At 50.0% G+C, this 69990-nt stretch overlaps 2 protein-coding genes and 1 long non-coding RNA gene across 3 annotated transcripts; 1 reads left to right on the forward strand and 2 right to left on the reverse strand.

The window, feature by feature from the left end:
* Positions 1-11044: 11044 nt before the first annotated feature.
* On the reverse strand, positions 11045-20725 carry LOC126228267 (trichohyalin-like). The gene is made up of 9 exons (XM_049942278.1): positions 20546-20725; positions 19511-20443; positions 18108-19408; positions 17131-18022; positions 16096-17028; positions 14651-16035; positions 13744-14593; positions 12723-13502; positions 11045-12634 (listed from the first exon to the last, which is right to left on the reverse strand). Exons 1-9 carry the CDS (start codon positions 20723-20725, stop codon positions 11045-11047), a joined length of 8844 nt encoding a protein of 2947 aa, XP_049798235.1.
* Positions 20726-21211: 486 nt separating this feature from the next.
* On the reverse strand, positions 21212-24645 carry LOC126228269 (axoneme-associated protein mst101(2)-like). The gene is made up of 4 exons (XM_049942279.1): positions 24452-24645; positions 23035-24405; positions 22562-22949; positions 21212-22459 (listed from the first exon to the last, which is right to left on the reverse strand). The coding sequence occupies exons 1-4, from the start codon at positions 24643-24645 to the stop codon at positions 21212-21214; spliced, it is 3201 nt and encodes a 1066-aa protein (XP_049798236.1).
* Positions 24646-34795: 10150 nt separating this feature from the next.
* Positions 34796-60336, forward strand: LOC126228271 (uncharacterized). The gene is made up of 3 exons (XR_007544079.1): positions 34796-34953; positions 35062-35186; positions 60245-60336. It is a non-coding gene; the product is annotated as an uncharacterized LOC126228271 (long non-coding RNA).
* Positions 60337-69990: the final 9654 nt, after the last annotated feature.

The following is a 69990-nucleotide window of genomic DNA, read 5'->3' on the forward strand; positions in this document are numbered from 1 at the left end:
GAAGCGGCTGCGCAGAAGCGGCTGCGCAGAAGCGGCTGCGCAGAAGCGGCTGCGCAGAAGCGGCTGCGCAGAAGCGGCTGCGCAGAAGCGGCTGCGCAGAAGCGGCTGCGCAGGAACGGCTGCGCAGGAACGGCTGCGCAGGAACGGCTGCGCAGGAACGGCTGCGCAGGAACGGCTGCGCAGGAACGGCTGCGCAGGAACGGCTGCGCAGGAACGGCTGCGCAGGAACGGCTGCGCAGGAACGGCTGCGCAGAAACGGCTGCGCAGGTACGGCTGCGCAGGAACGGCTGCGCAGGAACGGCTGCGCAGGAACGGCTGCGCAGGAACGGCTGCGCAGGAACGGCTGCGCAGGAACGGCTGCGCAGGAACGGCTGCGCAGGAACGGCTGCGCAGGAACGGCTGCGCAGGAACGGCTGCGCAGAAACGGCTGCGCAGAAACGGCTGCGCAGAAACGGCTGCGCAGAAGCGGCTGCGCAGAAGCGGCTGCGGAGAAACGGCTGCGCAGAAGCGGCTGCGCAGAAGCGGCTGCGCAGAAACGGCTGCGCAGAAGCGGCTGCGCAGAAGCGGCTGCGCAGAAGCGGCTGCGCAGAAGCGGCTGCGCAGAAGCGGCTGCGCAGAAGCGGCTGCGCAGAAGCGGCTGCGCAGAAGCGGCTGCGCAGAAGCGGCTGCGCAGAAGCGGCTGCGCAGAAGCGGCTGCGCAGAAGCGGCTGCGCAAAAACGGCTGCGCAGGAACGGCTGCGCAGGAACGGCTGCGCAGGAACGGCTGCGCAGGAACGGCTGCGCAGGAACGGCTGCGCAGGAACGGCTGCGCAGGAACGGCTGCGCAGGAACGGCTGCGCAGGAACGGCTGCGCAGGAACGGCTGCACAGGAACGGCTGCGCAGAAACGGCTGCGCAGGTACGGCTGCGCAGGAACGGCTGCGCAGGAACGGCTGCGCAGGAACGGCTGCGCAGGAACGGCTGCGCAGAAACGGCTGCGCAGAAACGGCTGCGCAGAAACGGCTGCGCAGAAACGGCTGCGCAGAAGCGGCTGCGCAGAAGCGGCTGCGCAGAAGCGGCTGCGCAGAAGCGGCTGCGCAGAAGCGGCTGCGCAGAAGCGGCTGCGCAGAAACGGCTGCGCAGAAGCGGCTGCGCAGAAGCGGCTGCGCGGAAGCGGCTGCGCGGAAGCGGCTGCGCGGAAGCGGCTGCGCGGAAGCGGCTGCGCGGAAGCGGCTGCGCAGAAGCGGCTGCGCAGAAGCGGCTGCGCAGAAGCGGCTGCGCAGAAGCAGCTGCGCAGGCACGGCTGCGCAGGAACGGCTGCGCAGGAACGGCTGCGCAGGAACGGCTGCGCAGGAACGGCTGCGCCGAAACGGCTGCGCAGAAACGGCTGCGACGAAACAGCTGCGCCGAAACAGCTGCGCCGAAACAGCTGCGCCGAAACAGCTGCGCAGAAACAGCTGCGCAGAAACAGCTGCGCCGAAACAGCTGCGCAGAAACAGCTGCGCCGAAACAGCTGCGCCGAAACAGCTGCGCAGGAACAGCTGCGCAGGAACAGCTGCGCAGAAACAGCTGCGCAGAAACAGCTAGGCAGAAACAGCTGCGCAGAAACAGCTGCGCAGAAACAGCTGCGCAGAAACAGCTGCACAGAAACAGCTGCGCAGAAACAGCTGCGCAGAAACAGCTGCACAGAAACAGCTGCGCAGAAACAGCTGCGCAGAAGCAGCTGCGCAGAAGCAGCTGCGCAGAAGCAGCTGCGCAGAAGCAGCTGCGCAGAAGCAGCTGCGCAGAAGCAGCTGCGCAGAAGCAGCTGCACAGAAGCAGCTGCGCAGGAACAGCTGCGCAGGAACAGCTGCGCTGAAGCAGCTGTGCAGGAACAGCTGCGCAGAAGCAGCTGCGCAGAAACAGCTGCGCAGGAACAGCTGCGCAGGAACAGCTGCGCAGGAACAGCTGCGCAGGAACAGCTGCGCAGGAACAGCTGCGCAGAAACAGCTGCGCAGAAACAGCTGCGCAGGAACAGCTGCGCAGAAACAGCTGCGCAGGAACGGCTGCGCAGGAACGGCTGCGCAGAAACGGCTGCGCAGAAACGGCTGCGCAGAAACGGCTGCGCCGAAACGGCTGCGCCGAAACGGCTGCGCCGAAACGGCTGCGCCGAAACGGCTGCGCAGAAACGGCTGCGCCGAAACGGCTGCGCCGAAACTGCTGCGCCGAAACAGCTGCGCCGAAACAGCTGCGCCGAAACAGCTGCGCAGAAACAGCTGCGCAGAAACAGCTGCGCCGAAACAGCTGCGCAGAAACAGCTGCGCCGAAACAGCTGCGCAGGAACAGCTGCGCAGAAACAGCTGCGCAGAAACAGCTGCGCAGAAACAGCTGCGCAGAAACAGCTGCGCAGAAGCAGCTGCGCAGAAGCAGCTGCGCAGAAACAGCTGCGCAGAAGCAGCTGCGCAGAAGCAGCTGCGCAGAAGCAGCTGCGCAGAAGCAGCTGCGCAGAAGCAGCTGCGCAGAAGCAGCTGCGCAGAAGCAGCTGCGCAGAAGCAGCTGCGCAGGAACAGCTGCGCAGGAACAGCTGCGCAGAAGCAGCTGTGCAGGAACAGCTGCGCAGAAGCAGCTGCGCAGAAACAGCTGCGCAGGAACAGCTGCGCAGGAACAGCTGCGCAGGAACAGCTGCGCAGGAACAGCTGCGCAGGAACAGCTGCGCAGGAACAGCTGCGCAGAAACAGCTGCGCAGGAACAGCTGCGCAGGAACAGCTGCGCAGAAACGGCTGCGCAGAAACGGCTGCGCCGAAACGGCTGCGCAGGAACGGCTGCGCAGGAACGGCTGCGCAGGAACGGCTGCGCAGGAACGGCTGCGCAGGAACGGCTGCGCAGGAACGGCTGCGCAGCAACGGCTGCGCAGTAACGGCTGCGCAGAAACGGCTGCGCAGGAACGGCTGCGCAGGAATGGCTGCGCAGGAACGGCTGCGCAGAAACGGCTGCGCAGAAACGGCTGCGCAGAAGCGGCTGCGCAGAAGCGGCTGCGCAGAAGCGGCTGCGCAGAAACGGCTGCGCAGAAGCGGCTGCGCAGAAGCGGCTGCGCAGAAACGGCTGCGCAGAAGCGGCTGCGCAGAAGCGGCTGCGCAGAAGCGGCTGCGCAGAAGCGGCTGCGCAGAAGCGGCTGCGCAGAAGCGGCTGCGCAGAAGCGGCTGCGCAGAAGCGGCTGCGCAGGAACGGCTGCGCAGGAACGGCTGCGCAGGAACGGCTGCGCAGGAACGGCTGCGCAGGAACGGCTGCGCAGGAACGGCTGCGCAGGAACGGCTGCGCAGGAACGGCTGCGCAGGAACGGCTGCGCAGGAACGGCTGCGCAGGAACGGCTGCGCAGGAACGGCTGCGCAGGAACGGCTGCGCAGGAACGGCTGCGCAGAAACGGCTGCGCAGGTACGGCTGCGCAGGAACGGCTGCGCAGGAACGGCTGCGCAGGAACGGCTGCGCAGGAACGGCTGCGCAGGAACGGCTGCGCAGAAACGGCTGCGCAGAAACGGCTGCGCAGAAACGGCTGCGCAGAAGCGGCTGCGCAGAAGCGGCTGCGCAGAAGCGGCTGCGCAGAAGCGGCTGCGCAGTAGCGGCTGCGCAGAAGGGGCTGCGCAGAAACGGCTGCGCAGAAGCGGCTGCGCAGAAGCGGCTGCACGGAAGCGGCTGCGCGGAAGCGGCTGCGCGGAAGCGGCTGCGCGGAAGCGGCTGCGCGGAAGCGGCTGCGCGGAAGCGGCTGCGCACAAGCGGCTGCGCGGAAGCGGCTGCGCAGGCACGGCTGCGCAGGAACGGCTGCGCAGGAACGGCTGCGCAGGAACGGCTGCGCAGGAACGGCTGCGCAGGAACGGCTGCGCAGGAACGGCTGCGCAGGAACGGCTGCGCAGGAACGGCTGCGCAGGAACGGCTGCGCAGGAACGGCTGCGCAGGAACGGCTGCGCAGGAACGGCTGCGCAGCAACGGCTGCGCAGGAACGGCTGCGCAGGAACGGCTGCGCAGAAACGGCTGCGCAGAAACGGCTGCGCAGTAACGGCTGCGCAGGAACGGCTGCGCAGGAACGGCTGCGCAGAAACGGCTGCGCAGGAACGGCTGCGCAGGAACGGCTGCGCAGGAACGGCTGCGCAGGAACGGCTGCGCAGAAGCGGCTGCGCAGAAACGGCTGCGCAGAAACGGCTGCGCAGAAACGGCTGCGCAGAAACGGCTGCGCAGAAACGGCTGCGCAGGAGCAGCTGCGCAGGAGCAGCTGCGCAGGAGCAGCTGCGCAGGAGCAGCTGCGCAGGAGCAGCTGCGCAGGAACAGCTGCGCAGGAACAGGTGCGCAGGAACAGCTTCGCAGGAACAGCTGCGCAGGAACAGCTGCGCAGGAACAGCTGCGCAGCAACGGCTGCGCAGGAACGGCTGCGCAGAAACGGCTGCGCAGGAACGGCTGCGCAGAAACGGCTGCGCCGAAACGGCTGCGCCGATACGGCTGCGCCGAAACGGCTGCGCCGAAACGGCTGCGCCGAAACGGCTGCGCCGAAACGGCTGCGCCGAAACGGCTGCGCCGAAACGGCTGCGCCGAAACGGCTGCGCCGAAACGGCTGCGCCGAAACGGCTGCGCAGAAACGGCTGCGCAGAAACAGCTGCGCCGAAACAGCTGCGCAGAAACAGCTGCGCCGAAACAGCTGCGCAGGAACAGCTGCGCAGAAACAGCTGCGCAGAAACAGCTGCGCAGAAACAGCTAGGCAGAAACAGCTGCGCAGGAACAGCTGCGCAGAAACAGCTGCGCAGAAGCAGCTGCGCAGAAACAGCTGCGCAGAAACAGCTGCGCAGAAACAGCTGCGCAGAAGCAGCTGCGCAGAAGCAGCTGCGCAGAAGCAGCTGCGCAGAAGCAGCTGCGCAGAAGCAGCTGCGCAGAAGCAGCTGCGCAGAAGCAGCTGCGCAGAAGCAGCTGCGCAGGAACAGCTGCGCAGGAACAGCTGCGCAGAAGCAGCTGTGCAGGAACAGCTGCGCAGAAGCAGCTGCGCAGAAACAGCTGCGCAGGAACAGCTGCGCAGGAACAGCTGCGCAGGAACAGCTGCGCAGGAACAGCTGCGCAGGAACAGCTGCGCAGGAACAGCTGCGCAGAAACAGCTGCGCAGGAACAGCTGCGCAGGAACAGCTGCGCAGAAACGGCTGCGCAGAAACGGCTGCGCCGAAACGGCTGCGCAGGAACGGCTGCGCAGGAACGGCTGCGCAGGAACGGCTGCGCAGGAACGGCTGCGCAGGAACGGCTGCGCAGGAACGGCTGCGCAGCAACGGCTGCGCAGTAACGGCTGCGCAGAAACGGCTGCGCAGGAACGGCTGCGCAGGAATGGCTGCGCAGGAACGGCTGCGCAGAAACTGCTAGGCAGAAACGGCTGCGCAGAAACGGCTGCGCAGGAACGGCTGCGCAGGAACGGCTGCGCAGGAACGGCTGCGCAGGAACGGCTGCGCAGGAACGGCTGCGCAGGAACGGCTGCGCAGGAACGGCTGCGCAGAAACGGCTGCGCAGGAACGGCTGCGCAGGAACGGCTGCGCAGGAACGGCTGCGCAGGAACGGCTGCGCAGGAACGGCTGCGCAGGAACGGCTGCGCAGAGACGGCTGCGCAGCAACGGCTGCGCAGGAACGGCTGCGCAGGAACGGCTGCGCAGAAACGGCTGCGCAGAAACGGCTGCGCAGAAGCGGCTGCGCAGAAGCGGCTGCGCAGAAGCGGCTGCGCAGAAGCGGCTGCGCAGATGCGGCTGCGCAGAAGCGGCTGCGCAGAAGCGGCTGCGCAGAAGCGGCTGCGCAGAAGCGGCTGCGCAGAAGCGGCTGCGCAGATGCGGCTGCGCAGAAGCGGCTGCGCAGAAGCGGCTGCGCAGAAGCGGCTGCGCAGAAGCGGTTGCGCAGAAGCGGCTGCGCAGAAGCGGCTGCGCAGAAGCGGCTGCGCAGAAACGGCTGCGCAGAAACGGCTGCGCAGAAACGGCTGCGCAGAAACGGCTGCGCAGAAACGGCTGCGCATAAACGGCTGCGCATAAACGGCTGCGCATAAACGGCTGCGCATAAACGGCTGCGCATAAACGGCTGCGCAGAAACGGCTGCGCAGAAACGGCGGCGCAGGAACGGCTGCGCAGGAACGGCTGCGCAGGAACGGCTGCGCAGGAACGGCTGCGCAGGAACGGCTGCGCATGAACGGCTGCGCATGAACGGCTGCGCCGAAACAGCTGCGCCGAAACAGCTGCGCCGAAACAGCTGCGCCGAAACAGCTGCGCCGAAACAGCTGCGCCGAAACAGCTGCGCAGAAACAGCTGCGCCGAAACAGCTGCGCAGAAACAGCTAGGCAGAAACAGCTGCGCCGAAACAGCTGCGCCGAAACAGCTGCGCAGAAACAGTTGCGCCGAAACAGCTGCGCAGAAACAGCTAGGCAGAAACAGCTGCGCAGAAGCAGCTGCGCAGAAGCAGCTGCGCAGAAGCAGCTGCGCAGAAGCAGCTGCGCAGAAGCAGCTGCGCAGACGCAGCTGCGCAGAAACAGCTGCGCAGAAGCAGCTGCGCAGAAACAGCTGCGCAGAAGCGGCTGCGCAGAAGCGGCTGCGCAGAAGCGGCTGCGCAGAAGCGGCTGCGCAGAAACGGCTGCGCAGGAACGGCTGCGCAGGAACGGCTGCGCAGGAACGGCTGCGCAGGGACGGCTGCGCAGGAACGGCTGCGCAGGAACGGCTGCGCAGGAACGGCTGCGCAGGAACGGCTGCGCAGGAACGGCTGCGCAGGAACGGCTGCGCAGTAACGGCTGCGCAGAAACGGCTGCGCAGGAACGGCTGCGCAGGAACGGCTGCGCAGAAACGGCTGCGCAGAAACGGCTGCGCAGAAACGGCTGCGCAGAAACGGCTGCGCAGAAACGGCTGCGCAGAAGCGGCTGCGCAGAAGCGGCTGCGCAGAAGCGGCTGCGCAGAAACGGCTGCGCAGAAGCGGCTGCGCAGAAGCGGCCGCGCAGAAGCGGCTGCGCTGAAGCGGCTGCGCAGAAGCGGCAGCGCAGAAGCGGCTGCGCAGAGGCGGCTGCGCAGAAGCGGCTGCGCAGAAGAGGCTGCGCAGAAGCGGCTGCGCAGAAGCGGCTGCGCAGAAGCGGCTGCGCAGAAGCGGCTGCGCAGAAGCGGCTGCGCAGAAGCGGCTGCGCAGAAGCGGCTGCGCAGAAGCGGCTGCGCAGAAGCGGCTGCGCAGAAGCGGCTGCGCAGAAGCGGCTGCGCAGAAACGGCTGCGCAGAAACGGCTGCGCAGAAACGGCTGCGACGAAACGGCTGCGCAGAAACGGCTGCGACGAAACGGCTGCGCCGAGACAGCTGCGCCGAAACAGCTGCGCCGAAACAGCTGCGCAGAAACAGCTGCGCAGAAACAGCTGCGCCGAAACAGCTGCGCAGAAACAGCTGCGCCGAAACAGCTGCGCCGAAACAGCTGCGCAGGAACAGCTGCGCAGAAACAGCTGCGCAGAAACAGCTGCGCAGAAACAGCTGCGCAGAAACAGCTGCGCAGAAACAGCTGCGCAGAAACAGCTGCGCAGAAGCAGCTGCGCAGAAGCAGCTGCGCAGAAGCAGCTGCGCAGAAGCTGCTGCGCAGAAGCAGCTGCGCAGAAGCAGCTGCGCAGGAACAGCTGCGCAGAAGCAGCTGCGCAGAAACAGCTGCGCAGGAACAGCTGCGCAGGAACAGCTGCGCAGGAACAGCTGCGCAGGAACAGCTGCGCAGGAACAGCTGCGCAGAAACGGCTGCGCAGGAACGGCTGCGCAGGAACGGCTGCGCAGGAACGGCTGCGCAGGAACGGCTGCGCAGGAACGGCTGCGCAGAAACGGCTGCGCAGAAACGGCTGCGCCGAAACGGCTGCGCCGAAACGGCTGCGCCGAAACGGCTGCGCCGAAACGGCTGCGCAGAAACGGCTGCGCAGAAACGGCTGCGCAGGAACGGCTGCGCAGAAACGGCTGCGCAGAAACGGCTGCGCCGAAACGGCTGCGCAGGAACGGCTGCGCAGGAACGGCTGCGCAGGAACGGCTGCGCAGGAACGGCTGCGCAGGAACGGCTGCGCAGGAACGGCTGCGCAGGAACGGCTGCGCAGCAACGGCTGCGCAGTAACGGCTGCGCAGAAACGGCTGCGCATGAACGGCTGCGCAGGAACGGCTGCGCAGGAACGGCTGCGCAGAAACGGCTGCGCAGAAACGGCTGCGCAGAAACGGCTGCGCAGAAACGGCTGCGCAGAAACGGCTGCGCTGAAGCGGCTGCGCAGAAGCGGCTGCGCAGAAGCGGCTGCGCAGAAGCGGCTGCGCAGAAGCGGCTGCGCAGGAACGGCTGCGCAGAAGCGGCTGCGCAGAAGCGGCTGCGCAGAAGCGGCTGCGCAGAAGCGGCTGCGCAGAAGCGGCTGCGCAGAAGCGGCTGCGCAGAAGCGGCTGCGCAGAAGCGGCTGCGCAGGAACGGCTGCGCAGGAACGGCTGCGCAGGAACGGCTGCGCAGGAACGGCTGCGCAGGAACGGCTGCGCAGGAACGGCTGCGCAGGAACGGCTGCGCAGGAACGGCTGCGCAGGAACGGCTGCGCAGGAACGGCTGCGCAGAAACGGCTGCGCAGAAACGGCTGCGCAGAAACGGCTGCGCAGAAGCGGCTGCGCGGAAGCGGCTGCGCGGAAGCGGCTGCGCGGAAGCGGCTGCGCGGAAGCGGCTGCGCGGAAGCGGCTGCGCGGAAGCGGCTGCGCGGAAGCGGCTGCGCGGAAGCGGCTGCGCGGAAGCGGCTGCGCGGAAGCGGCTGCGCGGAAGCGGCTGCGCGGAAGCGGCTGCGCGGAAGCGGCTGCGCAGAAGCGGCTGCGCAGGCACGGCTGCGCAGGCACGGCTGCGCAGGAACGGCTGCGCAGGAACGGCTGCGCAGGAACGGCTGCGCAGGAACGGCTGCGCAGGAACGGCTGCGCAGGAACGGCTGCGCAGGAACGGCTGCGCAGGAACGGCTGCGCAGGAACGGCTGCGCAGGAACGGCTGCGCAGGAACGGCTACGCAGCAACGGCTGCGCAGGAACGGCTGCGCAGGAACGGCTGCGCAGAAACGGCTGCGCAGAAACGGCTGCGCAGAAACGGCTGCGCAGTAACGGCTGCGCAGGAACGGCTGCGCAGGAACGGCTGCGCAGGAACGGCTGCGCAGGAACGGCTGCGCAGGAACGGCTGCGCAGAAGCGGCTGCGCAGAAACGGCTGCGCAGAAACGGCTGCGCAGAAACGGCTGCGCAGAAACGGCTGCGCATAAACGGCTGCGCATAAACGGCTGCGCATAAACGGCTGCGCATAAACGGCTGCGCAGAAACGGCTGCGCAGCAACAGCTGCGCAGGAACAGCTGCGCAGGAACAGCTGCGCAGGAAGAGCTGCGCAGGAAGAGCTGCGCAGGAACAGCTGCGCAGGAACAGCTGCGCAGGAACAGCTGCGCAGGAACAGCTGCGCAGGAACAGCTGCGCAGGAACAGCTGCGCAGAAACAGCTGCGCAGGAACAGCTGCGCAGGAACAGCTGCGCAGAAACAGCTGCGCAGAAACAGCTGCGCAGAAACAGCTGCGCAGAAACAGCTGCGCAGAAACAGCTGCGCAGAAACAGCTGCCCCGAAACAGCTGCGCAGAAACAGCTGCGCCGAAACAGCTGCGCAGGAACAGCTGCGCAGGAACAGCTGCGCAGAAACACCTGCGCAGAAACAGCTAGGCAGAAACAGCTGCGCAGAAACAGCTGCGCAGGAACAGCTGCGCAGGAACAGCTGCGCAGAAGCAGCTGCGCAGAAGCAGCTGCGCAGAAACAGCTGCGCAGAAGCAGCTGCGCAGAAGCAGCTGCGCAGAAGCAGCTGCGCAGAAGCAGCTGCGCAGGAGCAGCTGCGCAGGAGCAGCTGCGCAGGAGCAGCTGCGCAGGAGCAGCTGCGCAGGAGCAGCTGCGCAGGAGCAGCTGCGCAGGAGCAGCTGCGCAGGAGCAGCTGCGCAGGAGCAGCTGCGCAGGAACAGCTGCGCAGGAACAGGTGCGCAGGAACGGCTTCGCAGGAACGGCTGCGCAGGAACGGCTGCGCAGGAACGGCTGCGCAGGAACGGCTGCGCAGAAACGGCTGCGCAGGAACGGCTGCGCAGGAACGGCTGCGCAGAAACGGCTGCGCAGAAACGGCTGCGCCGAAACGGCAGCGCCGAAACGGCTGCGCCGAAACGGCTGCGCCGAAACGGCTGCGCCGAAACGGCTGCGCCGAAACGGCTGCGCCGAAACGGCTGCGCCGAAACAGCTGCGCAGAAACAGCTGCGCAGAAACAGCTGCGCCGAAACAGCTGCGCAGAAACAGCTGCGCCGAAACAGCTGCGCAGGAACAGCTGCGCAGAAACAGCTGCGCAGAAACAGCTGCGCAGAAACAGCTAGGCAGAAACAGCTGCGCAGGAACAGCTGCGCAGAAACAGCTGCACAGAAGCAGCTGCGCAGAAACAGCTGCGCAGAAACAGCTGCGCAGAAGCAGCTGCGCAGAAGCAGCTGCGCAGAAGCAGCTGCGCAGAAGCAGCTGCGCAGAAGCAGCTGCGCAGAAGCAGCTGCGCAGGAGCAGCTGCGCAGGAACAGCTGCGCAGGAACAGCTGCGCAGAAGCAGCTGCGCAGGAACAGCTGCGCAGAAGCAGCTGCGCAGGAACAGCTGCGCAGGAACAGCTGCGCAGAAACAGCTGCGCAGAAACAGCTGCGCAGAAACAGCTGCGCAGAAACAGCTGCGCCGAAACAGCTGCGCCGAAACAGCTGCGCAGAAACAGCTGCGCAGGAACAGCTGCGCAGGAACGGCTGCGCAGGAACGGCTGCGCAGGAACGGCTGCGAAGAAACGGCTGCGCAGGAACGGCTGCGCAGGAACGGCTGCGCAGGAACGGCTGCGCAGGAACGGCTGCGCAGGAACGGCTGCGCAGGAACGGCTGCGCAGGAACGGCTGCGCAGGAACGGCTGCGCAGGAACGGCTGCGCAGAAACGGCTGCGCATAAACGGCTGCGCATAAACGGCTGCGCATAAACGGCTGCGCATAAACGGCTGCGCATAAACTGCTGCGCAGAAACGGCTGCGCAGAAACGGCTGCGCAGAAACGGCTGCGTTAAACGGCTGCGCATAAACGGCTGCGCATAAACGGCTGCGCATAAACGGCTGCGCATAAACGGCTGCGCATAAACGGCTGCGCAGAAACGGCTGCGCAGAAACGGCTGCGCAGAAACGGCTGCGCAGAAACGGCTGCGCAGAAACGGCTGCGCAGAAACGGCTGCGCATAAACGGCTGCGCAGCTGTTCCTGCGCAGCTGTTTCTGCGCAGCTGTTTCTGCGCAGCTGTTTCTGCGCAGCTGTTTCTGCGCAGCTGTTTCGGCGCAGCTGTTTCTGCGCAGCTGTTTCGGCGCAGCTGTTTCGGCGCAGCTGTTTCGGCGCAGCTGTTTCGGCGCAGCTGTTTCGGCGCAGCTGTTTCTGCGCAGCTGTTTCTGCGCAGCTGTTTCTGCGCAGCTGTTTCTGCGCAGCTGTTCCTGCGCAGCTGTTCCTGCGCAGCTGTTCCTGCGCAGCTGTTCCTGCGCAGCTGTTCCTGCGCAGCTGTTTCTGCGCAGCTGTTCCTGCGCAGCTGTTCCTGCGCAGCTGTTCCTGCGCAGCTGTTCCTGCGCAGCTGTTTCTGCGCAGCTGCTTCTGCGCAGCTGTTCCTGCGCAGCTGCTTCTGCGCAGCTGTTCCTGCGCAGCTTTTCCTGCACAGCTGCTTCTGCGCAGCTGCTTCTGCGCAGCTGCTTCTGCGCAGCTGCTTCTGCGCAGCTGCTTCTGCGCAGCTGTTTCTGCGCAGCTGCTTCTGCGCAGCTGCTTCTGCGCAGCTGTTTCTGCGCAGCTGTTCCTGCGCAGCTGTTCCTGCGCAGCTGTTTCTGCGCAGCTGTTCCTGCGCAGCTGTTCCTGCGCAGCTGTTCCTGCGCAGCTGTTTCTGCGCAGCTGCTTCTGCGCAGCTGTTCCTGCGCAGCTGCTTCTGCGCAGCTGTTCCTGCGCAGCTGCTTCTGCGCAGCTGCTTCTGCGCAGCTGCTTCTGCGCAGCTGCTTCTGCGCAGCTGCTTCTGCGCAGCTGTTTCTGCGCAGCTGCTTCTGCGCAGCTGTTTCTGCGCAGCTGCTTCTGCGCAGCTGCTTCTGCGCAGCTGCTTCTGCGCCGCTGTTTCTGCGCAGCTGTTCCTGCGCAGCTGTTTCTGCGCAGCTGTTTCTGCGCAGCTGTTTCTGCGCAGCTGTTCCTGCGCAGCTGTTTCGGCGCAGCTGTTTCGGCGCAGCTGTTTCGGCGCAGCTGTTTCGGCGCAGCCGTTTCGGCGCAGCCGTTTCTGCGCAGCCGTTTCGGCGCAGCCGTTTCGGCGCAGCCGTTTCTGCGCAGCCGTTTCGGCGCAGCCGTTTCGGCGCAGCCGTTTCGGCGCAGCCGTTTCGGCGCAGCCGTTTCTGCGCAGCCGTTTCTGCGCAGCCGTTTCTGCGCAGCCGTTCCTGCGCAGCTGTTCCTGCGCAGCTGTTCCTGCGCAGCTGTTTCTGCGCAGCTGTTCCTGCGCAGCTGTTCCTGCGCAGCCGTTCCTGCGCAGCCGTTCCTGCGCAGCCGTTCCTGCGCAGCCGTTTCTGCGCAGCCGTTCCTGCGCAGCCGTTCCTGCGCAGCCGTTCCTGCGCAGCCGTTTCTGCGCAGCCGCTTCTGCGCAGCCGCTTCTGCGCAGTCGTTTATGCGCAGCCGTTTATGCGCAGCCGTTTATGCGCAGCCGTTTATGCGCAGCCGTTTATGCGCAGCCGTTTCTGCGCAGCCGTTTCTGCGCAGCCGTTTCTGCGCAGCCGTTTCTGCGCAGCCGCTTCTGCGCAGCCGCTTCTGCGCAGCCGCTTCTGCGCAGCCTCTTCTGCGCAGCCGCTTCTGCGCAGCCGCTTCTGCGCAGCCGCTTCTGCGCTGCCGCATCTGCGCAGCCGCTTCTGCGCAGCCGCTTCTGCGCAGCCGCTTCTGCGCAGCCGCTTCTGCGCAGCCGCTTCTGCGCAGCCGCTTCTGCGCAGCCGCTTCTGCGCAGCCGCTTCTGCGCAGCCGTTTCTGCTCAGCCGTTTCTGCGCAGCCGTTTCTGCGCAGCCGTTTCTGCGCAGCCGTTTCTGCGCAGCCGTTTCTGCGCAGCCGTTCCTGCGCAGCCGTTCCTGCGCAGCCGTTGCTGCGCAGCCGTTCCTGCGCAGCCGTTCCTGCGCAGCCGTTCCTGCGCAGCCGTTCCTGCGCAGGTGTTCCTGCGCAGCTGTTCCTGCGCAGCTGTTCCTGCGCAGCTGCTTCTGCGCAGCTGCTTCTGCGCAGCTGTTTCTGCGCAGCTGTTTCTGCGCAGCTGCTTCTGCGCAGCTGTTTCTGCGCAGCTGTTTCTGCGCAGCTGTTTCTGCCTAGCTGTTTCTGCGCAGCTGTTTCTGCGCAGCTGTTTCTGCGCAGCTGTTTCTGCGCAGCTGTTTCGGCGCAGCTGTTTCGGCGCAGCAGTTTCTGCGCAGCCGTTTCTGCGCAGCCGTTTCGGCGCAGCCGTTTCGGCGCAGCCGTTTCGGCGCAGCCGTTTCGTCGCAGCCGTTTCTGCGCAGCCGTTTCGGCTCAGCCGTTTCGGCGCAGCCGTTTCTGCGCAGCCGTTTCGGCGCAGCCGTTTAGCGCAGCCGTTTCGGCGCAGCCGTTTCGGCGCAGCCGTTTCGGCGCAGCCGTTTCGGCGCAGCCGTTTCTGCGCAGCCGTTTCTGCGCAGCCGTTTCTGCGCAGCCGTTCCTGCGCAGCCGTTCCTGCGCAGCCGTTCCTGCGCAGCCGTTCCTGCGCAGCCGTTCATGCGCAGCCGTTCATGCGCAGCCGTTCCTGCGCAGCCGTTCCTGCGCAGCCGTTCCTGAGCAGCCGTTCCTGAGCAGCCGTTCCTGCGCAGCCGTTCCTGCGCAGCCGTTCCTGCGCAGCCGTTCCTGCGCAGCCGTTCCTGCGCAGCCGTTCCTGCGCAGCCGTTCCTGCGCAGCCGTTCCTGCGCAGCCGTTCCTGCGCAGCCGTTCCTGCGCAGCCGTTCCTGCGCAGCCGTTCCTGCGCAGCCGTTCCTGCGCAGCCGTTCCTGCGCAGCCGTTCCTGCGCAGCCGTTCCTGCGCAGCCGTTTATGCGCAGCCGTTTCTGCGCAGCCGTCTCTGCGCAGCCGTCTCTGCGCAGCCGTCTCTGCGCAGCCGTCTCTGCGCAGCCGTCTCTGCGCAGCCGCTTATGCGCAGCCGTTTCTGCGCAGCCGTTTCTGCGCAGCCGCTTCTGCGCAGCCGCTTCTGCGCAGCCGCTTCTGCGCAGCCGCTTCTGCGCAGCCGCTTCTGCGCAGCCGCTTCTGCGCAGCCGCTTCTGCGCAGCCGCTTCTGCGCAGCCGCTTCTGCGCAGCCGCTTCTGCGCAGCCGCTTCTGCGCAGCGGCTTCTGCGCAGCCGCTTCTGCGCAGCCGCTTCTGCGCAGCCGCTTCTGCGCAGCCGCTTCTGCGCAGCCGCTTCTGCGCTGCCGCTTCTGCGCAGCCGCTTCTGCGCAGCCGCTTCTGCGCAGCCGCGTCTGCGCAGCCGCTTCTGCGCAGCCGTTTCTGCGCAGCCGCTTCTGCGCAGCCGCTTCTGCGCAGCCGCTTCTGCGCAGCCGCTTCTGCGCAGCCGTTCCTGCGCAGCCGTTTCTGCGCAGCCGTTCCTGCGCAGCCGTTCCTCCGCAGCCGTTACTGCGCAGCCGTTACTGCGCAGCCGTTACTGCGCAGCCGTTTCTGCGCAGCCGTTCCTGCGCAGCCGTTCCTGCGCAGCCGTTCCTGCGCAGCCGTTCCTGCGCAGCCGTTCCTGCGCAGCCGTTCCTGCGCAGCCGTTCCTGCGCAGCCGTTCCTGCGCTGCCGTTCCTGCGCATCCGTTCCTGCGCAGCCGTTTCTGCGCAGCCGTTCCTGCGCAGCCGTTCCTGCGCAGCCGTTCCTGCGCAGCCGTTCCTGCGCAGCCGTTCCTGCGCAGCCGTTCCTGCGCAGCCGTTTCTGCGCAGCCGTTCCTGCGCAGCTGTTCCTGCGCAGCTGTTCCTGCGCAGCTGTTCCTGCGCAGCTGCTTCTGCGCAGCTGCTTCTGCGCAGCTGCTTCTGCGCAGCTGTTTCTGCGCAGCTGTTTCGGCGCAGCTGTTTCGGCGCAGCTGTTTCTGCGCAGCCGTTTCTGCGCAGCCGTTTCGGCGCAGCCGTTTCTGCGCAGCCGTTTCTGCGCAGCCGTTTCGGCGCAGCCGTTTCGGCGCAGCCGTTTCGGCGCAGCCGTTTCTGCGCAGCCGTTTCTGCGCAGCCGTTCCTGCGCAGCCGTTCCTGCGCAGCCGTTTCTGCGCAGCTGTTCCTGCGCAGCTGTTCCTGCGCAGCTGCTCCTGCGCAGCTGTTCCTGCGCAGCTGTTCCTGCGCAGCTGTTCCTGCGCAGCTGCTTCTGCGCAGCTGTTCCTGCGCAGCTGCTTCTGCGCAGCTGCTTCTGCGCAGCTGCTTCTGCGCAGCTGCTTCTGCGCAGCTGCTTCTGCGCAGCTGTTTCTGCGCAGCTGCTTCTGCGCAGCTGCTTCTGCGCAGCTGTTTCTGCGCAGCTGCTTCTGCGCAGCTGCTTCTGCGCAGCTGCTTCTGCGCCGCTGTTTCTGCGCAGCTGTTCCTGCGCAGCTGTTTCTGCGCAGCTGTTTCTGCGCAGCTGTTTCTGCGCAGCTGTTCCTGCGCAGCTGTTTCGGCGCAGCTGTTTCGGCGCAGCTGTTTCGGCGCAGCTGTTTCGGCGCAGCCGTTTCGGCGCAGCCGTTTCTGCGCAGCCGTTTCGGCGCAGCCGTTTCGGCGCAGCCGTTTCTGCGCAGCCGTTTCGGCGCAGCCGTTTCGGCGCAGCCGTTTCGGCGCAGCCGTTTCGGCGCAGCCGTTTCTGCGCAGCCGTTTCTGCGCAGCCGTTTCTGCGCAGCCGTTCCTGCGCAGCTGTTCCTGCGCAGCTGTTCCTGCGCAGCTGTTTCTGCGCAGCTGTTCCTGCGCAGCTGTTCCTGCGCAGCCGTTCCTGCGCAGCCGTTCCTGCGCAGCCGTTCCTGCGCAGCCGTTTCTGCGCAGCCGTTCCTGCGCAGCCGTTCCTGCGCAGCCGTTTCTGCGCAGCCGCTTCTGCGCAGCCGCTTCTGCGCAGTCGTTTATGCGCAGCCGTTTATGCGCAGCCGTTTATGCGCAGCCGTTTATGCGCAGCCGTTTATGCGCAGCCGTTTCTGCGCAGCCGTTTCTGCGCAGCCGTTTCTGCGCAGCCGTTTCTGCGCAGCCGCTTCTGCGCAGCCGCTTCTGCGCAGCCGCTTCTGCGCAGCCGCTTCTGCGCAGCCGCTTCTGCGCAGCCGCTTCTGCGCAGCCGCTTCTGCGCTGCCGCATCTGCGCAGCCGCTTCTGCGCAGCCGCTTCTGCGCAGCCGCTTCTGCGCAGCCGCTTCTGCGCAGCCGCTTCTGCGCAGCCGCTTCTGCGCAGCCGCTTCTGCGCAGCCGCTTCTGCGCAGCCGTTTCTGCTCAGCCGTTTCTGCGCAGCCGTTTCTGCGCAGCCGTTTCTGCGCAGCCGTTTCTGCGCAGCCGTTCCTGCGCAGCCGTTCCTGCGCAGCCGTTGCTGCGCAGCCGTTCCTGCGCAGCCGTTCCTGCGCAGCCGTTCCTGCGCAGCCGTTCCTGCGCAGGTGTTCCTGCGCAGCTGTTCCTGCGCAGCTGTTCCTGCGCAGCTGCTTCTGCGCAGCTGCTTCTGCGCAGCTGTTTCTGCGCAGCTGTTTCTGCGCAGCTGCTTCTGCGCAGCTGTTTCTGCGCAGCTGTTTCTGCGCAGCTGTTTCTGCCTAGCTGTTTCTGCGCAGCTGTTTCTGCGCAGCTGTTTCTGCGCAGCTGTTTCTGCGCAGCTGTTTCGGCGCAGCTGTTTCGGCGCAGCAGTTTCTGCGCAGCCGTTTCTGCGCAGCCGTTTCGGCGCAGCCGTTTCGGCGCAGCCGTTTCGGCGCAGCCGTTTCGTCGCAGCCGTTTCTGCGCAGCCGTTTCGGCTCAGCCGTTTCGGCGCAGCCGTTTCTGCGCAGCCGTTTCGGCGCAGCCGTTTAGCGCAGCCGTTTCGGCGCAGCCGTTTCGGCGCAGCCGTTTCGGCGCAGCCGTTTCGGCGCAGCCGTTTCTGCGCAGCCGTTTCTGCGCAGCCGTTTCTGCGCAGCCGTTCCTGCGCAGCCGTTCCTGCGCAGCCGTTCCTGCGCAGCCGTTCCTGCGCAGCCGTTCATGCGCAGCCGTTCATGCGCAGCCGTTCCTGCGCAGCCGTTCCTGCGCAGCCGTTCCTGAGCAGCCGTTCCTGAGCAGCCGTTCCTGCGCAGCCGTTCCTGCGCAGCCGTTCCTGCGCAGCCGTTCCTGCGCAGCCGTTCCTGCGCAGCCGTTCCTGCGCAGCCGTTCCTGCGCAGCCGTTCCTGCGCAGCCGTTCCTGCGCAGCCGTTCCTGCGCAGCCGTTCCTGCGCAGCCGTTCCTGCGCAGCCGTTCCTGCGCAGCCGTTCCTGCGCAGCCGTTCCTGCGCAGCCGTTCCTGCGCAGCCGTTCCTGCGCAGCCGTTCCTGCGCAGCCGTTCCTGCGCAGCCGTTTATGCGCAGCCGTTTATGCGCAGCCGTTTCTGCGCAGCCGTCTCTGCGCAGCCGTCTCTGCGCAGCCGTCTCTGCGCAGCCGTCTCTGCGCAGCCGTCTCTGCGCAGCCGTCTCTGCGCAGCCGCTTATGCGCAGCCGTTTCTGCGCAGCCGTTTCTGCGCAGCCGCTTCTGCGCAGCCGCTTCTGCGCAGCCGCTTCTGCGCAGCCGCTTCTGCGCAGCCGCTTCTGCGCAGCCGCTTCTGCGCAGCCGCTTCTGCGCAGCCGCTTCTGCGCAGCCGCTTCTGCGCAGCCGCTTCTGCGCAGCCGCTTCTGCGCAGCGGCTTCTGCGCAGCCGCTTCTGCGCAGCCGCTTCTGCGCAGCCGCTTCTGCGCAGCCGCTTCTGCGCAGCCGCTTCTGCGCTGCCGCTTCTGCGCAGCCGCTTCTGCGCAGCCGCTTCTGCGCAGCCGCGTCTGCGCAGCCGCTTCTGCGCAGCCGTTTCTGCGCAGCCGCTTCTGCGCAGCCGCTTCTGCGCAGCCGCTTCTGCGCAGCCGCTTCTGCGCAGCCGTTCCTGCGCAGCCGTTTCTGCGCAGCCGTTCCTGCGCAGCCGTTCCTCCGCAGCCGTTACTGCGCAGCCGTTACTGCGCAGCCGTTACTGCGCAGCCGTTTCTGCGCAGCCGTTCCTGCGCAGCCGTTCCTGCGCAGCCGTTCCTGCGCAGCCGTTCCTGCGCAGCCGTTCCTGCGCAGCCGTTCCTGCGCAGCCGTTCCTGCGCAGCCGTTCCTGCGCTGCCGTTCCTGCGCATCCGTTCCTGCGCAGCCGTTTCTGCGCAGCCGTTCCTGCGCAGCCGTTCCTGCGCAGCCGTTCCTGCGCAGCCGTTCCTGCGCAGCCGTTCCTGCGCAGCCGTTCCTGCGCAGCCGTTTCTGCGCAGCTGTTCCTGCGCAGCTGTTCCTGCGCAGCTGTTCCTGCGCAGCTGTTCCTGCGCAGCTGCTTCTGCGCAGCTGCTTCTGCGCAGCTGCTTCTGCGCAGCTGTTTCTGCGCAGCTGTTTCGGCGCAGCTGTTTCGGCGCAGCCGTTTCTGCGCAGCCGTTTCTGCGCAGCCGTTTCGGCGCAGCCGTTTCTGCGCAGCCGTTTCTGCGCAGCCGTTTCGGCGCAGCCGTTTCGGCGCAGCCGTTTCGGCGCAGCCGTTTCTGCGCAGCCGTTTCTGCGCAGCCGTTCCTGCGCAGCCGTTCCTGCGCAGCCGTTTCTGCGCAGCTGTTCCTGCGCAGCTGTTCCTGCGCAGCTGCTCCTGCGCAGCTGTTCCTGCGCAGCTGTTCCTGCGCAGCTGTTCCTGCTCAGCTGTTCCTGCGCAGCTGCTTCTGCGCAGCTGTTCCTGCGCAGCTGCTTCTGCGCAGCTGTTCCTGCGCAGCTGTTCCTGCGCAGCTGCTTCTGCGCAGCTGCTTCTGCGCAGCTGCTTCTGCGCAGCTGCTTCTGCGCAGCTGCTTCTGCGCAGCTGCTTCTGCGCAGCTGTTTCTGCGCAGCTGCTTCTGCGCAGCTGTTTCTGCGCAGCTGTTTCTGCACAGCTGTTTCTGCCTAGCTGTTCCTGCGCAGCTGTTTCTGCGCAGCTGTTCCTGCGCAGCTGTTCCTGCGCAGCTGTTTCTGCGCAGCTGCTACTGCGCAGCTGTTCCTGCGCAGCTGCTTCTGCGCAGCTGTTCCTGCGCAGCTGTTCCTGCGCAGCTGTTCCTGCGCAGCTGCTTCTGCGCAGCTGCTTCTGCGCAGCTGCTTCTGCGCAGCTGCTTCTGCGCAGCTGCTTCTGCGCAGCTGCTTCTGCGCAGCTGTTTCTGCGCAGCTGCTTCTGCGCAGCTGTTTCTGCGCAGCTGTTTCTGCGCAGCTGTTTCTGCCTAGCTGTTCCTGCGCAGCTGTTTCTGCGCAGCTGTTCCTGCGCAGCTGTTCCTGCGCAGCTGCTTCTGCGCAGCTGCTTCTGCGCAGCCGTTTATGCGCAGCCGTTTATGCGCAGCCGTTTCTGCGCAGCTGTTTCGGCGCAGCTGTTTCGGCGCAGCCGTTTCTGCGCAGCCGTTTCGGCGCAGCCGTTTCTGCGCAGCCTTTTCTGCGCAGCCGTTTCGGCGCAGCCGTTTCGGCGCAGCCGTTTCGGCGCAGCCGTTTCGGCGCAGCCGTTTCTGCGCAGCCGTTTCTGCGCAGCCGTTTCTGCGCAGCCGTTCCTGCGCAGCCGTTCCTGCGCAGCCGTTCCTGCGCAGCCGTTCCTGCGCAGCCGTTTCTGCGCAGCCGTTCCTGCGCAGCCGTTCCTGCGCAGCCGTTCCTGCGCAGCTGTTCCTGCGCAGCTGTTCCTGCGCAGCTGTTCCTGCGCAGCTGTTTCTGCGCAGCTGCTTCTGCGCAGCTGTTCCTGCGCAGCTGCTTCTGCGCAGCTGTTCCTGCGCAGCTGTTCCTGCGCAGCTGTTCCTGCGCAGCTGCTTCTGCGCAGCTGCTTCTGCGCAGCTGCTTCTGCGCAGCTGCTTCTGCGCAGCTGCTTCTGCGCAGCTGCTTCTGCGCAGCTGCTTCTGCGCAGCTGTTTCTGCGCAGCTGTTTCTGCGCAGCTGCTTCTGCGCAGCTGTTTCTGCGCAGCTGTTTCTGCGCAGCTGTTTCTGCGCAGCTGTTTCTGCCTAGCTGTTTCTGCGCAGCTGTTTCTGCGCAGCTGTTTCTGCGCAGCTGTTTCTGCGCAGCTGTTTCGGCGCAGCTGTTTCGGCGCAGCCGTTTCTGCGCAGCCGTTTCTGCGCAGCCGTTTCGTCGCAGCCGTTTCTGCGCAGCCGTTTCGGCTCAGCCGTTTCGGCGCAGCCGTTTCTGCGCAGCCGTTTCGGCGCAGCCGTTTAGCGCAGCCGTTTCGGCGCAGCCGTTTCGGCGCAGCCGTTTCGGCGCAGCCGTTTCGGCGCAGCCGTTTCGGCGCAGCCGTTTCTGCGCAGCCGTTTCTGCGCAGCCGTTTCTGCGCAGCCGTTCCTGCGCAGCCGTTCCTGCGCAGCCGTTCCTGCGCAGCCGTTCATGCGCAGCCGTTCATGCGCAGCCGTTCCTGCGCAGCCGTTCCTGAGCAGCCGTTCCTGCGCAGCCGTTCCTGCGCAGCCGTTCCTGCGCAGCCGTTCCTGCGCAGCCGTTCCTGCGCAGCCGTTCCTGCGCAGCCGTTCCTGCGCAGCCGTTCCTGCGCAGCCGTTCCTGCGCAGCCGTTCCTGCGCAGCCGTTCCTGCGCAGCCGTTCCTGCGCAGCCGTTCCTGCGCAGCCGTTCCTGCGCAGCCGTTCCTGCGCAGCCGTTCATGCGCAGCCGTTTATGCGCAGCCGTCTCTGCGCAGCCGTCTCTGCGCAGCCGTCTCTGCGCAGCCGTCTCTGCGCAGCCGTCTCTGCGCAGCCGTCTCTGCGCAGCCGTTTATGCGCAGCCGTTTCTGCGCAGCCGTTTCTGCGCAGCCGCTTCTGCGCAGCCGCTTCTGCGCAGCCGCTTCTGCGCAGCCGCTTCTGCGCAGCCGCTTCTGCGCAGCCGCTTCTGCGCAGCCGCTTCAGCGCAGCCGCTTCTGCGCAGCCGCTTCTGCGCAGCCGCTTCTGCGCAGCCGCTTCTGCGCAGCCGCTTCTGCGCAGCCGCTTCTGCGCAGCCGCTTCTGCGCAGCCGCTTCTGCGCAGCCGCTTCTGCGCTGCCGCTTCTGCGCAGCCGCTTCTGCGCAGCCGCTTCTGCGCAGCCGTTCCTGCGCAGCCGTTCCTGCGCAGACGTTCCTGCGCAGCCGTTCCTGCGCAGCCGTTCATGCGCAGCCGTTCATGCGCAGCCGTTCCTGCGCAGCCGTTCCTGAGCAGCCGTTCCTGCGCAGCCGTTCCTGCGCAGCCGTTTATGCGCAGCCGTTCCTGCGCAGCCGTTCCTGCGCAGCCGTTCCTGCGCAGCCGTTCCTGCGCAGCCGTTCCTGCGCAGCCGCTTCTGCGCAGCCGCTCCTGCGCAGCTGTTCCTGCGCAGCTGCTTCTGCGCAGCTGTTCCTGCGCAGCTGTTCCTGGGCAGCTGCTTCTGCGCAGCTGCTTCTGCGCAGCTGCTTCTGCGCAGCTGCTTCTGCGCAGCTGCTTCTGCGCAGCTGCTTCTGCGCAGCTGCTTCTGCGCAGCTGTTTCTGCGCAGCTGCTTCGGAGCAGCTGCTTCTGCGCAGCTCTTTCTGCGCAGCTGCTTCTGCGCAGCTGCTTCTGCGCAGCTGTTTCTGCGCAGCTGTTCCTGCGCAGCTGTTTCGGCGCAGCTGTTTCGGCGCAGCTGTTTCGGCGCAGCTGTTTCGGCGCAGCTGTTTCGGCGCAGCTGTTTCTGCGCAGCTGTTTCTGCGCAGCCGTTTCGAAGCAGCCGTTTCGGCGCAGCCGTTTCTGCGCAGCCGTTTCTGCGCAGCCGTTTCGGCGCAGCCGTTTCGGCGCAGCCGTTTCTGCGCAGCCGTTTCTGCGCAGCCGTTCCTGCGCAGCCGTTCCTGCGCAGCCGTTTCTGCGCAGCCGTTCCTGCGCAGCCGTTCCTGCGCAGCCGTTTCTGCGCAGCTGTTCCTGCGCAGCTGTTCCTGCGCAGCTGTTCCTGCGCAGCTGTTCCTGCGCAGCTGTTCCTGCGCAACTGTTCCTGCGCAGCTGTTTCTGCGCAGCTGCTTCTGCGCAGCTGTTCCTGCGCAGCTGCTTCTGCGCAGCTGTTCCTGCGCAGCTGTTCCTGCGCAGCTGTTCCTGCGCAGCTGCTTCTGCGCAGCTGCTTCTGCGCAGCTGCTTCTGCGCAGCTGCTTCTGCGCAGCTGCTTCTGCGCAGCTGCTTCTGCGCAGCTGTTTCTGCGCAGCTGCTTCTGCGCAGCTGTTTCTGCGCAGCTGTTTCTGCGCAGCTGTTTCTGCCTAGCTGTTCCTGCGCAGCTGTTTCTGCGCAGCTGTTGCTGCGCAGCTGCTTCTGCGCAGCTGCTTCTGCGCAGCCGTTTATGCGCAGCCGTTTATGCGCAGCCGTTTCTGCGCAGCCGTTTCTGCGCAGCCGTTTCTGCGCAGCCGTTTCTGCGCAGCCGTTTCTGCGCAGCCGTTTCTGCGCAGCCGTTTATGCGCAGCCGTTTATGCGCAGCCGTTTCTGCGCAGCCGTTTCTGCGCAGCCGTTTCTGCGCAGCCGCTTCTGCGCAGCCGCTCCTGCGCAGCCGCTCCTGCGCAGCCGCTCCTGCGCAGCCGCTCCTGCGCAGCCGCTCCTGCGCAGCCGCTCCTGCGCAGCCGCTTCTGCGCAGCCGCTTCTGCGCAGCCGCTTCTGCGCAGCCGCTTCTGCGCAGCCGCTTCTGCGCAGCGGCTTCTGCGCAGCCGCTTCTGCGCAGCCGCTTCTGCGCAGCCGCTTCTGCGCAGCCGCTTCTGCGCAGCCGCTTCTGCGCAGCCGCTTCTGCGCTGCCGCTTCTGCGCAGCCGCTTCTGCGCAGCCGCTTCTGCGCAGCCGCTTCTGCGCAGCCGCTTCTGCGCAGCCGCTTCTGCGCAGCCGTTTCTGCGCAGCCGTTTCTGCGCAGCCGCTTCTGCGCAGCCGCTTCTGCGCAGCCGTTCCTGCGCAGCCGTTCCTGCGCAGCCGTTCCTGCGCAGCCGTTCCTCCGCAGCCGTTACTGCGCAGCCGTTACTGCGCAGCCGTTACTGCGCAGCCGTTTCTGCGCAGCCGTTCCTGCGCAGCCGTTCCTGCGCAGCCGTTCCTGCGCAGCCGTTCCTGCGCAGCCGTTCCTGCGCAGCCGTTCCTGCGCAGCCGTTCCTGCGCAGCCGTTCCTGCGCAGCCGCTCCTGCGCAGCCGCTCCTGCGCAGCCGTTCCTGCGCAGCTGCTTCTGTGCAGCTGTTCCTGCGCACCTGTTCCTGCGCGGCTGCTTCTGCGAGGCTGCTTCTGCGCAGCTGCTTCTGCGCAGCTGCTTCTGCGCAGCTGCTTCTGCGCAGCTGTTTCTGCGCAGCTGCTTCTGAGCAGCTGCTACTGCGCAGCTGTTTCTGCGCAGCTGTTTCTGCGCAGCTGCTTCTGCGCAGCTGTTTCTGCGCAGCTGTTCCTGCGCAGCTGTTCCTGCGCAGCTGTTTCGGCGCAGCTGTTTCGGCGCAGCTGTTTCTGCGCAGCCGTTTCTGCGCAGCCGTTTCGGCGCAGCCGTTTCGGCGCAGCCGTTTCTGCGCAGCCGTTTCTGCGCAGCCGTTTCGGCGCAGCCGTTTCGGCGCAGCCGTTTCGGCGCAGCCGTTTCGGCGCAGCCGTTTCTGCACAGCCGTTTCTGCGCAGCCGTTCCTGCGCAGCCGTTCCTGCGCAGCCGTTCCTGCGCAGCCGTTTCTGCGCAGCCGTTCCTGCGCAGCCGTTCCTGCGCAGCCGTTCCTGCGCAGCTGTTCCTGCGCAGCTGTTCCTGCGCAGCTGTTCCTGCGCAGCTGTTTCTGCGCAGCTGCTTCTGCGCAGCTGTTCCTGCGCAGCTGCTCCTGCGCAGCTGTTCCTGCGCAGCTGTTCCTGCGCAGCTGTTCCTGCGCAGCTGCTCCTGCGCAGCTGCTTCTGCGCTGCTGCTTCTGCGCAGCTGCTTCTGCGCAGCTGCTTCTGCGCAGCTGTTTCTGCGCAGCTGTTTCTGCGCAGCTGCTTCTGCGCAGCTGTTTCTGCGCAGCTGTTTCTGCGCAGCTGTTTCTGCGCAGCTGTTTCGGCGCAGCTGTTTCGGCGCAGCTGTTTCGGCGCAGCTGGTTCGGCGCAGCCGTTTCTGCGCAGCCGTTTCGGCGCAGCCGTTTCGGCGCAGCCGTTTCGGCGCAGCCGTTTCGTCGCAGCCGTTTCGTCGCAGCCGTTTCTGCGCAGCCGTTTCGGCTCAGCCGTTTCGGCGCAGCCGTTTCTGCACAGCCGTTTCGGCGCAGCCGTTTCGGCGCAGCCGTTTCGGCGCAGCCGTTTCGGCGCAGCCGTTTCGGCGCAGCCGTTTCTGCGCAGCCGTTTCTGCGCAGCCGTTTCTGCGCAGCCGTTTCTCCGCAGCCGTTTCTGCGCAGCCGTTTCTGCGCAGCCGTTTCTGCGCAGCCGTTCCTGCGCAGCCGTTCATGCGCAGCCGTTCATGCGCAGCCGTTCATGCGCAGCCGTTCCTGCGCAGCCGTTCCTGAGCAGCCGTTCCTGCGCAGCCGTTCCTGCGCAGCCGTTCCTGCGCAGCCGTTCCTGCGCAGCCGTTCCTGCGCAGCCGTTCCTGCGCAGCCGTTCCTGCGCAGCCGTTCCTGCGCAGCCGTTCCTGCGCAGCCGTTCCTGCGCAGCCGTTCCTGCGCAGCCGTTCATGCGCAGCCGTTCATGCGCAGCCGTTTCTGCGCAGCCGTTTCTGCGCAGCCGTTTCTGCGCAGCCGTTTCTGCGCAGCCGTTTCTGCGCAGCCGTTTCTGCGCAGCCGTTTATGCGCAGCCGTTTATGCGCAGCCGCTTCTGCGCAGCCGCTTCTGCGCAGCCGCTTCTGCGCAGCCGCTTCTGCGCAGCCGCTTCTGCGCAGCCGCTTCTGCGCAGCCGCTTCTGCGCAGCCGCTTCTGCGCAGCCGCTTTTGCAGCGACACCTCATATAAGAGGTATAATTAAAGAAGCAGTGATGTATGACTTCCCCGAGATTGTTGTTGCTGCTATTTCAAAAGGTTCAAAAAGATCTATTATCTCTTGTATAGCTAGGTAATTTTCTGCTGTGAGGGCAGTGCTTTTGAACTTTCATTTCTCACAATGCCAAGCTCACTTCGTACTTCCAAAATTCTTTTGAGCATGTGGCATGAGCTGTTCCATCAAATCAGCTTCTTTTTTGTTTGCCCTTTTTGAACGTTGCACAGTTTGTCACTGGCTAGTTTAGAGCTATGGAGGAAAGTCACAATAGCCTTTATTTTCAATAAAACTTTGGAAAATGTTTCTGCTTAGAAACAATCTTCACTGTTACATCTACATCTACATCTACCTCCATACCCCGTAAGCCACCTGACGGAGGGTACCTTGAGTACCTCTATCGGTTCTCCGTTCTATTCCAGTCTCCTATTGTTGTTGAAAGAAGGAATGTCGGTATGCCTCTGTGAGGGCTCTAGTCTCTCTGATTTTATCCTCATGGTCTCTTCGCGAGATACACATAGGAGGGAGCAATATACTGCTTGACTCCTCGGTGAATGTATGTTCTCGAAACTTCAGAAAAAGCCCGTACCAAGCTACTGAGCGTCTCGCTTGCAAAGTCTTCCAATGGAGTGTGTCTATCATCTCCGTAACGCTTTCGCGATTACTGAATGATCCTGTAACGAAGTGTGCTGCTGTCTGTCGGATCTTCTCTCTCTCTTCTATCAAGTCTATCTGGTACAGATCCCACATCGGTGAGCAGTATTCGAGCAGTGGGCGAACAATCGTACTGTAACCTACTTCCTTTGTTTTCGGACTGCAATTCCTTAGGATTCTTCCAAGGAATCTCAGTCTGGCATCTGCTTTACCGACGATTAATTTTATATGGTCCTTCTATTTTAAATCACTCCTAATGCCTACTCCCAGATAATTTATGGAATTAACTGCTTCCAGTTGCTGACCTGCTATATTGTAGCTAAAAGATGAAGGATCTTTCTTTCTATGTATTCGCAGCACATTACACTTGCCTACATTGAGGTTCAATTGTTATTCCCTGCACGATGCCTCAATTCGTTACAGATCCTCCTACATTTCAGTACAATTTTCCGTTGTTACAACCTCTCGATATACTACAGCATCATCCACAAAAAGCCTCAGTGAACTTCCGATGTTATCCACAAGGCCACTTACATATACTGTGAACAGCAACGGGCCTACGACACTCCCCTGCGGCACAACGGAAACCACTCTTACTTCGGAAGACTTCTCTTCATTGAGAATGACATGCTGCGTTCTGTTATCTAGGAACTCTTCAATCCAATCACACAATTGGTCTGATAGTCCATGTGCTCTTACTTTGTTCATTTAACGTCTGTGGGGAACTATATCAAACTCCTTGCGGAAATCAAGAAACACAGCATCTACCTGGGAAGCCGTGTCTATGGATCTCTGAGTCTCGTGGACGAATAGCGCGAGCTCAGTTTGACATGATAGTTTTTTTCGAAACCCATGCTACAGCGTAGATTTCTAGTCTCCATAAAAGTCATTATACTCGAACATAATACGTGTCCCAAAATTCTACAACTGATCGACGTTAGAGATACAGGTCTATAGTTCTGCACATCTGTTCGACGTCCATTCTTGGAAACGGGAATGACCTGTGGCCTTTCCCAATCTTTTGGAACGCTACGCTCTTCTAGTGACCTACGGTACACTGCTGCAAGAAGGGGGGCATGTTCCTTGGTGTACTCTGTGTAAAATCGAACTGGTATCCCGTCAGGTCCAGCAGCCTTTCCTCTTTTGAGCGATTTTAATTGTTTTTCTATCCCTCTGTCATCTATTTCGATATCTACCATTTGTCATCTGTGGGACAATCTAGAGAAGGAACTATGATGCGGTCTTTCTCTGTGAAACAGCTTTGGAAAAAGACATTTAGTACTTCTGCCTTTAGTCTGTCATCCTCTGTTTCAGTACCATTTTGGTCACAGAGTGTCTGGACATTTTGTTTTGATCTTCCTACCTCTTCGAAGTAAGGATTTTCTGCCAAGTCAGTACATAGAACTCTACATTTAAGTTGATGCAGTGGGCAAAACAGGGTGAATGTCGAATCCTTAACATTTAGACAGCTTTTTCGTAATTGCAGTGTTGTCTGTAACCACAACTACTGTCTTATCACGGGTATTGTGTTCTAGTAAGATTTGATCTGAAAATATGTAATGTTAATGTAACCTGCAAAAATGTCCGAAATTTTGCATAATATTGTCAAAAAATTTATTTCTTTAGCGTCTTGTTATCTGAAAAATTACTTTCATACGTAAAAAATAATTCACATAAAAATTTGGCCAATATATTATTTGTCGATGTTACACCGAGCTTCAGAGTCTTAGAAGCATGGGGAAAACAGGAAGAGCAAGAGGAAGAAGAAGGTGGTCGTAAGGAATAGGGATGTGAGAGGGGAAATGTTCACCGTTCAGCTACGCAATGTTGCTATCTTAGGTGTGCATGCTTGCTCATGAACTGCAGCAGTTATGGTATAAACTGGACATTGGAATAACAAGGCTGAAACTGGGTTGAAGAGATCAAGGGTGGCTCCCTCACTCATGTTTTTTCTCGGTTGAGTTGACACTCAGTACGAAACAAAAGGGCCATCACTCTACTGCAGTGCTACAGCCACTACATCACAGAGATCGGTAGCACTTGTGATCTTAGTGCAGTTGACATAAAACGTGTAGCTTGTAGAAGTTTTGTTGGGTGTTTTGCCTTTCGTCAGGGGGAAACACACGGAGCGGTATAAAGAGCACGGTATTAATGAAGGATAAGGTAAGGTGCAGTGAGAGACCGATGTATTCCTATAATATACCCGCGTTGCTCGAATTATACACTTGACAGAACCTGAGAGATAACGTTTCGTCAGCTTCACTGTAGTGGCGATACGACAGCTTCCATTACTCAATAGCTGAGTTTTCCATTACCACTGGAAAGTTTCGATTCGTTAGTAAGGCTTATATTTACAACTTGCTATGGTCAGTCTTTTTTGGCAAATACATGCGTTAATTTTTGATGCCATTTTATAAGCACCGAAAGTTTTAATTCTTTCCAATTCGTTGACATAAGGGAAATACTTCCACATAAATCGCCACAAAAGCAAGTTGTTTATATGCTCAGACGACAGCATCACAGCAATTGTAATGCCACTGCAGCTGATTTTTCTATGCTATATTAACTTTGGTTCAGATCGTGTTGGGATTACCATTCATTTCTCACTTGTTAGTCTGCTATCGTACGAACTCTCAAGAGAAAACTATGGGCATGGATGTAACAATATTTTGAGAATGCGCATTACAGAGACATCTATATTCAAATGTGTTGCTTATTTGTAGTAATGTATAAGAAAATATACTAAGCCTGTTGTAACGCAATTATTCAATGATCTGTTAGAGCTGGCAGTGTCTAAAATACACGATGGCTTCAGATTTCTATCGACAAGATTGGTGAGTGTAGAGGTGGCGGGAAGGGGAGGAGTGAAGCTGCCAAGAAATGCCTTACAAGTTACGCAGACTTGACTTATACCGACATATACCGATCACAAGAATGAAACGAAACTCAGCATGGCATTGAAAAGTTAAAGGAGGAAATATTGTTAAAAAATGTTAGTTGCATGTGCATAGATTATGCATTGTGTGGCCTGCAGTTTTTGTCACTTTTAATATGGGTGAAACTAATTTTTCGTTTATTCAATGGCAGTATGAGTTATTTATGTTGCTTTTCCACATGTCTGTTATAACACTAAAAAATTACATTTTGTAAGGGCTTTCTCCGATTTATTTTTTATCGCTTCTTATAGTTTTGAGATCGGTAAACATTTAAGTGTGGTTTTTTCTGGCAACTTATATCTGCTGTCTAAGGCACAAACAATTTTTTTCAAACATTGATGGTCAGAAGTTGTGTATGGCAGCATGTAGATAGCAGTCATTTGTGCATAAAGAGAACCAAGTTCTTTTTGTACTTTTGAACTGGCAGCGTACAACCGTCTTGTGTTAAAATAATTTGTTGTAGAGGTTCTCGATTTGTTTTTGGTTGCACCTCTTGCACTTGATCTAGCTCACAACTTGGTCGCTCCCCTTTCGCTTCTATTGCTAATTCATGGTTCCTAGTTTTCACCATGATTTGTTTTTAGTGGTCTCTTAAATTAGTCCTATTTGCTGATCATGTTTATTATCTCAAATGCAGATGGTACACTTTACAAACTGACTATTATCCCCCGCTTTCTTGAAAAAATTCCACGTGGATTATTGATTTTTACGGTTCATTTTCAGAACAATAAGACGTAGCTCTTACATAAACAAAAGCGCGGAATTTACTCAGCCAACAGAGACTGTCGCTGGCATGCAAAAAGTACTGATCGCTTCATGTCAGCACCATTCGGAAAACTTCTTCGCTACTGTGCTCTTTGTCTCACTGCTGCCGACAGAGGTTGAACAGTTGTGGCACTATAGTTGCATGATCAATAATAATGTTGTGTGGCGTTTAAATAACGAAGTGAGTGACGAAGAAGCGATTGTTGGCATATTGTGGTCGCCTCCTATGGCACCTCGTAGAGCGAGAAGCTTTAGGGATAGAATTCTTTCTCGTGACATTCGAAAAATTATTCACCAGGTTGCAGAAAGATGTAAACACGAAAAATGAAAAAAAAAAAATGATGAGCTTATTCACCTGCTGCACAAATTTCAAACAAGGGGTTTCAGCATTAAAGAGCAAGAGCTTAAGAAATATATACAGGATTTGGAGCTTTGCAAAAACAGCCGTGGACATTCACAGTCAGCTCTTGGCAAGAAGTGATTAGTTTTGTCTCACATCCACTAAAACATTCACATTTCGCCCGAATTACTTATGAATACGCCCTGCAATGCTGTGAAAGCATATAGCATGTAAATACAGCTGTATATTTTAATGTTTATGTCCAGCCATCACATCCTTTCCCTTTAATCCAAATGTATACAGATTCATTAACATTAATCTTACGTCTACTTCTAGTGTAGAGGGATAAAGAGGAAGGAGAGGTGTATACAGATTTTCCGAAGTCTTTATTGGCAATTTCTCCAATATGGTAAGTACGAAAGGCGATGACATCACGATCGACGAAACTCTCCAAGCCACCGACTGCAGGAACGCCAGATCCACCTCTTACGATGGCTACTGTAAGCCACCCATTGCCGTGCGTAAATGTATCATTCACATCTATACTGAAATTCAGTCTGCAACCGCGAAACATACAGGGTCCTTCGAGTAATTCACTGGCAGATATATTCTTCAGCTTGTTACTCTTCTTGTCGGCAGCTGAAGTAGTCATTTCAATGTTCTCGATGGTTTTGTAAACTGTTTGACGAGAACGTCGAGCTTTGCAAAAACAGCCGACTGCAGGAACGCCAGATCCACCTCTTACGATGCCTACTGTAAGCCACCCATTGCCGTGCGTAAATGTATCATTCACATCTATACTGAAATTCAGTCTGCAACCGCGAAACATACAGGGTCCTTCGAGTAATTCACTGGCAGATATATTCTTCAATGCCTTACAGAAGATACCGTCGACGTTCTCGTCAAACAGTTTACAAAACCATCGAGAACATTGAAATGACTACTTCAGCTGCCGACAAGAAGAGTAACAAGCTGAAGAATATATCTGCCAGTGAATTACTCGAAGGACCCTGTATGTTTCGCGGTTGCAGACTGAATTTCAGTATAGATGTGAATGATACATTTACGCACGGCAATGGGTGGCTTACAGTAGCCATCGTAAGAGGTGGATCTGGCGTTCCTGCAGTCGGTGGCTTGGAGAGTTTCGTCGATGCCTTACAGAAGATACCGTCGACGTTCTCGTCAAACAGTTTACAAAACTATCGAGAACATTGAAATGACAACTTCAGCTGCCGACAAGAAGAGTAACAAGCTGAAGAATATATCTGCCAGTGAACTGCTCGAAGGACCTTGTATGTTTCGTGGTTGCAGACTGAATTTCAGTATAGACGTGAATGATACATTTACGCACGGCAATGGGTGGCTTACAGGAGCCATCGTAAGAGGTGGATCTGGCGTTCCTGCAGTCGGTGGCCTGGAGAGTTTCGTCGATCGTGATGTCATCGCCTTTCGTACTTACCATATTGGAGAAATTGCTAATAAAGACTTCGGAAAATCTGTATATACCTCTCCGTCCTCATTATCCCTCTATACTAGAAGTAGACGTAAGATTAATGTTAACGAATCTGTATATATTTGGATTAAAGGGAAAGGATGTTGTGAATATGTAAAATTTGTGGGAGACTGTATTGTATATTTTTATAAATAAAGTGATCTGTACCTACCATATTGGAGAAATTGCTAATAAAGACTTCGGAAAATCTGTATATACCTCTCCTTCCTCATTATCCCTCTATACTAGAAGTAGACGTAAGATTAATGTTAATGAATCTGTATATATTTGGATTAAAGGGAAAGGATGTTGTGAATATGTAAAGTTTGTTGGAGACTGTATTGTATATTTTTATAAATAAACTGATCTGTAGCGTAGCCCAAAAATTTGTAGCGTAGCTGAGAACCTGTAAACGTACATCTAGGATCTGTAGGCCATAGAGTATGTAACAGCATGTTCCATGTTAAAGTTCTTATCAGTTTGACCTTTGACCCCACCGCGCGAGGCTGGCTTACGCAATCGTGGCAGCGCTGTTACATACTCTATGGCCTGTTACATACTCTATGGCCTACAGATCCTAGATGTACGCTTACAGGTTCTCAGCTACGCTACAGATTTTTGGGCTACGCTACAGATCACTTTATTTATAAAAATATACAATACAGTCTCCCACAAATTTTACATATTCACAACATCCTTTCCCTTTAATCCAAATATATACAGATTCGTTAACATTAATCTTACGTCTACTTCTAGTATAGAGGGATAATGAGGACGGAGAGGTATATACAGATTTTCCGAAGTCTTTATTAGCAATTTCTCCAATATGGTAAGTACGAAAGGCGATGACATCACGATCGACGAAACTCTCCAGGCCACCGACTGCAGGAACGCCAGATCCACCTCTTACGATGGCTACTGTAAGCCACCCATTGCCGTGCGTAAATGTATCATTCACGTCTATACTGAAATTCAGTCTGCAACCACGAAACATACAAGGTCCTTCGAGCAGTTCAATGGCAGATATATTCTTCAGCTTGTTACTCTTCTTGTCGGCAGCTGAAGTTGTCATTTCAATGTTCTCGATAGTTTTGTAAACTGTTTGACGAGAACATGTACAACTGAAAACACTTGTAAGTGCAATGAGGACTCAGAAACAGAAGAGGGCAGTAGCAGGTGTGTTTACTTGATAACGACAATAATTGTATTTATTTTAAAATGCATTACACGATACAATCAGAATCACTTAAAAAATCTTTAAAATGTCATATTTTCCTCTACTAACTGCGTTGTATTACAACAGCATTATTTACATTTGTATTCCATTTTACAAGTAAGTAAGCCCACACATTTGAAGATGAAAATCAGTATAACGCACATTCACGAATACGTGTTATTTAGCTGTGTAGTTTTCACCATAAGCATCTGATCGGTACGAGACACACGACCATGAGTTGTCATCATTGGAAGACAAACAAGAAAATTAAAATTCCATTTTTCACGAACCCCTCTCCCACAGCGAACAATCCATTAACAACATAGCTTATAAACAACTTAGACTGGCTTAGGCGCCACCGTATTTGTTGTTGATTAAATACCACCATACAGTCTACTTTTCCTCTGCACTCCAAACGCCATGGAGGTAATAGGAACCAACAATTTTTCAGGCGCCAATTAAAAAAGAATTACATTATAAAAGATAGGACTAACGATAGTTAAATCAGACTACCGATAGCGCATATACTATCGATTAATCGATAGTCTGACGATGTAAGAAACACTGTCGAATGTTAAGATCATTCCCACCAGGATATTATGAAGGTATTTGTTACTCGTTAGCTTGTCTTCGAAACGAACGGATAGGATTATCGCAGATATAGGTAATTCATCTTAGGTCGCAAGTCCCCGTGGGATGGAAAGAAATGAATTAAATGTTATCAAGGCAACAAAAGAGTGGAAATTTGATTATTCTTTTTCTTATGCCGCGGTATCTTTGTACACGTATGTTTGCGACAGGACCAAATGTGCATTTAAATGAATGCTTGTAGAATGTATTTAATGCGGAACTCTTAAAACTTGCCCACAAAAAGTCCACGTCTAGTTTAGCAGGCGATACAACCCGTCGGCTTTGACCAATGGCGTCGGAATTGGCCAGAAATCATGTATTATAAAGATGAAAGAGCTGAGAAGCATGTTCAGAAACAAAGGAATGCAAGACAGAAAGACTGTACTTCACATATATATAAGGGCCAGTAGTATTTTCACGTTAATGATATCGCGTGTTTGTATCTTAGTATTTCTCCGCAAAATACAATGGAAAGAAATGAATGAAATATATTAATAGCAAAGAACATCAAGTTACATGTACGTCAGTTGTATGTCGAAACTCTTTCGAACTGTATTGCTTAAGTGCAGTACGGGATACAAATTCAGCGTACGTCGATTTCTTAATTTCAACTAGCATTGCTGTCCTGTTGTTCACTTGAACTATGTATCCCCTGCTTCACTAACCATAAATGAAAAACCTGATACAAATTAAAATCTCATCCGAAGTGTGTTGCTTAAGTACAGTACGGAATACGAGTTTGTCGTAAGTCGATTTCTTCGTTTTCACTAGCATTACTGTCCTGTTCTTCACTTTAACGATGTATCCTCCGCTTCAGTAAACCCTAAGTGGAATACAGGATACAAATTGTAGATGTGTTGTTTATTTAGTCTCCGCTATTACTAACAGTCTTTTCTTATGTACATATCAGTACGACTGATGACAGAAGGACCTACGTATGTAATATATGTATACCAGACTTCCGTTGACCTCTATATATGTACACTGGTGACGAAACGGTGGAAATAGACGTACGCTACATTCGCAACTGTACCTCAATTGTACTACACGGAGACAAGAAGACGACACATGTACAATTTGTATCCCGTACTTCACTATGGGGTACAGTTACCTTGTTGCCTTGGACGCTAATGGTATCCCATTCGTTACTTGAGCTATATAGCTATACCCAACATTTGTATCTTGCTCGCCAATTGACATATATAGTGTCAGTTAAAGGCGAAGTGAAGGATGGGATACAAATTTTCGTTGTGTCGTCAGTGTAAATGCGAAGTGAAGGACGTGATAGAAATTTTAATTGTGCCGGGGGTTTCGCCTGTAATATAGCAAGTACACATTCGAAAATGTCGTACTGATACTAGTGCTGGGAAACGAAAGAAGATCGACAGCTGAGAAATTTCTATTACGTACTTTACAATACGAAAATAGACATATTGGTGGAATAAAACAGTGAAATATGTCAAAATAGTGAAATACAGTGAAAGAAGCAAATGGAAAAGTGAACTTACCACACGGAAATATCGAGGAATAACCGAAGCTCGCCTAGACAGACAGTAACGAAAGTTCCATACCCACAAATAAAAAAAATCCATTCCTATAAACGAAAATAAGACACTAAAAATTTTTCTACAATAACAAACTAATACTCCAAATTACCTCAATATCATTACGAATAATTATTTTAATGTACAATGATAGCGCTTATCCGGGACATTGAACTGTATTATCTATGCCTCGAAGTGAAGACATTACTATCTCTGACTAATGCGTGACGATTGACGTTATTGGTCACGACGGGTTGTATTCCCTATTTCCCTGCTTAACTAGAGCAGAACTGCAGAAGTGCGACGCTTGTGACCGGCTTGACGATAAATTACGTCTTGCAAGCGTGTGTGGTCGGATGTGCTCGATAAAATTCAAAACAAAATTGTGATACTTAAATGTCTACTGGCAATTTATAGTTACGGCAGTTAGATGAATTGGTAAGAATCGTGAATGATTTGTCATAACACACTAATTTGTGTTAAAATGTTCAGTTTACTTGGTGTATGTGGTAATGAAGATTCTAGTGCCTCTTCTTATATCAACAGTTCCTGTGAACACGACTCTATTCCAGGAAGTGAACATTGGTGAACGTTAATTATTAGCCCATTTGTCGCTTCCTCGTGTTGCCGGGAAGGAAGACCCACTGGTTGATTTCGCTCCTGTTTATAAGGTGAGAACGCGTCCCTTTTCATTCATTATTTTTTTTTTTTTTGTTTTCAACGTGTTCCCTAGGTCCCATCGAAAATGAGTTCCATCAGGGATGCAGAATGGACGAGATATATGGAACAAAAGCATGAGAAACTTAGAAACTGTCTGTATACAGTATTAACAGTAAGCTGACAATATTTGAATGCTGTTCACACATACGACATCAAAACTTAGTCGAGTAAATTAGAAAGTGACTAGTGCCTATATACCAGTACTGTGAGCAAATCAGCAAATTCCTTAAGCTTATCAAGTAGTTCACTGCATATTTTATATTGCTAGTTTAATATTTGCGTGACAACACAGGAAGATAATCGTTGGCTTACAAATTTAGTTATCAAGTCACATTTTTGCAGTAGGGCAATTCCATAGTTACGGGTGTTACATGTACACACCTTAAAATCAGGAAAAATAATGTAAGGAATAATATTTATTGAATTTAATACTGAAAACATTTAAGGCTTACATTATATTTCATGTGACAAATGTTGATACTGGAATTGTTTTATTATTCTCCTGGTTATTAATCAAAAAAGTAGTGTTACGGGTGTTACCAAAAGCAGACCTGGCCCCTGTTATGAGTTAGGGAATTCTCTAATTTCTGCAAACTTGATGAAGCTTTTATTCTTGTAAAACAACTGTTAAGAGGTATTGCCCCAAATTTTATTTTGAAATATAAATTTTTATTTTTTTTTTGGACATCATAACTCGGTATATATAAATTTTTTTCTGTTACGGGTGTTACATTAAATGTTACGGGTGTTACATAGATGCATCAGATTTGATTCTTGAGGAATAAATCTAACTCTTACAATTGCATCAAAATAAAAGAAGTACTGTAGTTTATTTGGAATAAAAGTATGTACTTAAGAAAACATATTTGAAGGATAAAGCCATTTATCACACAAAAAATTTTGTTACAATTTTATAGTACAACTAGGCCAAGATATCATTACTTACATTTACCTAATTTTGTAGGCCTAATAAATTTATGACAAATGTTTTCTTATTATTGATAGGTTTAAAAACTTCATTTGATAATCTCTTTCAGCAACATCCAACTCAAAATTGAACTCAAAGTACGAACGGTTGCCTTGTTGTTTGATTTCTGGTGTTACCTGAGATAGTACTTGACTGAATTTCACAAAACAACCATCAGTTTCATCTAGTTTAAAAAGTGTTTTACTTTTTCCTACTGACTTCAGAAACATTATTTTCACATCCTCCTCTTAATCAACCTCACTCTGGCAGATTCCCAAGTAACAGTATTGACTTTTGGATAGGGTTGGCTTCTTTTTATCACTTGCAATGTCAACCAAGACAAATAACCCAAATTTTAAATCAGACTTTTCAATTTTATTAGTTGGGCTTAACTCACAAGCACTTCCAATATTGTCTTGTGATTCAGATAGTGAAGCAGTCTCCTGATCAGAATCTTCAGAACTGCACACTTCATAGAAGTTTATGCATCTTTTTGCATGTAATGTTTTGACTTTGGCGTCGTCAGAAATAAATACTGACACCCTTGTCATTAATGACTCTGCTGTTTTTGAAACCAGCAAATCAGTTGTGTTATAAGGCCAAAAGTGATGTCAGCCCTGGATTTGAAGAATCACTTGTAAATTTTTCCACCTTTCATCCAAAATAGGAATGTTATGCTCCTATCTTATCAACCCATAGTACCTTAAATTTAGAAAAATTCTTCAGAGTGTAGTCATAAAACTCAATTGTGTTGTTAATAATAATTTTCCTAGATCTAACAGCATGTCCACATGCTCCTCTTCAGGGCACCTCCAATGCCATCCATGGCTCCTTTACCATGTGAACTGGCAAAAAAAATCCACTCGACTGTCAATCCAAAGTCTCTCTCAAAATAACATAGATTGGACAAAGTATATTTATTTTTGAACTGCCCAGCACAGTACATTGTTAAACATAGGCTCTTATGAATGACTAGAATTTGCCTCAATAAGCAGTTTACTGGGCCTATATAAAATTTAAAACTGAGGTTATAAATATTGTTGTTCTTGGAAAAGTTAGAATGGAAAACATAAACTATATGTAAAGAATTTTGGGCTTAATTAACTTTTTAGGAGAACATCAGTTGAGTCAGGTTAATGCTCTAATTAACTTTTATAATGTATGTGTAGTGCTTAAAAAATGTATGCAGAGGAATAAAAATTTTAGTTTTCATGCTTAAAACTGTTTTCATATGTAATAAACATAGTTAAACTTTTTTCATTCATAATAATACCCTTCGGTTATAATTTAAATGTAGGGCCTAGGCCTACTAAAGATGAAGGTGGCATTAAACCTTCAAATTCAAGTTACGGGTGTTACGCATGTGTTAAGTAACACCCGAAACGAAAATTGGTAACACCCGTAACAGCTCTAAGTGTTAAATAGGATTTCAAAATCCCATGTAATGGTATATTGTAAAACATGTGCATAACCTCACTTTTACAGAAAGGTATTGTACAGAACAAATTTACTAGATTACAAATTAAACTTTTGTATCTTTTTTGTTATAGGTGTTACAAGCTGCATATATGTTATAAAACTAACAAAATAAAGAAATGCAATTAGCTTACTTCAACAAAATGAATTATGAGCTATAACAATGTTGACTTCAATATTCTTTGCAACAATAGAACAATCAGCCATAGATAACACAACTAACACTCATCTGGAAATAGCATAAAGCATACCTCCCTGTGGTGCCATAGAGTAGTGCACTTTAAACACTTAGTGAAGGTAGAAATTTATTTTTTTCATATTCATGATTATTTTGCAATGAACAAATGTACTTTTAACTTGGCATTTTTAAGGTTATATTTGTAATATTGTCATTTTAATTTTTTTGTCACAGTCTCCTTAACATGGAATGACCCAGTACATTATTACCAACACTCCGATGAAATATGTGATAGCAGTAGTTGGACTTGCGTATTCTATCAGGACGGGCAGTATCATCTTGGTACATAACAACTTCAAAGAGTTTGTATTTGTCATACATCCGTTTGACTTAAAATTAGATGGAGAAATTAACAAGAATGTTTCTTAGTTATGCAAAGTTCACACACATTTTCCTGTTTCCAGTCACTTTCTGTTGCTAGAGAAAAGTGACAAGTGTTGTGAAAACCTCTCAGGTTTCTATTCATTTGGAAATATTTAAATACCATGGCTTTTTGTCGTTGCTAGAAGACATTCTTTGAAACGGTGTATCGTCTCAGCATTGACACTCGCCAGTAAGGTGGAGCTCTTTCTGTCACTAGTGTACACAGGTGCATGGCAGAGGGTACCTCCTACCTTACAAGGTATCAGGCCTTCTTCCTATTCCAGTTGTGATTGTGGGAACTCAAACAAGAGACAAAACGAGTGTTCACATTACAAAAAAAAAAAGTAATTAGGACCATTTTAAGAAGAAAGACCTAACTGCTTCAAGAAGTTAGGTATCTTAACTTCATCATTGTATATATACAAAACAATAATGCACATGACAAAAGGTAGTGAGGATTGGATTACAAATGCTAGTGGGCACACCCACAATACAAGAAGGAAGATTGAAGTAGGGAGCATACCCCACCAACTGGCAATGCTAGAAAAAGGACCCCAGTACTCTGGTATCAGACTACTGTGAAGTCTGCCTGAAAACGTGCAACGTAGTGTACTTGACAACTTTCCGAAGAAACGTAGACTCTCTCATTGCAAAAGAGTTCGTTATTCATTATCAATTATGTAAAAAAAAGCGAAAGGGGTAGAAAAGCGATAATGAATGTTACTACTTTGACATGTCCTATATTACACGTACATTTACTGTACACAATGCAATCTTACAGGATCAGATAAAATTCAGTTCAATTCAGTAGTAAATTGGATAGCTTGGGAAACTGAAGTGTCAAGTTGAATGAATGAATGAATGAATGAATGAATGTACCCTTAAAAGAAAGGAAGAAAGTGTGTGTGTGTGTGTGTGTTTTGTTTGTTGTTTAAAGGAATTTGTGTACACATTTATTTTACCACAGTCTCGTAATGAATAGGACACTTACGTCAGGTTTGTCATTCTTTTTGCTGGGGGTAACACTAATATCATATTTTTCAGTTGATCTGTATAGGATACCAGTGTTAGAGGTGTCATTTTCTGCCCATCAGTTAATAGACATGTGACCTGAAATGAGATACTGTGTTTGTGGTTTCCTCCACAATAGGTAATGTCAGCTGACCTACAGGATACCAATGGAAGAGTTACAGTTTTCTTCGCAATACTTAATTCGTAGATGAACTGAAGTACACGATACCAGTGTTTGGTATGTTCTTCTTTTGGCTGTTGGTAATACCAGTGTTTGATTGCTTGCTTGCTTTTTCCTTCATGGCTAACACTGGTATTTTCTTCCTCAGTTGAACAACAAGATATCAGTGTTTAGATTAGATTAGATTGGTACTTGTTCCATAGATCATGAATACTACACTTCGTAATGATGTGGAACGTATCAGGTTAATAAAAGGTGTCTATACAAGATATTACATTACACAAAATATTACATGACATTTAATCTTTTTATTTATTTATTTTTTGTGGCTGTTGGGGAAATTACCCACTTACTATATCCAAAATTCATCTACTGAGTAGGAGTTGCCATTAAGAAATTCTTATTTCCTTTTACATGCTATATGGCTATCTGTCAGACTTACGATGCAAAGACTTTTGTAGCAGCATAATTTACCCCCTTCTGAGCCAAAGTTAGATTTAACCTTGAGTAGTGAAGATCATGCTTTTTCCTAGTGTTGTAGCCATGTACACTGCTATTACTTTTGAATTCGTTCGGATTGTTAATAACAAATTTCATAAGTGAATATATATATTGTGAGGCCACAGTGAAGATCTGTAGCTCTTTAAATAAGTGTCTGCAGGATGATCTTGGATGAGCTCTAGCAATTATTCTGATTACACGCTTTTGTGCAATGAATACTCTTTTACTCAATGATGAGTTACCCCAGAATATGACGCCATACGAAAGCAGAGAATGAAAATAGGTGTGGTAAGCTAATTTACTGAGATGTATATCGCCAAAATTTTGAATGACTCTAATAGCATAAGTAGTTGAATTCAAACGTTTCAGCAGATCCTCAGTGTTTTTTTTTTCCAGTTCAACCCCTCATCAATGCGTACACTTACAAATTTTGAATATTCTACCTTAGGTATCAATTTCTGATCGAAGTCTATATCTATTAATGGTGTCATTCCATTTACTGTGTGGAACTGTATGTATTGTGTTTTCTCAAAGTTTAAGGAGAGCCCATTTGCAGAGAACCACTTAATGATTTTCTGAGAAACATTGTTTACAATTTCACCAGTTAATTCTTATCTGTTGGGTGTGATAGCTATGCTTGCATCATCGGCAAAAAGTACCAACTTTGCGTCTTTGGGAATATAGAATGGCAAGTCATTAATGTATATTAAGAACAGAAGAGGACCCAAGACCGAACCTTGTGGCACCTCATTCTTGATTGTTCCCCAATTTGAGAAATCACCAATTTTTTTGCATATTATGTGAACTGCTTACTTCAACTTTCTGCACTCTTCCAGTTAGGTATGATTTAAACCATTTGAGTGCTGTCCCATTCATACCCACAGTACTTGAGCTTATCTAGAAGTATTCCATAATGTCAAAATTTTCATGTGGCATAGTATGGTTCCTGATAATTTGGTTTGTATTTTCTTTTGTGGTAATGTTTGTGGTTCTGCTTTTAGGTTGTGCCCACCCGGAACCCTCTAATTCTCATGTCAGTCCTGTTAATTTCATGCTTTCTAATTTTGTTTCTTTACACAAGATTCTTTCACATTTGTGGGTCCACATGATGTGCATGTATGATCTGTTCCGTGCTACATTACTTTTTCTGAACATTCATTCATGCTTTCAAATGTTTGTCACCTATCATCTGTGGCTGACCTATGTCATTGGTCGAAGCTGACAAGGTGTATTCCATACTTCAGTATTCCCCGAATGTTAAGCTAAGGCTGCCCTTGAATTGACACTGTGTAACATTATAAGCTAAATTTGGTACACAGTAGTGCTATACTGGACTGACCCCTGATATTTTTGGAAGTAAAGCAACTCTTTAAAAATATCATCATTTCCATCTGTTAATTTTAAGGTAAGGTATAGAAGACATGGTAATAATTGTCATGGTCCAGTCTTTCATACCACCTAACAGTGACTGGCTCCAGGATCTTATTTATGGTTTGAGTTCAAAACATATGTGACCAAAATGAATTACATTAAGAATTCCTATCGGAATTTTATGCTTGCGAATTTGGGTTCCAATGTCTGATGTGGTCAGTAACTGGAGCACCTTCTTCCAGGAATGAGAACCTGTTGAAATTACGGGCCCAAATAAAGGGCAAAAGCTATAGAACCTGTCCAGGCAGGCAACTTAATGGCTGCCACAGCCAAACAACTTTGTGTGCCAAGGGTTGGATAACGGAAATGGCAGATTCCACCCATCTGCTTTCACCAATGACGTCACCAATATGGCAGAAATGACCATTCACGACAACTCCCATATCGCGACCATGACGTCATAACATAAACATGACAACAAACACAAAAATAGATCAAAAAACCGTCAAATACATATTCCTCCAAAAATATAATGAAACTAACAGGACAAGCGAGGGAACTTGGGGGTTTTTGGGCGGGGGCAAACTAAAAATAAACACACGCCGCTAAACCAAAACAATAAAATAAAACCACCACAACCTTCCCAAAATCAACTAAAAACACTGGAATCGAACACTTCCCTTGACCTATATAGGTCAACAGCAACTACTGATACCACATAAGTCTCAAAACTTTCACCACCACCACACTTAATCCTAAAAAACTAGAAAATCAAAATTAGAATTCACCAATTCTCTTGTCCTGTTATCCTTAAGACATCTCCACATATAGCTGTCCCTTATCCGAGACAACAGAACTTTAGTAAGCCTGGTTTCTTCACGAGACACTGAACACTTCACAACTTCAGCCAACAGGCCGAATAGCTGAAGAAGTTTTATTAGAGACAACTCACTGTCAGACAACTCAGTGTCCCCCATCATCGACGACAACCGAAAACTGTTCACCTTGTCAGTCATATCCACACCTACCAAAGACACAAACAAAGCGTTTTACCAAAATTCACACATGACGAACAGAACAAAACTACAATAACGTCGACATAACAAAACCAAATTCGTTAACTCAGTGAAAAATATTCCACTGAAAGCACAGTTACTACCGATACCACACACATGCAATGCTACCATGCAAATGAACCCCATATGCCACATAACACGCTAACCGTAAACACACCACCAGAGAGAACCATCGACCACAACAATGCGCTGCTTATGAACACCCCCCCCCCACACACACACACACAAACTGAACCAACACATAAACATGCCACCAGAGAGCATCACCAATCATATCAAAATGACACACATGCAAACACGCCACTCTCACAAACTAAACTCCGCTTTATGTCACGGGTCAAAGCTGACAGGTGGAATCGGAAGCTTCGGTTAACCCCCGAGTGTGACCGTGCATTACAAAGTGGCAAAAGTACCAAATCACGAGGCACCAGTCCTTATGTTGTACTGACTGGGGATCAGGAGAAATTGGTGTCAAGTGGCTTCTGCAAACAGCAATAGTGCGCTACCTGGTAAGAAAATAAATGTTCTTTGGGCAGTTTCAGCAAATAAGTAAAGGGAACACACAAAATCTGTCATCAGTCACTGTTTGAGGTGGTTTATTTAAATCAGGACCAGTTTTGTACGTGTGCTGATCTTCAAATGACTGTACATTCAGTTTCATGTTGTGACGTTCGATTAGAGTTAATTGTTCACTGTTAGATGGAATATCCGTATCACAATTGAGCATTTCTCACCAAAGTATTCACTTGCACCGCCATATTCGGATTTCCACACATTAATGCCACTAAAAATGTTGTTACCTGCAGACGAGACATGAACTCACACATTCAAAATGCATACTAAATTTGAAAACAGAATTTATAACATTTAAGGTATGATTACTTAAAGATAGGCGTAAGACTGAAAATGGCTGTGATGTAAATAACCCACCTTTGATTGTGGCTGGCAGCAGATTTTATTCAACATGAGCTGTGCCCAGCATGCATTGCGATGGCTCTTTTTCTTTTGAAGTATGTACATTCATGTGAAGTGATCACATTTGCATGTGCAAAATAATGAAAGACAAGGATTCTTTGTGGAGTAATTAAATTTGAAGTTTATTGGTATACTTTTGAACACAGAGCATTTTTGTCTTTCTGTCTTTTGCGATAACAATTTTTTTGGCAGACACTTTTGAGCGTGCGACATATAATTGACTGTTCGAAAAGCCTACACGTACCTAAAGAGAGGGCCTGATGGCCCTAATCTTGCCAGGTTAAATAAATAAATAAATAAAATAAAACGACTGACTTGGGATTCGATGGTCATTACGAATGCAAGATGAATAGGGAGCTCCAGTCTTTTGAAATCAAATGGCACACTTCCTTTTTGACTTGCCATTCAGAATTGTTGCTTTGATGACATTTGGGATTGGTATTTTGACAATGAGCCTGGTTCCACTACACAACTGTCATTTCTTCTCTCTCCAAAACCCTCGGTGAAGGTTCGATAGGGGTATTGTTACTGCCACAATTTTTCCAGGCAGCAAGCAATAAAATTACCAATCTCGATAGATGGTCCTTCAGGTGCTAGAGATAAATCAGAGGTAGGCAACAAGAACCTCGTAATTCTGTTTCATTAAATTTTACAGATGATGTGAAGAAGTTCTTAAAAAAATATTAAGTGAAATCAAACAATGGAAATTCCAGTTAGGAATATAAACTGTCTCGGAAGAGATAGATTGCTACTTCTGCTACTTACCATAAAGATAACACACTAAGTTGCAGACAGGCACATTTAAGGGGAGGTATAATGGAAAAAAAAAATTGTTCCCACATTTTCAGATTTTTATCTCTTTATAAAATGTGCAATTTTCTGAATAAAATGATTTATGTATCACTTATAAACTCACGTCGGAAGTATTTTATTTTCTAAATATAATGTACACTAGTTAAAATTATTACGTGTATTACTTCAAGATGTAACAAAATTGGTAATTTTTTTATATGGAAGGCTATGGATTGCTGTTATAAAGGTCATGTCCAGAAGAGGATGGGCACCCAGTTGAGGAAGTTGAAACAAAGTTTGCGAGACAAGAAATTTTCAGATGGTAAAACTGGTAAAACCATAACAGGCAGACTGACAGACAAAATGATTGATGAACTACAGCAGTATTATGGGATGACCATTACAATTTATACTGAGGATTTGTTGAAAATGAAGCCGGCAGTACGCCACTTTTGCCCTCCTGGACCCCATTCGTGGTGCAATTACCACAATGCCCAGTACACACAATTCATACAGCCATAAATATTCCATCCCAGCAGCAGTCATGGATATCGTAAAACCTTTTTACAGAGACCTGGTAAATCCTGAATTACTGGTCAGACTCAAAATCCCGAGTCGTTCAATAATCTTATATGGACTCGCTAACCAAAAAATGTTTTTGTTGAAATGAAGAAAGTGGGGGTCAGTGACGCTGTTGTTGCTTTTAATGATGGCAGCATTTGTGGGGTGAAAGTGCTACAGCATATGGGAATTAATCCTGGAGCAAACTGCATGAGAGAACTTGAATGGATGGACAAGGTTCACATTGATAAAGCAGAGATGCAGCACAGTTGGCCACTAATGAGTCCAGAAAGAAGAAAAGAAGAAAAAAACTTGGGAAAAGATCAAAAGGATGATATTCAGTACGGTGCAGGGTGCTTCGGAGTGACTAAAAATAAAAAGTTAAGCCTATGTTGAGTTAGTCTTTCGAAACTTCAGAGACCGTTCCTGAAACTTTACATTTTCTGTTGCATTTTTCCATAAATCTCAGAAAGCATGTCTAGTAGAGGATCCAAATTTTCAGGGAGTAGTAACATACGTATCCTGAATCTACTGAACTAAAAGGACATAATGTTACGTATAATTAAAATTATTTGGGATAACATACAAAAACTGTACACAAATTTTTAACTGCGTAATTAAAAAATTGTATTTCTGAAAGCACTGGCTGAAATGCAATTGTTGTAGTTCAGTAGAGTCAGAGCACAAATTTTAATGTCCTGTAAAAGTTTCATGCCAATGGCTACAGTGGCTCCTGAAATACAGGGAAGCCAAGTCGCTAAATTTAACACTGTCGGGATAGGGTGTTCAGACTCCCCTTAAGAAACTCACACCCGAGCTTTCGGCCGTGGCCTCCATCGGAAGAGATAAACGGAGATACGCAAAGGTCATTCTTAAAAGCGAGCACACCTTACGGGAAAGCTAGGTGGGTTCATTGGCAGTGGGCGGCAAACAAGAATGGGGAGGAGATGATGGAACAGAAGGGGTGGGGACAGTATGTTGCTGTAGGTTGAGGCCGGGAGCAGAGAATGTGTTGTGAAGTTAACTCCTGTCTGCTCAATATATCAGAGAGGTGACCCAGAAATCATTGAAAATTATAGACCAATCTTGTTACTGTCATCCTTTTCAAACCTCATAGAGACCATAATGAAAAACAGGATCATGGGGTTAAATCTTCTGAGTAAAGGGCAATTTGGTTTCCGGGCTGGCGAAAGCACAAATTCAGCTGTAGCTCATTTCTCAAATGTTGTCGTCAAAGCACTAGACAAAGGAGGCCACAAAACAGGGATCTTCCTTGATTTGTTCAAAGCATTTGACACAGTAGACCACACAATTTTCCTAAACAAACCTAATGCACTGGGAGTAAGAGGAGTAACCAACTTGTGGTTTCATTCATACCTGCGAAACAGGGTCCAACAGGTGGAGGTCACTCACTCCAATCATACCTTTTCATACCTTTCAAACCCAAAATACAATAATATGAGTCCCCCGAGGAAGTGTTCTGGGCCCAATCCTCTTTCTAATAAACATCAGTGATTCTCTACAAAGTGTCAAATGTGATGAATCAGTACTGTTTGCTGATGACAATCACATCTTAATCGAAGCTGAGTTGCCAAGTATACTCAGTGGAAAAGCTGAGGAAACACTTAACCATCTATTCCAGTGGATGTAGGCTAATAAATTAACCCTAAATGTGAAAACAACAACAGTATTAGTTTCCACCTAAACAGAAAACCGCACAGTACCGAGCTAAAAGTTAATGAGGAGCACTTAGAATGTGTACCGTCAACAAAATTTTTAGGCACGCATGTCGACTCTTGACTAAATTGGACCCAGCACACTGCGGAACTTCAAAAGTGAATAGCTTTAGCGTGCTATGCCCTTAGGATAAGAAACTCGGTTTGTAGTAATTTGTGTACTATAACTGCATATTTTGCATATGTCAACTCTGTAATTAGTTATGGCATAATCTTCTGGGAATCAACAGAGCAGAAAGACAAACAATATTTAAGTTGAAAGAAAGGGCTGTACGAATCATGATGAAAAGTAGCAGTAGATCCCATTGCCCAGAGTTATTCAGTCCGCAGCTCGTAGTCTTGCGGTAGTGTTCTCGCTTCCTGCACACGGGGTCCCGGGTTCGATTCCCGGTGGGGCCGGGGATTTTCTCTGCCTCGTGATGACTGGGTGTCGTGTGTCTTTCGTCGTCATTTCATCCCCATTGACGTGCAGGTCGCCGAAGTGGCGTCAAATCGAAAGACTTGCACCAGGCGAACGGTCTACCCGATGGGAGGCCCTAGCCACACGGCATTTCCACAGAGTTATTCAAATCTTTGGGTATATTGAAAATTCTGTGTGAATACATTTTGAAATCAGTAATATACGTAAACACCTTGACCAGTTCCCAATAAACAGTTCCATACGTGCACATGAAACCAGACACAGACAACAGTTACACCTCTACAGGAAAAACAAATCAAAAACTCAAAATAGTATGTTATATAATGGAATTAAATTGTACAATAAACTTCCACAAGGGATCAAAGCACTCAGTCTGTAGGCCACAAGTGGCCCACCGGGACCGTCTGACCGCCGTGGTCATCATCAGCTGAGGATGCAGATAGGAGGGGCGTGTGGTCAGCACAACGCTCTCCCGGCCGTTACGATACTTTTTTTTGACCGGAGCCGCTACTATTCGGTCGAGTAGCTCCTCGATCGGCATCACGAGGCTGAGTGGACCCCAAAAAATGGCAACAGCGCATGGCGGCCCGGATGGTCACCCGTCCGAGTGCCGGCCGTGCCCGACAGCGCTAAACTTCGGTGATCTGGCAGGGGTGCATCCGCCGTTGCAAGGCAGTTGTCTACAAGGGTTCAAAGACATGAGCAAAATAGGGATTTGCTAAAAAAATATTTCTTGGAAAAGCATTTTTATACTTTCAAGGATTACTTGGAATGATGTAAATATATAGTTATTTGTAAAGATTATCAACTGTGTTATTAAGTGGTTTAATGATGTATCTTTGTTACAATGTTCCTGAATTCAGGTTGTGATAATTATAAATTTGCCTAGCTATTGAATATACTTATGTTGACAACATCGATACAATCGTGATTGTTTAGGGCTGAAGAAATGGATAAATAAGCAGTTCAGAAAAGCTCGTGATGGAGGGGCGGGGCCAGATGGCTCGGGGTAGTGAAGCAGCCAATGCAATAAAGTGTGCTACGTTCAGCTGCACGGTGTGCCACAGGGTGGTCTACTCTGCTCTCGGCCACAGTTTGGCGGTGGCCGTTCGTCCCGGTGGGCAGCTTGTCGCTAGTCGTAGCAATATAAAACACTGCACAGTGGTTGCAGCGGAGCTGGTAAATGGCACAGCTCCTTTCACAGGTGGCCCGGTCCCTGATTGGGCAGGATAAATGTGTGGCAGGACAGGAATAGGAAGTGCAGGGTCGGTCGATTGGGCAGCTCTCGCACCTGGGTCTTGCAGGTGGATATTTATTTATTTACACGTCAAGTTCTGTAGGACCAAATTGAGGAGCAAACCTCCAAGGTCATGGAACATATCAGTACATGAAATTACAACATAAAAGTAATAACAGATAAAAATAAAATGTTTCTGAAACCGAAAAAAGTCAATCCATAAGTTTAAGTAAACGCTATCAGCAATACAATAGGAATCAGCTTAATTTTTCGAGGAACTCCTCGACAGAATAGGAGGGACCCATTAGGATACCCTTCAGTTTAGATTTTAAAGTGTGTGGATTACTGCTAAGATTTTTGAATTCGAGTGGCAGCTTATTGAAAATTGATGCAGCAGTATACTGCACACCTCTTTGCACAAGAGTGAAGGAAGTCCGATCCAAATGCAGGTTTGATTTCTGCCGAGTAGTAAGTGAGTGAAAGCTGCTTATTCTTGGAAATAAACTAATATTGGTAACAAGAAACGACAACAAGGAGTATACCTATTGAGAGGCCAATGTCAAAATACTCAGACTCGTGAACAGAGGTCGACAAGAGGTTAGTGAACTCGCACCGCTTATTGCCCGAACCGCCCGTTTCTGAGCCAAAAATATCCTCATGGAATGGGAAGAGTTACCCCAAAACATAATACCATATGACATAAGTGAATGAAAATAAGCAAAGTAGACTAATTTACGTGTCGAAGTATCACTCACTTTTGATACCGTTCGAATAGTGAAAATGGCAGTATTAAGTCTTTGAACAAGATCCTGAACGTGGGCTTTCCACGACAGCTTACTATCGATCTGAACACCTAGGAATTTGAACTGTTCAGTTTCACTAATCATATGCCCCTTCTGTGAGATTAAAATGTCAGGTTTTGTTTTGAATTGTGTGTTAGAAACTGCAAAAACTGAGTCTTACTGTGATTTAGCATTAGTTTATTTTCTACAAGCCATGAACTTATGTCATGAACTGCACTACTTGAAACAGAGTCAATGTTGCACACATCCTTTACCGCCAAGCTAGTGTCATCAGCAAACAGAAATATTTTAGAGTTACCCATAATACTAGAGGGCGTATCATTTATATAAATAAGGAACAGGAGCGGCCCCTACACTGATACCTGGGGCACCCCCCTCCCCCCACTTGTTAGTACCCCACTCAGATCCCACATCACAGCCGTTATCAACATTGTGAATATGATACTTCTGGCAAGGGGTTGGGGTTGGGATTGGGATTGGCATAGGGACGGAATAGGATGTTCGGGTGGGCGACAGTTCACCACTATACGAAGGCTAGGAAGGATCTCGGGTCAGATGTCACTCGTTTCGGGGCACGACTGTAGGTAATGAAAGTCCCGGCAAAGGATGCGGTCCGGTTGTTCCAGTCTGGGGTGTTATTGGGTGACGAGGGGGACACCCCTTTGTGGCTGGTTCTCGGGGGTGGTGGGAGGATTAGGGGTGTGAGGGAACACGGGAGATGTGTTTGCAGTCTAGGTCTGCGAGATAGTGCCCATCTGCGAAGGTATCGGTGAGACCTCAGCGTACTGGGCAAAGGCAATTCGTGTCACGGCATATATGCCGTCCCCGGGTAGACGGGCTGTACGGGAGGGATTTTTTGGCGCGAAAGAGAATAGAGCTGTCGAAATGCGGGTGCTGTTGGTGGTTGGTGGGTCTAATGTGCAGTGCAGAAGGAGCCATCAGAGGAGGTGGTCAATGTCAAAGATGGTGGCGTGCTGCATTGAGGAGGACCAGGTGAAGCATATGGGAGAGGAGGAGTTGATGTGAAGAAATAAAGCTAGGGTGTCTCAGCCCCGAGTCCAGATGACGACACGCTGCTACCTTCCCCCTGTGATAGCTGCATAGTGCTCAGCTACTGGAGTTGGCAGTCATGTGTGCATGACGTATCCTTGTTTGTGAGAATGCCTCTGCATCTATACTCAACAGTGCAAACCGTCATCAGGTGCATGGCAGAGGGTACGTACCATTGTATTAGTTATTAGGTTTTCTTCCTGTTCCGTTCCCATATCGAGTGTGGGAAGAATGATTGTTCAAATGCCTCTGTGTGTGCGGTGGTGTTCTAATCTTATCCTCGAGATCCCTGTGTGAGCAATATGTTGCAGGTTGTAGTACATCCTTAGATTAATCGTTTAATCCTTACCTACATAAACGGTTTGGGAGGCAATCTGAGCAGCCGTCTTTGGTTGTTTGCAGATGGCGCTGTCATTTATTGACTAATTAAATCCTCAGAAGATCAAAACAAATTGGAAAAAGATTTAGAATAGAGATGTGAATGGTGCGAAAATTGGCAGTTAACAGTAAATAACGAAAAATGTGAGGTTATCCACAAGGAATTTAAGCTTTGGTTACACGATAAATCAGTGTAATCTAAAGGCCATTAATTCAACTAAATACCTAGGAATGACAACTGCGAACAACTTAATTTGGAAGGAACGTACAGAAAATTTTGTGGGGAAGGCTAACCAGAGACTGCGTTTTATTGGCAGGACGCCTACAGATCTACTAAGGAGACTGCCTACACGACACTTCTCCATCCTCTTAGAATACTGCTGCGCGCCGTGGGATTCTTACCAGATAGGACTGACGGAGTGCATCAAAAAAGTTCAAACAAGGGCACCACATTTTGTATTATCGCGAAATATGGGAGAGTGTGTCACAGAAATGATACAGGATTTGGGCTAGACATCATTAAAAGAAAGGCATTTTTCGTTGTGACGGAATCTTCCCACGAAATTCCAGTTACCAACTTTCTCCTCCGAACGTGAAAATATTCTGTTGACACCGACTTACATAGGGAGAAAAGATCACCACGATAAAATAAGGGAAAACAGAGCTCGTACGGAAAGATATAGCTATTTGTTCTTTCTCCATGCTATAAGAGATTGGAATCGTAGAGAGTTGTGAAGGTGGTTCGATGAGCCCTCTGCCAGGCACTTAAATGTGATTTGCAGAGTACCCAGGTAGATGCAGCTGTAATGCCGGTTCTTGAAACTTATTTAAGAGGCTTTCTTGGGATAGTTTTTCTTCAAGAGTCTGCCATTTCAGTTCCTTCAGTATCTCTGACACACTCTCGCAGATTAAATAAACCTGTGACCATTTGTGCTGTCCTTTCCCGTATATGTTCAGTATCCCCTGTTAGCCAGAATGAAATTTTCACTCAGCAGCAGAGTGTGTGCTGATACGAAACTTCCTGGCAGATTAAAACTGTGTGCCGGACCGAGACTCGAACTTGGCACCTTTGCCTTTCGTTGCAAAGTCCTCTACCAACTGAGCTACCCAAGCATGACTCACGAACTGTCCTCACAACCTTAATTCTGCCAGTACCTCGTCTCCTGCCTTCCAAACTTCACAAAAGCTCTCCTGTGAGTCTTGCAGAACTAGCACTCCTGGAAGAAAGGATATTTTGGAGGCAGGGCTTTGCCACAGCTTGTGGGATGTTTCCAGAATGGAAAATTTTTGTAGAGCACTTGCCTGTGAAAGGCAAAGGTCCTGAGTTAGTGTTGGTCCAGCATACAGTTTTAATCTGCCAGGAAATTTCATCCCCTATTAGTCCTATCTGGTATGGGTCCCACACACTTCAGTACTATTCTAGCATGGGCTGCAAGAGTGTTCTGTAAGCAATCTCTTTTTGTTGACTGATTGCATTTCCCCAGTATTCAACCAATAAGCTGAAGTCTACCACCTGCTTTACCCACAACTGGACCTATGTGTTCTTCCATTTCATGTCCCTACAGAGTGGTACACCCAGTTATTTGTATGAGTTAGCCAATTCCAACAATGACTCATTGGTATTAGTCACATTTTTTCATTTTCTGAAGTGCAAAATTTCAAGTTTCTCAACATTTAGAGCAAGTTGCTAATATCTTAAAGTTGAAATGATGCGTGTCAGTTTCTTTTTTTCCACTAATGTTATGGCCAAAAGCACATGTGTAAGTGTCTTAATTGTGCCTGTCTACAATTTAGTGTGATAACATTATAGTAAGTAGCAATATATCTTTTCCTACATTGCTAGTATAAAGTGATACAGATAAAGTTGATACATGTTTAACTACATAGCAGAAGCTTAGTTATTGAGCAGTTAGAGAAATCCGTGTAGTTTCAAATTTCTCTTTGATTAGGGATTGCTGGTTACTGGAATCAAGGTTTTCATAGACAGATAGAGTGAAAAGGTTTTCATTGCGTATTGCCATTGCCATATGCTGATGCATCGCTGTCTTTGGATCCCTGCCTCCTCCCACTCCCATGAAGCCAACTCTAGGAGTGAAACATCTTGACTGACACCAAGTCCCATGACTATGAAAGTTATGTATTTGATATGGATGCAATCCCAAAGAAAGCAGGTGTTGACAGATGTGAAAATTACCGAACTATCAGTTTAATGAGTCACAGCTGCAAAATACTAATACGAATTCTTTACAGACGAATGGAAAAACTAGTAGAAGCCGACCTAGGGGAAGATCAGTTCGAATTCCGTAGAAATATTGGAACACGTGAGGCAATACTGACCCTATGACTTACCTTAGAAGCTAGATTAAGGAAAGGCAAACCTACGTTTCTAGCATTTGTAGACTTAGAGAAAGGTTTTGACAATGTTGACTGGAATACTCTTTCAAATTCGGAAGGTGGCAGGGGTAAAATATAGGGAGCGAAAGGCTATTTACAATTTGTATAGAAACCAAATGGCAGTTAAGAGTTGAGGGGCATGAAAGGGAAGCAGTGGTTGGGAAGGGAGTGGGACAGGGTTGTAGCCTCTCCCCGATATTATTCAATCTGTATATTGAGCAAGCAGTGAAGGAAACAAAAGAAAAATTCGGAGTAGGTATTAAAATCCAGGGAGAAGAAATAAAAACTTTGAGGTACACTGATGACATTGTAATTCTGTCAGACACAGCAAAGGACTTGGAAGAGCAGTTGAACGGAATGGGCAGTGTCTTGAAAGGAGGATATAAGATGAACATCAACAAAAGCAAAACGAGGATAATGGAATGTAGTCTAATCAAGTCGCGTGATGCTGAAGGAAGTAGATTAGGAAAATGAGACACTTACATTGGTAAAGGAGTTTTGCTATTTGGGGAGCAAAATAACTGATGATGGTCGAAGTAGAGAGGATATAAAATGTAGACTGGCAATGGGAAGGAAAGTGTTTCTGAAGAAGAGAAATTTAACAGAGTATAAATTTAAGTGTCAGTAAGTCGTTTCTGAAATTATTTGTATGGAGTGTAGCCATGTATGGAAGTGAAACGTGGATGATAAATAGTTTGGACGAGAAGAGAATAGAAGCTTTCGAAATGTGCTGCTACAGAAGAATGCTGAAGATTAGGTGGGTAGATCACGTAACTAATGAGGAGGTATTGAATAGAATTTGGGAGAAGAGGAATTTGTGGCACAGCTTGACAAGAAGAAGGGATCGGTTGGTAGGACATACTCTGAGGCATCGAGGATCACCAATTTAGTACTGGAGGGCAGCGTGGAGGGTAAAAATCGTAGAGGGAGACCAAGAGATGAATACACCAAGCAGATTCAGAAGGATGTAGGTTGCAGTAGATACTGGGAGATGAAGCTTTCACAGGATAGAGTAGCACGGAGATCTGCATCAAACCAGTCTCAGGACTGAGGACCACAACAACATGGATTTGAACTTAGACTTAAGACTGAACAAGGAAGAAGGGATAGATAACATTCCATCAGAATTTCTAATATCTTTGGGAGAAGTGGCAACAAAATGACTCGATGTCTGTGCGTCGAGTTAAGAGAGTAGTGATATACCATCTGACTTTCGGAGGAGCATAATCCACACAATTCTGAAGATGGCAAGAGCAGATGAGTGCAAGAACTATCACTGAATCAGCTTAACAGCTCACGCGTTAAAGTTGCTTACAGTAATTCTATAGAAAAGAATGGAAAACCAAATCAAAGTTGTCAGATGGTAAGTTTGGCTTTAGGAAAGGGAAAGACACCAGAGAGGCAGTTGTGCTGTTGTGGTTGATATTGGAAGCTAGACTTTAAAAAAAAAAAAAATGGATACATTCATAGGATTTTTGACCTGGAAAAAGCTTTAGACAATGTCAAATGGTGCAAGAAGTTCAAAATGCTGAGGAAAATAGGGGTAAGCTATAGGGAGAGGCAGGTAATATACAACATGAAGAAGAGCTGAGAGGGAACGAGTGGAAGAGAGAGAACAGAGTGCTCCAATTAAAAAGGGTGTGAGGCAGGGATAAAGTCTGCTGCCCCTACTGTTCGTATAAAAGAAAGATTGAAGAGTGAAATTAAAATTAAAGGTGAAAGGACATCAGTAAGGTTCACTGGTGACATCGCTGTTCTCAGTGAAAGTGAAGCAGATTCACAAGATCTGCTGAGTGGAATGAACAATCTAACAAGTGCAGAATATGGACTGAGAATAAATCAGACGGATAATGAGAAGTAGCAGAAATGAGAAGAAGAAATTTGTCAGGTTTGATGAGCACGTAGTAGATGACGTTAATGAATTTAGCTACGTAGGGAGTAAAATAACCCGTGACAGATGGAGCAAGGAGGTCACAAAAGCAGATTAGCACTGGCAAAAGAGCATTCCTGGCCAAGAGAAGTCTGCAAGTATGAGACATAGCCCTTAATTTGAGGAAGAAATTTCTGAGACTGTAAGTTTGGAACACAGCATTGTATGGGAGTGCAACATGGACTGTGGGAAAGCCAGGGAAGAAGAGAATTGAAGTATTTGAGATGTGGTGCTGTGGATGAATGGTGAAAATTAGGTGGACTGATAAAGTAAGGACTGAGGAGGTTCTGCAGAGAATTGGAAAGGAATATGTGGAAAACACTGATAAGGAGGAGGGACAAGATTATAAGACATGTGTTAAGGTGTCAGGGAATAACTTCCATGGTAATAGAGGGAGCTGTAGAGGGGAAAAACTGTAGAGGAGGACAGATATTGCAATACATTCAGCAAATAACTGAGGGTGTAGATTGCAAGTGGTACTCTGAGAGGAAAACATTGGCACAGGAGAGGAATTTGTGGCGGGCCGCATCAAACTAGTCATAAGACTGATGACTCAAAAAGTCGTTATCGAATATTTTTTGTGTGCATTCTCACCCAGTCTCCCTGCCTAGAGGAAGCTATTTCCTTTTACTCCTTACTATTTTTGTTGAAATAATTATACAAATAACAAATCATGTACATACAGAATGTGCTCGAAATGGCTCCAGGTATTGCTGATACAGGCAATGTTGTCCTCTTTTGACCCTCACAATGGGGTTGGTACCCCCACAAGAGCCTTTGCAAGCATGCACACAAGTACTAGCCAAAGATTCATTGCCATTGGATAAACGTTATGGGAGTGCACAGAAGACAATCAGATAATCATTTTTATAAATTGGAGTATCCTATAAAGGAATGGCCGTGGAGTCCAGGAGCACAAATAATGGAAAAATATAAATAATAAATAAATTGAAATTACAAAACCCATTTACTAATGTAAGACCAGGCAGAAAATGTTACTCATCTTTCTTGAAGACAGCTTGTTCTGAGTGAGAGAAGACTGTCAAAATGTCACTGAGCAACAAATTTGTATCTGGTTTACAGAAATAGGAAGAGTGTTTCAAAGGAAACATTTTTGAATTAGCAAATCACCCAAGCAGAGTTTTCTGTTCAGATGAAAGTGGTCTCTCTGCTTAATTTGTAGACTAAAAGGAAAAAAAAAGAAACATGTGAGTTCTGGTGTCCAACTCATGGATTCTGAATAATTAAATGGGAATATTAGATCAGCTTATAGGTGTTAGTTTACACAGGGAGGGGGGGGGGGGTGAGAAACGAAGAAAAGGGCCAGCATAACACATTTGAGCTAGAGTATGATAGTGGAACCCACATCCTCCAAAAAGTTGGTTAGTGGGATATGTTTAACTGTAGCAGTTGTTCTACATTAGTTTAAAAAGTGATAATTTTGTTGTCAGTTGTGGAACTTGACAAATGCAAAATAAAGATTGCGGTAACACTGACATGTGACATAGCCTAATATTTACATTTGTACCATAATTAAATGCACTTTGCCATATTTAATGCAGTTTTCTTGTTTTGATGCCTTTATACATAACGTATATTATGAAAAGAATAGTTGCTACTCACCATATTGAAGAGATGCCGATTCGCAGATAGGCACAGCAAAAAGACTGTCAAACAAGTAAGCTTTCTGCAAACTGACCAATAGAAGTAAACTCTCTCTCTCTCTCTCTCTCTCTCTCTCTCTCTCTCTCTCTCTCTCTCTCTATGTGATCAAAAATATCCAGACCCCCAAAAAGTGGAAGAACGTTTCGTGAAGTGACGAATCATGGAAGGCAATCCAATGGCAGGGTGTGGGAGATGGAAGGCAGTTTTTATCCCTATTCTGCCAATGCTATTTTACCCATTGAATAGGTACACTTTTCAAAAGAACGATAAGTGATAAAACAATGAAATTTTTACTCTCTCTCTCTCTGTGTGTGTGTGTGTGTGTGTGTGTGTGTGTGTGTGTGTGATTATATATCTCAATTTACAAGTAAAATGAACATAATACCTAGTATAGTTTCGAAGAAAAAAAATTCTTTTACTAGTAAAATTTCACTTTTTTGTACATTATTATAAAACAGTTTCTGTTTATTTGGTGGTTCTCAATTTACTTGTAGTAACTTATTACCATCTGCAGTGCAAATTGACCAAATTTCATGTTTCTAACCCCATTAGTTTATCAAATAATGGTACCTGAAAGTAAATTTAATATTACAATTCTAGTATAGTTATTGATGAGAATTACTTACCACTAATAAATATTTTCTTGCACGAAACTGAGCAGCATCTGTATCATGCTGGTCTTCTTTTCTTCTCTTGGTCCCTCTTCTTTTCTGTCTGGCTTCTTTTGTGCATTTTAAATTAGCCATATCTATTTGCACCATGGATTTTGTAGTATTTCCACTAGATTTTATGACCAATAATTCCAAAACATTCAGTTTCTAATTATACCATCATTGAAGCATAAAATAGCATCATAAACACCAATTTTGAGGGTTGTAAGCTGAACAAATACAGTTTTCAGTAACCGGTTCCAAATGACAGAATTCACACATTCATTTAAAATTTGGTTTTTCCCGTGAAGACATTTCTTCAACAACGCATCTTTACAAAATAAATATGGGTTTAATTTAATTTCATTTAATTAAATGCTGTGCATTATCTCTGCATGGCGCAAAAAGAAAGGTGTGGCATTTCAGTGCCGGATTGCACAGAGCGTCAGGAAAACTGTCACATCTCACAAAAAATTGTCGTGTTTATATAAAATAAAAACTGTTTCACGCAGGGAAGACCAGGCATTTCAAATACGCTAAAATCTAAAAACCAAATTTTTGAAGCCCACTTGCCTTCTGTCTCCCCTTAAGCACCTTCTTACTTCCCACTGTCGAAGAGCAATTCGGGGATGGCGGTTGCATCTTTCAGCACGATCGAGCACCTGTTCGTAAGGCACGGCCTGTGGCTGAGTGGTTACACGACAGTAACATCCCTGTAATGGGCTGGCCTTCACAATCCCGACCTGAATCCTGTAGGGCACCCTCGGGATGGTTTGCAATGCTAAATTTGTGCCAGCCCTCACCGATCGACATGGGTACTTTTCCTCAGTGCAGCACTCTGAAGAACGGGCTGTCATTCCCCGAGAAACTTGCCAGCACCTGATTGAATTTATACCTGTGACAGTGGAAAGTGTCGTCAAGGCTGAGAGTGGGTTAACACCGTACTGAATTCCAGCTTTAACGTTGAGGGTGCCGCGAACTTGTAAGTCGTCTGATGTAGATGTAACTTCAGGTGTGCCCCAGGGAAATGTGTTGGGACCACTGCTGTTCATGTTGTGTATTAATAACCGTACAGACAATGTTAATAGTAAAATCAGACTTTCTGCAGCTGATGCAGTTATCTACAATTAAGTACTATCTAAGAGAAGCTGCATATTTATTTATTCAGTCAGATCCTGAGAAGATTTCAAAGTGGTGCAAAAATTGTCAACTTGCTTTAAATGCTCAGAAATGGAAAATTTTGCAGTTCACATAACAAAAAAATGTAGTACCCTATGACTATAATATCAGTCTCACTGCTGGAATCGGCCTACTCGTACAAATACCGAGGTATAACACTTTGTAGGGATATGAAATGGAAAGATCGTAGGATCAGTTGTAGGCAAAGCAGGTGGTAGACTTTAGTTCATTGGTAGATTACTGGGGAAGTGCAGTCGGTCTACAGGCGAGACAGCTTACAAACCACTCGTACGACTGGTTCTAGAATATTGCTCAGGAGTGTGGGACCCATACCGAATAGGACTAGCAGGGTATGTTGAATGTGTACAGGCCAGCACAAATGGTTTCAGGTTTGTCTGATTCGTGGTAGTGTCGCAGAGACTGAAGGAACCGAACTGGGAGACTCTGGAAGACCGATGTGAAATATGCCGAGAAAGTCTATGAAAAAAGTTTCGAGAACTCGCTTTAAATGATGACCCTAGAATGTACGACAACCCCCTATGTATCGCTCAGATAGGGATCGTGAGGATAAGATTAAAATAATTACTGTAGGTACAGAGGCATTCAAAAAATCTTGTACTCTGTACGTGAATGAAATGGGAAGAAACCCTAGTAGTGGTACAGTAGGACGTACACTCTGCCGTGGACCTCACAGTGGTTTGTAGATGCGATGCCTGAAGGTTGCAGTCCATTTCTTTATCGAACATTATAAATGCCTGACCACTTCCAGATATGTTCCACTTAATACCGGTAATCTGGTTTTAACTGCAGTATCTCTTCCACTACAAGTTGCAGACATACTGCCATCCATTTCATTGTAAAATATTAAATAACGTAGCGGTATGTATAGAAGTCCACTTTAGAAACGCAGTTTAGAGCAAGTAATGAAGTACACTCGTGTTCTACAATTCGTAAGCTGCCTCACTGCTTCAATTAATCTTTTGTCATTCATTATAGAATTAAACATTTTAACAAAATAAATAACAAAATGGCACAAATTATAGCAAATAACAAAAATAACCAATAGCAATAACACAAAAAGTGTGACAAAACAAAGCTAGGAGATCCATATGTCACTGTATATCGTAAGGAAGTGCGTTTCGGGATCGTGTGGTAAATGCGTGATGTCGGGCATCAAAACTTTCTTCCTGAGAAACCTCGACGGTGATTTGATGGCCAATGTGGATGCCACCATTTGAAATGCATTGTGGAATGTTTAGACACGACATGACATAAGGTGACGTGATGGGCAGTGAAAACTGACCTTCATTAGAGCATAGACTACATACATTATCAATACTTCACTCTTTTCTGAAGCATCCGACTCATTTTGTACAGAGTGGACAAAAGTCCGACTGGGGACCTCGTTTAGTTTTGTTACCCTAGGCCTGCAGTAGTTTAACTTGCCACTGAATCTCAAAAAAACCTTGAACTAATGGCAGTTTTCATACCAAGTGTTGATGGAAAAGCACATCAGCCTCACATTGTCAAAATTAACAGATCCAGTGATCTTTCTAGAGATTATTGAACATTTATCATTTCAGATTTTGGCGATGCCTGCTTTGGTCCAGACTGCTGAGCAGGGAATAGTTGAATGTAGTGTGGCACTGTAAATTATTGACTTTTGTTTATCCCTTGTGTAGCTGCCTCATTGTCATCATATGTAGGCAATTGGACTGTGTGTGGATTTAAATGCATATTACTAGAATGTATTCAGTGTTGCAGAACTGCCGTTAGTGTGACACAGTGAATGTAGATATGTAGAAAATGCTGTGCCTGTACTTGGCTTGACAATATTTTATATCTTAGGAGCATGTCCAGTTGTTTGTGCTCAGTAAAAACAGAAAACAAAACAAATGTGATAATTACATGTTTACTGACAATTCATAGTTAAGACAACTATGTAAATTAGTGTGAATCTGTGTGTGAATGATAATTAATGTGAAATTAATCTGTGTTAAAATGTTAAATTTGCTGTTAAGGTGTTAATGATTCAAATATCTGTTTATGAACAGTTCCCTGCAGCACAAACCAAATCGGAGAAGTTGACACCTATTTGTTGCCACAATGGAAGAATCGCTGGACGCTTCCTTGCCGGTCGACACGGTAAGAATGGATCCCTTTTCTTTTCGTTCTTTATTTCATTCATTTGTCCATTGTGATCTGTAGATTTCCTCGAGGCCAAATTCCAGGTAGCTGTATACACCTCAAACTCAATTGGTACCCTGATGCATTTTTCGTAGTTTATGTGAAACATATGTGAGTAATAAAAGGTGTACAACTTTGCTTCTGCCGTTTTTTTCCCCAACATTTGAGGCTTTAATGAAACAAATTGGTTACACACGTATCATTCAAAGTATTTTCCATCGCTGGCCACTACTTTCTCCCATCTTTCGGGCAGTGTACGAATCCCGCGTCGAAATAATGGTTCATCTTTTGAAGTGATCCACGAAATGATCCAATTTCAGACTTGTTCGTGAGATCTGAAGTGTCGGTCAGCCAGGCCGTGCGCCATTGATCTAAACAGGTGATAGTCAGAGGGAGTAATGTCGGGAGAATAGTGGGTGGGGTAGGACTTCCCATTTTTAACCTTTCCAAGTACGTTTTGACCCTTTAGCGATGTGGGGTTAAGTGTTGTCATACTGAAAAATCACTTTATCGTACCTCCCACTGTATTGTGGCCGTTTGTCTTTGAATGCTCTGCTCGAACATAATGTGTTCGATAACGAGCACCTGTGATTGTTCAACTTGGTTTTAACACCTCATAGTACACGACACCGAGCTGGTCCCACCAAATGCAGAGCACGATCTTGGAGTTGTGAATATTCGGTTTGTCCCTGGTCCCAATGCGATGCAGAAATTCCTTTCGTTTTTTGCCTCTGCAACTGTTCACAAACGCCACTCAGTCTTTCTCGCTTTCAGCTCACACGGGACCCCAAGTTCCTTCTTTCTGAATCGTGCCCACAGCCTTGAGACGTTTTGAAATGGCTCGCTGTGTCACTCCCTCTAATCGTGCCAATTCTACCAGAGTTTGACACGAGTGTTCACTCGGCAGTGTCTCCAATTCCGCATCTTCGAAAACATTCTCTCTTCCACCGCTATGCCGGTCTGCGAAGTTAAAATCACTCCAGACACGTTCTTTCACTAATACCGTACGTAATAGAGAGCGTTCGATGAGACTAACCTGCAGTTTTCCTCATATTGAAACTAAACAGTAACATCTCCCGCAAATGACTAGAATTAGGCTCATAAACTGACATTTTCAATGGAGAACAACTTTATGGTGCAGACACAAATCGACTAATGTTTGAACGAGGTTATGTTGACCGAGGTCTGAGCTAACTGTCTGACATCTGCGATCTGTTTCTTTCGACCACTACTTCCCATTGTCGCCACCTATCGGCAGAAGCAAAGTTGTACACCTAGTATGTATTGGAATACGCGTCGCAGACGTGTCTGTTATGATACAGCTTTCCTGAATTTACTTTGTAGTTTCAGTTTTTATGATGAAAAGTGCATTTAATGTGTGTGTGTGTGTGTGTGTGTGTGTGTGTGTGTGTGTGTGTGTAAAAGTTAGGTTATGCCACAGATCACTCCTGTTACCACACACTATATCCCGCATTCACGTTCGTTGGCTTCGTTAACTTCAGTCAGATTATCAGTCTACTACCTAACCTAGACCTCGTGCTATGCAACAGATCAGTCTGTGCACACCACCGAAAAACACCTAAAGGTTCAACTGTTAATGACTGATATTCGAGAGGTGTGAACACGAACTTCTGTTCGGAAAGCCCGAGAGATTTTTGAACAAAGTCAAAGGCAGTAGTTTAGGAAGTCTCACGTGTGGAAGGAAGACAGTATGAGGAGGAGAAAGGGTGGGTGTGGAAGGGGGGAAGACGAGTGGATACATATTTCAGTAATTTGGTGGCACTTGATGTGTGGCATACCAGTCTTGTATTTGTTTTACTTACAGCATCGTATCGCAGGCCTGCGTTACATGGCACGAATCCCCCTCAGAGTGTCAATTACTACCTTCCTGTTGTAGGCTGTGGCGAGCTCGAGAGGTCTTCAGCAGCAGCAGCAGCAGCAGCAGCAGCAGCCACCGGCGGCCGCGGACTCGACCACACCCACCCGCAGCGTCACTCCGACCGCGGCCGCTTCACCACGCGCCGCAGCGGTCTGCGGAACTGCCTGCCTCTCGCTGTCCCTCACATCTCTGTCCACTCTGGGGACGGGCAGGAGCTTTGCGGCACCCTGTCTGCTGTATCCTGCCGCTATGTGGAGGCCGCCCTGCTGCCACTTGTTCTGTACGTTGACGTCGGCCCCCGACTGCGGCAGAATTCCGCTGTACAGTGCGGTGGAGTGTAGCCGCGTTCGCGCCGGTTGTTCGAGTCTGTTCCCCTGGCAGAGACCTCGAGGACTTTGGCCGCGTCTCCGTTCTCTGTGCATTTTGAATCTGCTTCTCGACGCCTTGCTCCTTTGCGGTATTATTTTCCACGGAAATGTGTTGCCGCAGTGGAAAATCTGAAAGTCTTTATAACTGTGCCAATTACGTGCTAAAAACCCAGTACTGTGAGCAGCGTGTAAGACTTGACAACTTGGTCCAGTATGGGGAAGGAGATTTTGAGGCTACACAGAATTACTTGTCAACATTTTTAGAACTGAAAGTGTAATGTCAGAGGTTGGTGTTCCACATTACATCTGATTTGGGAATCACCCTGCAAAACCCCCTGTTCAGGGTTACCTTTGCTAACCCAGAAAACTAATTTTTGGCAGGCCACGTATTTGAGGCATATCCTGTAATTTTAATGTGCGGAATTTAAAATTGAGCTGTGGCCTTGGGCGTAGATCCTTAAGCGGGGATTTGCATACGATTTAATGTGATTGAAGATATCTGAGTAAAACAAATTTTCGTTTCGACACGTAAATGTATTCACTAAAACCATCTATTAACTTCACATACAAAAATTGACTGCCAAACTGTTAACAAGTCTGTTGGTGTTGAAATTCTGTTTAATGACCGAGTGTATAGCAGTGTTACTGGTTCACCTGTGAATTTACACACTGATAAACCACAATGAAAACTGAAACTTTGAGGTGGGATCAAAAAATACCTGGAGTGCTGCAGTTGGATGTGCACGCTTTGTTGTTACGTGTTGTGGTACTAGCTGGTGTTGCTTAGGGGTATTCCACGTGGCTCAGGAAGCTGGCATCAGTTGGAGTTCAGTGGTTTGTTTGTTGTGCTCTCTTGTTAGTGTTTCTGTTCGCTTCCTTTGGCATTTAATGACACGGTTGACAACGAGCAGAGAGTCTGCGTGAAATTTTGTTTCCTGTCGGGGAAAACTGCAGCAGAGACTATTGGGATGCTTCGGCAAGCCTTTAGTGACGATGCTTAGGAGAAATCGCAGGGCGAAGAGTGGTTCTCTTATTTCAGATCTGGCAAAACATCAACTGAAAACGTGTCACACTGTGGTTGTACTTAGGCATCAAGAAATGATAACGATTGCCACAATCAATCAAACGAGCAATTGTCAGAGGACCATTGACCAAATTTCTCGGGAAAGAAAAGTGTCACGGAACACAGTCCAGTAAATCTTAACTGAAGATTTGCACAAGAGACGGAGTCTGCAAAATTTGTTCCTCGCTCACTCGCAGGTGACCGAACAGAAAACCACGTCAATGTTTGCCACGGCTCGAAGAGTGAAATGCAAAACTGTCCAACTGCCGGATGAGAGTCGGTACTACAGGTACAATCTGGAGTCGAGGAGTAAAAGCGAGTGCGGAGCCAGTGGAAAACTCGAACATTGCCACGGCCCGAGAAAGCACGTCGAGTGCCGTCCGACGTGAAAACAGTGTTTATCTGTGTTTTTGATACGAATGGAATTGTTTACGAGGAGTGTGTTGTTCCAGACAGTTTGTGAGCCGATATTTTTATGAGGATGTGTTAGGAAGATACGAAGGTGTGTGCAGTGAATATGGCCAGAACTGGGGAAAAATGGGAACCGGTTGCTCCACCGAGACAAAGCTCCAGCCGTCGCAGCTCCGACAGGCCGACAGTCTGTGGCAAAACGTGACACGGTGCTTGTCCCTCGTCCACCCTCTCACCCAATCTCTCTGTCTGACTTTTTTTTATTTTCACGGACGAAGCGAAGTCCAAAAGGAAACTGAATTGGTGATGCAGACGACGTCAAAGAAAACGCACCGGCGGCTTCGAACAGTATCCAGCCACGAGAGTTCCAGAACTGTTTCCGGCAGTGGCGAAAGTGTCGGGCTAAGTGTACCGTTACACACGGATGATACTTTGAAGGGGACTAAAATACTGTAAATGTAGGGTTCAATAAAATGCAAAATAAAAATTCCAGTTACTCGCAATTACTGACAAAGTAGTGATCGAAAGCTCGGTGTGTAACCTCAGAAATTTGCATTCGAGACGTGACTGTCGATCTCGAGACGGGCAGTAGCGTGAAATTCCACAGTGCCGCTTAAAATGCTCGCCGCATTTGTAACTGTGGTGTTCCGTGCCGTCATCTGCTGACGTGCGGTCCCTCTGTGGACGGCACTCGGTCAAAACTCTGAGGTGCCGCAGTCTACGTCCCGACTCGATCTGACGGGTCCCACGTGGAATCGACCGTGACCCAATTCGGAGGCAGTGCATGCTCTGCCACGACTCTATGCCTACTCCCCGACGTGGCCACCGCCGGTACGGGACGGCTAGTCTTCGAAATTTTGGTAGTCTGTTATACCCTGCGAGAAGTACAGGATGCTCCCCTTCTCCTTAAAGGCGAGACGAGGGGACCATTTCCTGCCCGTTTCCCGGACGTAGGGATTGGAGGAAACGAACTCACCGCTGCGGCTGCCGAGGAGGCTCGCTCCCTTCCGACTCTCGCTCACTGTCACGTTCACACTCTGATATGCCAATCACGTGTTTTCTGATCTGTGTTGCTGGCCTAGCACCAGGGTTTTATCTGCAGCATCGTATGACAGAACTGTTAGACGGGACAAGTCACCGTCGCTGTACCGGGCTGCACTGCCCGGTTGCAGACCAGGGAAAGCTGTTCATTATGCTGGCCACAATCACAAAGGTGGATAACACTTTGGTGCACTCCCCCGGCGTCACCCCCCCCCCTCCTTCCCCCATCGCGCTCCCCCGTGCAGTTCTGGTCCCAGTTCTATGAAACATACAGGGTGGCGCAGGGAAATGGGAAATTTCGAAATAACGTAATTTCCACGAATAAATTCATAAAACTAGTAGTTTATTAACGAAAGTGAACGTATTCAGTATGCCATTATTCAGTATGTCTTTACAATCAAAATCTCCAAAAGTCTCTCTTTACTTTTTAAAGGTGACATCGGAAAGATGTGCTCCCATTTGGTGTTCACACTCTTAACAGCCTGTTACGAAAACTCTGGAATGCGCGGTGTAGCAAATCTCGGGGAATGGCAGTGATTTCGTTTTCAGTGTTCTCCTTCAGTTCGTGGATTGTTGCAGGACGTGTACAGTACACCTCACCTTTAAGATATCCCCACAGGAAGAAGGGATCTCGCAGGCCGTGCAATGTCACCGTTACGTGAAATAATGCGTCTTCCAAACAATTGACGAACTGCTGCCATCGATAGTCGAGCAGTGGGTGATGTGGCTCTGTCCTGCTGAAACCACATGTTTTCGACGTTAAGATTAAGCTCGTATGTTCAAAAAAATAAGGGCAGGTAACACAGTGACATGATACAGCACACCGTATTGTGACCTTGGCGCTGTGTAGTGGTCGCTGCTGAAACTCGCAGAGATTGTCCTGTGCCCGATAACGAAAATTCTGTTTGTTCACGAATCCGTTCACGTGGAAATGGGCTTCGTCTGATATCCATAAGTTACCAAGGAAATTCGCATCCTCGTCGATTTTAGCCAATATCTGGCTACTAAACTCCGTATGTGACGCTGGGTCTCATTTGTGTAAGTGTTGCACAATCTGCAACTTATAGGGACGGAAGTCTTAATTCGTGCAGTATTCTCCGTAAGCTTTATCGCTTAATCCCTAGCGAAGATGCGTGCTGTCGAACGGAGTGGCGAGGACTTCTCTCGATTGCAGCTCTAGCAGCTGCAATGTTCTCTGGGGTACGTACCGTCGGAATGCCACCTGGAGGTTTCTTTACAAGGCAGATCCTGTTTCTTCAAAATTACACACCCACGTTGTAATCGCATGCGCAGATGGGACGCGTCCGTGACGTCCGAGCTGGTAATGCTGTCCGAATGTTCTCTGTGCGGCAGTCGCACTATCGCCATTTTTGTAAAACGCCCTCACAGCTACTGCACGTTCCGCACCAGTCCAGTTCTCCACGATTACTAAATGGCAATGCGTTCACATCAATTGTGCAAAGTTTCGAACATCTGCTGGTGCTACAGTGCTGCTAACTGTAACGTTCAAAATTTCCCGTTCCCCTGCGCCACCCTGTACAAACATAAAAACAGTGCATGTGCGAGATATACCTAGTGGCGACGTTCGTTAGTTTAGGAATATTTGTGTCTCTAGAAGGAAGCACAATGCTTCACGTTCGGATTTTGTCGGTGGAACTGACAGTCTCTCTCTCTACATGTCTATCCCTTTTCAGCATTAAGTCACCACCACAATGGGTTGTAAATCACGAGACTGACTTCAAAAATATTGCACGAGGATATGAAAATTTCAAAATACCTTCAAAGAAGAAATCCTTTACGGAGTGTGTCTGTCGAGAAAATACACGTGTATTGACGGTGCCGATTGTGGACCGTGTGAGATTTACATTACTGCATTACGGATGGAAGGAAACTTGAGGGTTGTCTCAAACCGTTACTTCTAAAGTGTGAATTTTATGCAAACTCGATTATTTTTCTTCGACCGACTGCGAAACTAGTGCCGTCGGCTGTGGGCAGCTGGCCGCCCCGTCTCGTCAGTCTTCCGTTCTCCAGACGTCCGGGGAGGCCCCGGGAGATCGGCTCGACGGCGGTGTCCGTCAGGCGAGAGTACGCATGCCGTAAGGCCGGCACTGCACGGTCTGCCACGTCCTCCGGTGTCGAACCCCGGACCGATTAGTCTTGACGAGCCTCCTTGTGGAGAGGGAGCTCACAATTGTCTGCAGCTGGCAGTAGTTTTGCCCACTCCCCTTCGTAATTCTCTGTCCACGAGTGTAAACTTTCACGCCTGGCAACAGACTGCTGCAAAGAGCTTGGCGAAACGAAGATATTACACGCGACTCAGTCGATAGTTGCCACACGTCTCTCTCCGTAACAGTCAGAGATAATGAACTAGCGACAGGGTAACCAACTTATGGGAACACGATGGTCACAAATGTAACCACTGGCCATTACAGGACCCCATTTTCTTCAATATATTCAGCATAAGGTTAATGGCCACATTTGTGCAAATATCCCTGAAGAGGTGAAAAAACAGTGTACCTTCATATCTCTGACGTGATCCCACCTAGCAACAAAAAACCGACATCATATAATTGCCCCCGTTGACCCGTGCAACATTTGTCACACCAACTTTTCGGCTACTATCATCTTTCAGGAGTTATCCTAGGTGGCAGTACTTAGTGACTCGCCCTGTGTATTTAAGTCACTAGCTACTATTACATAAGTGTATTGATTCGTGAGTTTGAGCAGTAGCATATCAATTTCCAGTAAAAATCTTTCAGTGCATGAAGTAGGTGGTGGATATATTCCTATTACAAGGCATCTTTCCCCGAGATCTTTACTCAGAGCAAAATCCTGTGCAGTTTATCCTCCAGGGAGTGCAATTCCTCTACTTTGCTGTTCGCATATATTGCTACTCCCACACTTCTATGTGCAATTCTGCAGTAATATACTACATTTTTATATCCCGTTAGACTGAAGACCTTTAGTTAATTCTCCTTCAAACCGTGCGCAGTCATTATGAAAATGTTGGGCACTTCAGCAGGTAATAACACTTCTAATCCTTCCGATTTGTTGGATGCACATTTAAAATTTTCATGGAGTATTTTTAAATTGAATTTCTCTGAACCTATTGTTGTACTAGTTACACTGGTTTTTCCCTACCTTTGGGAATAAAAAGTTTTGGGCCTATTGTGAGGGCTTCCTGTTCTCTGTGGTTCTTAACATTGATCCATGTGCTACTGCTGCTGTCAGAAGATTTGCAGCTGATGTTTGCACTGATTTTGCTGTTGATGTTGGAAATACTACTTCCCTGGACACTGGTGTGATGGCCGTGTAGTATATAATGTGTGTAAATGCAAAGAGGTTGCGCAGAGATGTCAGTCTGCTTGTGTGTGTATGTGCGGATGGATATGTGTGTGTGCGCGAGTGTATACCTGTCCTTTTTTCTCCCTAAGGTAAGTCTTTCCGCTCCCGGGATTGCAATGACTCCTTACCCTCTCCCTTAAAACCCACATCCTTTCGTCTTTCCCTCTCCTTCCCTCTTTCCTGATGAAGCAACCGTGGGTTGAGAAACCTTGAATTTTGTGTGTTTGTTATTGTTTCTATCGACGTACCAACGCTTTTGTTTGGTAAGATATATAACGGTTGCTTCATCAGGAAAGAGGGAAGGAGAGGGAAAGACGAAAGGATGTGGGTTTTAAGGGAGAGGGTAAGGAGTCATTCCAATCCCGGGAGCGGAAAGACTTACCTTAGGGAGAAAAAAGGACAGGTATACGCTCGGGCACACACACAATCAATCCGCACATACAGACACAAGTAATATATATATATATATATATATATATATATAGGGCCATCACCCCAGTATCCAGGGAAGTAGTATTTCCAACAGCAAAAGCAGTGCAAACATCAGCTGCAGATCTTCTGACAAATCTTGCTTGTAATCTAGGGCGACAGCATCCTTTTCTTTGCTACGTTTGTAGAACAGTTCACTTGACTGCGAAAGTAGCTTGACCTTCCTTTTCCGTTTAGGTGCAGGCCACGGCTTGTTTAATTACCACGGTTCATTTCCCTAAAGTCTACCGATTGTACGTAGTTAAATTTGTCGCACAATTTTTTAGCTCACGATTGTACAATTTCACTTCATTTACACAGGACCATATTGGCAGATCATGTCGCACTGGAACAGTTGTGATGACGGCATTTGTATTAAACAATTTCGGCAGTATGTTACGGAAACATTGCAGGGCAGTCTTGCTTGCGTTTGTATATACATCGTTTCCGCCACCAATAATTAAGAAGTGATAACGTTTGTTGTTGGTTTGCATCTGTTCCAATATTTTTGACCATTACATTTAACTTGGCACCAGGCTTTACTGTCACCGAATGTTTTGAATGTGTTACTCACGCATAAGCATGTGGAGAGGTCTTTTGTGCGACTATTAGTGTACATTACGAGACCTTCTGCGCATTTTTTCATCGAGAAGTTCATTTTTGAATTTTTTTTTTTGAGTATTTTAGCTTTTTTTCTGATATTCTACACCGGTTTTATCATCGTAGTCAACGTCAAGTGCTGAAAATTTCACTGGAACTGTACTTCTAGTCCGTGTGATAATTGGTGCCTTTTCGAATGCAATACAATGACCATTTTATAGTGCGTGCTCTGCTAGTCCGTGTGATAATTGGTGCCTTGTCGAATGCAATACGATGACCATTTTATAGTGCGTGCTCCGCTACCGCTGATTTGTCTGGGTACCGTCGACGTAAACAACTCAAGTGTTCTACACAGTGCCGTTCAGTGGTACGCACAGTCTGTCCGTTACAGAACTGTCCACACCCACGTGGTATTTTATACGCTCCTGCCATTCTCAG

This window comes from Schistocerca nitens, unplaced genomic scaffold (assembly GCF_023898315.1).
Source record: "Schistocerca nitens isolate TAMUIC-IGC-003100 unplaced genomic scaffold, iqSchNite1.1 HiC_scaffold_354, whole genome shotgun sequence".
Lineage (NCBI taxonomy): Eukaryota > Metazoa > Arthropoda > Insecta > Orthoptera > Acrididae > Schistocerca > Schistocerca nitens.

Bases quoted from the DNA above. Each gene is read 5' to 3' on its own strand.
- LOC126228267 (XM_049942278.1), bottom strand. From the start codon at position 20,725: ATGAACGGCTGCGCAGGAACGGCTGCGCAGGAACGGCTGCGCAGGAAC. The intron at 19,409-19,510 runs GCCGAAACGGCT...ACGGCTGCGCAG, and splicing joins GGCTGCGCAGAAACGGCTGC to AAGCAGCTGCGCAGAAGCAG. The intron at 13,503-13,743 runs GCATGAACGGCT...ACGGCTGCGCAG, and splicing joins GGCTGCGCATGAACGGCTGC to AAACGGCTGCGACGAAACGG.
- LOC126228269 (XM_049942279.1), bottom strand. From the start codon at position 24,645: ATGAACGGCTGCGCAGGAACGGCTGCGCAGGAACGGCTGCGCAGGAAC. The intron at 24,406-24,451 runs GCATGAACGGCT...ACGGCTGCGCAG, and splicing joins GGCTGCGCAGGAACGGCTGC to GAACGGCTGCGCAGAAACGG. The intron at 22,950-23,034 runs GTAACGGCTGCG...ACGGCTGCGCAG, and splicing joins TGCGCAGAAACGGCTGCGCA to GAACGGCTGCGCAGAAGCGG.